General features: G+C 48.9%; 1 protein-coding gene across 1 annotated transcript; it reads left to right on the top strand.

The window, feature by feature from the left end:
- The first annotated feature begins 30,785 nt into the window (after positions 1-30,785).
- Positions 30,786-58,710, top strand: TUBB3 (tubulin beta 3 class III). Its single transcript, XM_063945937.1, has 4 exons — positions 30,786-30,894; positions 50,351-50,459; positions 52,424-52,534; positions 56,967-58,710. Exons 1-4 carry the CDS (start codon positions 30,838-30,840, stop codon positions 58,037-58,039), a joined length of 1,350 nt encoding a protein of 449 aa, XP_063802007.1. The 5' UTR covers positions 30,786-30,837; the 3' UTR covers positions 58,040-58,710.
- The last annotated feature ends 13,379 nt before the right edge of the window (positions 58,711-72,089 follow it).

Genomic DNA, 72,089 nt, shown 5'->3' with positions numbered 1-72,089 from the left:
CCATAATTGTATATACCAGTGACCTAACCGTGGTTTTTTTTTCTTTCTTTATACATACATACTAGTTACGAGTATACTATCTCTTTATCAACCAGTCTATATATTAGCAGCAGACACAGTACAGTGCGGTAGTTCACGGCTGTGGCTACCTCTGTGTCGGCACTCGGCAGCCCGTCCATAATTGTATACTAGTATCCAATCCATCCATCTGCATTGTTTACCTGAGGTGCCTTTTAGTTGTGCCTATTAAAATATGGAGAACAAAAATGTTGAGGTTCCAAAATTAGGGAAAGATCAAGATCCACTTCCACCTCGTGCTGAAGCTGCTGCCACTAGTCATGGCCGAGACGATGAAATGCCAGCAACGTCGTCTGCCAAGGCCGATGCCCAATGGCATAGTACAGAGCATGTCAAAACCAAAACACCAAATATCAGTAAAAAAAGGACTCCAAAACCTAAAATAAAATTGTCGGAGGAGAAGCGTAAACTTGCCAATATGCCATTTACCACACGGAGTGGCAAGGAACGGCTGAGGCCCTGGCCTATGTTCATGGCTAGTGGTTCAGCTTCACATGAGGATGGAAGCACTCAGCCTCTCGCTAGAAAACTGAAAAGACTCAAGCTGGCAAAAGCACCGCAAAGAACTGTGCGTTCTTTGAAATCCCAAATCCACAAGGAGAGTCCAATTGTGTCGGTTGCGATGCCTGACCTTCCCAACACTGGACGTGAAGAGCATGCGCCTTCCACCATTTGCACGCCCCCTGCAAGTGCTGGAAGGAGCACCCGCAGTCCAGTTCCTGATAGTCAGATTGAAGATGTCAGTGTTGAAGTACACCAGGATGAGGAGGATATGGGTGTTGCTGGCGCTGGGGAGGAAATTGACCAGGAGGATTCTGATGGTGAGGTGGTTTGTTTAAGTCAGGCACCCGGGGAGACACCTGTTGTCCGTGGGAGGAATATGGCCGCTGACATGCCAGGTGAAAATACCAAAAAAATCAGCTCTTCGGTGTGGAGGTATTTCACCAGAAATGCGGACAACAGGTGTCAAGCCGTGTGTTCCCTTTGTCAAGCTGTAATAAGTAGGGGTAAGGACGTTAACCACCTCGGAACATCCTCCCTTATACGTCACCTGCAGCGCATTCATAATAAGTCAGTGACAAGTTCAAAAACTTTGGGTGACAGCGGAAGCAGTCCACTGACCAGTAAATCCCTTCCTCTTGTAACCAAGCTCACGCAAACCACCCCACCAACTCCCTCAGTGTCAATTTCCTCCTTCCCCAGGAATGCCAATAGTCCTGCAGGCCATGTCACTGGCAAGTCTGACGAGTCCTCTCCTGCCTGGGATTCCTCCGATGCATCCTTGCGTGTAACGCCTACTGCTGCTGGCGCTGCTGTTGTTGCCGCTGGGAGTCGATGGTCATCCCAGAGGGGAAGTCGTAAGCCCACTTGTACTACTTCCAGTAAGCAATTGACTGTTCAACAGTCCTTTGCGAGGAAGATGAAATATCACAGCAGTCATCCTACTGCAAAGCGGATAACTGAGTCCTTGACAACTATGTTGGTGTTAGACGTGCGTCCGGTATCCGCCGTTAGTTCACAGGGAACTAGACAATTTATTGAGGCAGTGTGCCCCCGTTACCAAATACCATCTAGGTTCCACTTCTCTAGGCAGGCGATACCGAGAATGTACACGGACGTCAGAAAAAGACTCACCAGTCTCCTAAAAAATGCAGTTGTACCCAATGTCCACTTAACCACGGACATGTGGACAAGTGGAGCAGGGCAGGGTCAGGACTATATGACTGTGACAGCCCACTGGGTAGATGTATGGACTCCCGCCGCAAGAACAGCAGCGGCGGCACCAGTAGCAGCATCTCGCAAACGCCAACTCTTTCCTAGGCAGGCTACGCTTTGTATCACCGCTTTCCAGAATACGCACACAGCTGAAAACCTCTTACGGCAACTGAGGAAGATCATCGCGGAATGGCTTACCCCAATTGGACTCTCCTGTGGATTTGTGGCATCGGACAACGCCAGCAATATTGTGTGTGCATTAAATATGGGCAAATTCCAGCACGTCCCATGTTTTGCACATACCTTGAATTTGGTGGTGCAGAATTTTTTAAAAAACGACAGGGGCGTGCAAGAGATGCTGTCGGTGGCCAGAAAAATTGCGGGACACTTTCGGCGTACAGGCACCACGTACAGAAGACTGGAGCACCACCAAAAACTACTGAACCTGCCCTGCCATCATCTGAAGCAAGAAGTAGTAACGAGGTGGAATTCAACCCTCTATATGCTTCAGAGGTTGGAGGAGCAGCAAAAGGCCATTCAAGCCTATACAATTGAGCACGATATAGGAGATGGAATGCATCTGTCTCAAGTGCAGTGGAGAATGATTTCAACGTTGTGCAAGGTTCTGATGCCCTTTGAACTTGCCACACGTGAAGTCAGTTCAGACACTGCCAGCCTGAGTCAGGTCATTCCCCTCATCAGGCTTTTGCAGAAGAAGCTGGAGGCATTGAAGAAGGAGCTAAAAGGGAGCGATTCCGCTAGGCATGTGGGACTTGTGGATGCAGCCCTTAATTCGCTTAACAAGGATTCACGGGTGGTCAATCTGTTGAAATCAGAGCACTACATTTTGGCCACCGTGCTCGATCCTAGATTTAAAGCCTACCTTGGATCTCTCTTTCCGGCAGACACAGGTCTGCTGGGGTTGAAAGACCTGCTGGTGACAAAATTGTCAAGTCAAGCGGAACGCGACCTGTCAACATCTCCTCCTTCACATTCTCCCGCAACTGGGGGTGCGAGGAAAAGGCTCAGAATTCCGAGCCCACCCGCTGGCGGTGATGCAGGGCAGTCTGGAGCGACTGCTGATGCTGACATCTGGTCCGGACTGAAGGACCTGACAACGATTACGGACATGTCGTCTACTGTCACTGCATATGATTCTCTCAACATTGATAGAATGGTGGAGGATTATATGAGTGACCGCATCCAAGTAGGCACGTCACACAGTCCGTACTTATACTGGCAGGAAAAAGAGGCAATTTGGAGGCCCTTGCACAAACTGGCTTTATTCTACCTAAGTTGCCCTCCCACAAGTGTGTACTCCGAAAGAGTGTTTAGTGCCGCCGCTCACCTTGTCAGCAATCGGCGTACGAGGTTACATCCAGAAAATGTGGAGAAGATGATGTTCATTAAAATGAATTATAATCAATTCCTCCGCGGAGACATTGACCAGCAGCAATTGCCTCCACAAAGTACACAGGGAGCTGAGATGGTGGATTCCAGTGGGGACGAATTGATAATCTGTGAGGAGGGGGATGTACACGGTGATATATCGGAGGGTGAAGATGAGGTGGACATCTTGCCTCTGTAGAGCCAGTTTGTGCAAGGAGAGATTAATTGCTTCTTTTTTGGGGGGGGTCCAAACCAACCCGTCATATCAGTCACAGTCGTGTGGCAGACCCTGTCACTGAAATGATGGGTTGGTTAAAGTGTGCATGTCCTGTTTTGTTTATACAACATAAGGGTGGGTGGGAGGGCCCAAGGATAATTCCATCTTGCACCTCTTTTTTCTTTTCTTTTTCTTTGCATCATGTGCTGATTGGGGAGGGTTTTTTGGAAGGGACATCCTGCGTGACACTGCAGTGCCACTCCTAAATGGGCCCGGTGTTTGTGTCGGCCACTAGGGTCGCTAATCTTACTCACACAGTCAGCTACCTCATTGCGCCTCTTTTTTTCTTTGCGTCATGTGCTGTTTGGGGAGGGTTTTTTGGAAGGGACATCCTGCGTGACACTGCAGTGCCACTCCTAGATGGGCCCGGTGTTTGTGTCGGCCACTAGGGTCGCTAATCTTACTCACACAGCTACCTCATTGCGCCTCTTTTTTTCTTTGCGTCATGTGCTGTTTGGGGAGGGTTTTTTGGAAGGGACATCCTGCGTGACACTGCAGTGCCACTCCTAGATGGGCCCGGTGTTTGTGTCGGCCACTAGGGTCGCTAATCTTACTCACACAGTCAGCTACCTCATTGCGCCTCTTTTTTTCTTTGCGTCATGTGCTGTTTGGGGAGGGTTTTTTGGAAGGGCCATCCTGCGTGACACTGCAGTGCCACTCCTAGATGGGCCCGGTGTTTGTGTCGGCCACTAGGGTCGCTAATCTTACTCACACAGTCAGCTACCTCATTGCGCCTCTTTTTTTCTTTGCGTCATGTGCTGTTTGGGGAGGGTTTTTTGGAAGGGCCATCCTGCGTGACACTGCAGTGCCACTCCTAGATGGGCCCGGTGTTTGTGTCGGCCACTAGGGTCGCTAATCTTACTCACACAGCTACCTCATTGCGCCTCTTTTTTTCTTTGCGTCATGTGCTGTTTGGGGAGGGTTTTTTGGAAGGGCCATCCTGCGTGACACTGCAGTGCCACTCCTAGATGGGCCCGGTGTTTGTGTCGGCCACTAGGGTCGCTAATCTTACTCACACAGCTACCTCATTGCGCCTCTTTTTTTCTTTGCGTCATGTGCTGTTTGGGGAGGGTTTTTTGGAAGGGACATCCTGCGTGACACTGCAGTGCCACTCCTAGATGGGCCCGGTGTTTGTGTCGGCCACTAGGGTCGCTTATCTTACTCACACAGCGACCTCGGTGCAAATTTTAGGACTAAAAATAATATTGTGAGGTGTGAGGTATTCAGAATAGACTGAAAATGAGTGTAAATTATGGTTTTTGAGGTTAATAATACTTTGGGATCAAAATGACCCCCAAATTCTATGATTTAAGCTGTTTTTTAGTGTTTTTGGAAAAAAACACCCGAATCCAAAACACACCCGAATCCGACAAAAATAATTCGGTGAGGTTTTGCCAAAACGCGTTCGAACCCAAAACACGGCCGCGGAACCGAACCCAAAACCAAAACACAAAACCCGAAAAATTTCAGGCGCTCATCTCTACTTTAAACTCACTAGAAGTAGGTCTGACTTCTCTCCCTTAAGTCCCACGAAGCAGGGAGCCTGTAGCCAGCAGTGCTCCCTGAAAATAAAAAACCTAACATAAAGTCTTTTCAGAGAAACTCAGTAGAGCTCCTCAGAGTGCATCCAGTCTGCCTGGGCACAGATTCTAAACTGTAGTCTGGAGGAGGGGCATAGAGGGAGGAGCCAGGTCACACCGTTTGAAAGTCTTAAAGTGCCCATGTCTCCTGCGGATCCCGTCTATACCCCATGGTTCTTGAAGTGTCCCCAGCATCCTCTAGGACGTATGAGAAATTGTATATAATGCATGGTAACCGACATAGTGTATTGATGGTTTGGAAATAACATGTTTAATCAGCATGTAATGACATCAGAATGCAATTACTAGAAACTGATGCTTCACCTACCTTTCCCAAAAGTGGGGAATGCGTCAATGTCCTTCCCTCGTAACATGATCAAGGCCGAGGCATCTTCTCAGCCCAATGACGCCACCTGAGTAAAAGGACTTGATAGATACTTTACATCATTGCAATTTCTTGGGGGCAGCATCCTAGGACTGAGGCTGGATACTCAAGAGCATCCCACACAGAGCAGCAGGAATGGTAAGTGGATGTGGTGAGTCAGTGTGCCGATCACTGATGTGAGTCTGTGCATATTGTCAGCCATTGATAGTGTACAGGCGTCAAAGGGGACTGGTCATACATTACAGGGGTACGACCAGTGCTCCGCGAAACGCTGCCTCTCCCCTAAAATGTCTCTTTAATGCTGCGTAGATCATGTGTCCATTGCAGATCTGCGCATTGAATGGAACATATCTTCCAACCATCCCCTTCAGCGGGACAGACCCCTTATATCGGGACTCTCCCACCTAAATCAGAATAGATGGGATGTGCGCTATGGATCTGAATGTTTTTGTTATATAGAAAAATAAATGTATTATAAGGAATAAGGTTCCCCAGTAATTTAAAGTGTGACAGATTCTAGTAGTCACCTTTCAGTCCCAGCAAGCACTTGACCTGCGGCAGTGCACTTTTTCAGGGCCATAACTAGGTACAGGCAACTGGTGCCACCGCCCAGGGCACAAGGCAGAGGGGTGACATATTTGCTTCCCCACTGGCACCTAAAATCAGCTTGTGGGATGCCTGGAATTGCACGCTGTGAGCCTCCCATAGCGTCCCTATGATGTGTTCCACGTACAGCTTTCTGCTCGTGCCCATCTCTTCTGTGACGTGTAATTTGTTAAGGACAACGGGAGCCAGTCCAAGGTGCAGAAACATACTTGTCTACTCCCGCCGATCGGCCAGGAGGCTCCTGAATCCCGAATGGCGCTTTCAGCCACCCAGAAGGCTCCCAGACCTGCACTGCATCCGCCTGGCACTGCCCACTTCCCGAGTAAAGTGGGCAGTTCGGGCCGGCCAATGACGTGATCCATGATGAATCACTTTATCGTAGCCACGGCCCCCGCTTTACAATGCCAGTGATCTTGGCATTGTGTGGTGGGGGGCGGGCTATGATGATGATGCAATCCCGCCATCGTGCCACTGCACTGCACAATTATGCTGTGCCACGCCCTCACGACAGTATGCCAACCTGGCTGCCCCCTCCCTGTAGCTCAGCTACTATCTATGGCAGTATGCTTTTTTTATACGGTCGCGGGACTGATTGCAGGAAGTGACCCCACCTTCAAACGCTGTTAGCACTCTTATTGGAAGGAGGTCTGGAGTGGGAAGTTCATCACGTATCCGCGGTTACACTTCCTGTCAGCATTAGGGATCGCGGGACAGCTGCTTGTCGGAGTGATACTGCCACTGGGGCGATACTGAACTGCATACCTCCCAACATTCACAAACAGCAGATCGAGATTCCTTTACGTGGCATCGCTGTGCATACCTGAAAAGGTGGCGTTGCTTTGCGTATGCCGCAATCGCAAGCTACGCTTCCCCATTTTCCGTCACTGTGGGGCACGGCCAGCGTTCTATGAGCTGCTGGCATGCCCCCAGTCCCCGTCTCCAGTGTGCATGTGCAGAGCATATATTCCCCAAGCAGTGAGTGAAAGGGTCCCCCCCCCCCCCACCACCACCACCACCATGGGCACTGCAGTCCGTGGGTGGGACAGCGGGACAGTTCCTGGAATATGGGACTGTCCCGCAAAAATCTGGACAGCTGGGAGATATGTTATTGGCTCCGATGCATTAGACCACTTAAGCGCCATACACACTAGACGATTATTTTGACCAATATGGCCGATACCGACGATTGTGAACAATATATCGTTCACATCGTCTAGTGTGTATGGTCCTAGCAATCAACGATGCGCGCACCAGCGCTCGTTGATTGCAGGTTGGCGGTCGGAGGTGCTGCATGCTCAATGTGAGCAATGTCACTTGTGACATCGCTCATCACGGCATGTGTGTACGGAGCCGCGATGAGCGATGTTCACAATGTGACATCGCTCACCTCCCTGGCAGCGGCTCCCTCCCTGCCAGCGTCTCCCACCCCGGCAGCGGCTCCCACGTCACACCCCGGCAGCGGCTCTCTCCTCGCCAGTGGCTCCCTCTCTGCCAGCGGCTTCATTCTAGCTGAGCCGCTGACAGGAGCCCCTGACGGGAGCTCAGCGTCTCCGTCCACTGCCCCACCAATGACATTTTTTACATCCACTGCCCACCAATTATATTATATATTCGGCTGTCGGCGCCGCTGCATGTGTGACAGCAGCCGGCAGCAGCAGCAGGGATAGCAGCAGCAGCTCAGCACAGTGATGCAGAGCAGAGAGAACGCCTCTCCTTCCTGACGCCTCCCTGCACTGCATTCCGGATCAGCACCCACGCACCCTCCCCCACCTGCGGTACCACCGCACCAGCCCCTCCCCCACCTGCGGCACCACCTCAACCGCCCCTCCTGCGGCACCACTGGATCCCATACGCCTCTTCCCCGCACCCCCTACTCCCCCAACCAAAGCACCTACTAGCTGATTCACCAGGCCCTGCGTGCGCTGTTCACCCCATTGCAAGGGGCTTCCACCCCTTAACCATTGCACGTCCTTTGTCCGTGCAATATTTAACCACTCACACAATTATGATTGGATGTAATACTCCATATAATAAAATTATTGCATGCCACAAGGGCATGCAAGGGTTAAGCCCCTTACGATGGTGTGAAGAGCGCCTGTAGGGAACGATGAATCACCTAGTATATATATATATATATGTAGACGTATGGATTAGTATTGCGCCACATGTGCGATAAGACCGATATGTTGTTTAAAAAGGCTAGTCACTATGACACTCCCCTATGCTGCTAACGGGGCGTCTGCTGTTACCCTCAAAGAATATAGGGGTGGTAAAACCCTAAAGACAATGTAGGAAAAAGGAGGGGATGAGGGTGAGTAGCGACCTCGGTGTCCGTAAAAATAAGATTTTAAACCTACCGGTAAATCTTTTTCTCGTAGTCTGTAGAGGATGCTGGGGAGTCCGTAAGGACCATGGGGATAGACGGGCTCCGCAGGAGACATGGGCACTTTAAGAAAGAATTTAGTTCCTGGTGTGCACTGGCTCCTCCCTCTATGCCCCTCCTCCAGACCTCAGTTAGAGAAACTGTGCCCAGAGGAGACGGACAGTACGAGGAAAGGATTTTGTTAATCCAGGGCAAGATTCATACCAGCCACATCAATCACACCGTATAACTTGTGATAACAACCTAGTTAACAGTATGAAAAACAACATAGCATCAGTTCAGGTCCGATGCAACTATAACGTAACCCTTATTGAAGCAATAACTATATACAAGTATTGCAGAAGTAGTCCGCACTTGGGATGGGTGCCCAGCATCCTCTACGGACTACGAGAAAAAGATTTACCGGTAGGTTTAAAATCTTATTTTCTCTAACGTCCTAGAGGATGCTGGGGACTCCGTAAGGACCATGGGGATTATACCAAAGCTCCCAAACGGGCGGGAGAGTGCGGATGACTCTGCAGCACCGATTGAGCAAACATGAGGTCCTCCTCAGCCAGGGTTTCAAACTTATAGAATTTTGCAAAGGTGTTTGAACCCGACCAAGTAGCAGCTCGACACAGCTGTAGTGCCGAGACCCCTCGGGCAGCCGCCCAAGAAGAGCCCACCTTCCTAGTGGAATGGGCCTTGACCGATTTTGGTAACGGCAATCCAGCCGTAGAATGCGCTTGCTGAATCGTGTTACAAATCCAGCGAGCAATAGTTTGCTTTGAAGCAGGGCCGCCAACCTTGTTGGCTGCATACAGGACAAATGTCACGATCCGGGTATCTGGACGCCATTTCTTACCCATCAGATGCCTCCTAAGGCTGGCTCAGCGCTCCAGGACCGGATCCCATCTGTTATCCTGATGTGCATATTCCCGCATCCTCTCCTGTCTCTCTGGACGCTGTCACAGTAACGCCTTATACATCTGGCATGGCGTCTCCCGCGGCCTCCGCCGCCGTTCCTGAGCTTCTGCATTCAGAGTGGCGATTACGTCAGCCGCGGCCTCCGCTGTGTCCGCGTGGTTGGATGTGCACCTGTCAGCCTGGCGTCTCCTGTCTCCGGTGGCCGGCGCCGCCATTACTGTTTTCCAGACCACATGGATTACAAACCAAACTTCCCTCCAAGTGTCTGCATGGGCGCAGCCATCTTGGATTCTGTCATCTGATCATATTCACCAATCTGCTGTCTGTATTATTAATTTGCATAATTGCCTAGCCAATGCCTTCCTTGCTGCAGGTATAAATAGGTTGTGCCTGAGCAAGGAAGGCGTCAGTGCTTTGGTTGTCAAACCTAGTTCCTGTTTGTCTCTCTCCTGTGAATGTCTTCCAGGTTCCAGCTCCTGTCTCCAGACTTCTGCTATAGAGATCCGCACCAGCATTCCATCTGCGGTGTAGCCTGACTCTCCGATCCATTCTGGACTCACCTGTTTCCAGCTACAACATCACCTGCTTCCAGCTCAGCTTCCAGCAGTGTACAGCTTCTCTTAAAGGGCCGGTGTCCTTTCTGCAGTTTACCACTCTCCACCGGTATTATTATTTCTCCGCTCTCAAATTCTACATTTCATCTATATTGCATCGCTCTCAAGCTTTATCTATTATTTAACTGGTTCCAGCCAGTATCCACTCCGTGCCAACACCTGTCTGGTTCTAACCAGTACCCACAGCAGCATTTTATCTACAGCAGTCCAGCTTTCCCTGGAACACCAGCTGGTACGACCCTGGGCTTTCCTCATTGCTACAGTTGAGCCTGGTAAGGACTTTCCAACTTGCAGATAATAAGAACTGTCTCATACCACCAGAGCTCTGTGGCCCCTGCCACCCTGTAGTACCCAGGAACTGTATTATTATTTCTCTGCTGATTTTTATGTTTCTTTTTACTGCTACTGTGATGCATGGAGTTTGTCATAAATAAATATCATTGACTTTTACTCAAGTTGTCGTGGTCACGCCTTCGGGCGGTTTCTCTTCATGTTACTTACATGTCCAGGGGTCTGATACAACCTCCCAGGTTCCGGTACATCTCAGCCCCTACAACTGAGGCTGCCTTCCGTCAGCTCAGGCCCTCAGTTGTGACAACAAACAGTGCTTCTGTTTTTCTGACTCGAGCCGTTCTGGCCACGTAAATTTTCAAAGCCCTGACTACATCAAGTAACTCGGAATCCTCCAAGTCACGTGTAGCCACAGGCACCACAATAGGTTGGTTCATATGAAAAGATGATACCACTTTTGGCAGAAATTGAGGACGGGTCCGCAATTCCGCTCTATCCATATGGAAAACCAGATAGGGGCTTTTATGTGACAAAGCCGCCAATTCTGACACTCGCCTAGCCGAAGCCAAGGCTAATAACATGACCACCTTCCACGGAAGATATTTCAACTCCACCGTTTTAAGTGGTTCAAACCAGTGTGACTTTAGGAAACTTAACACCACGTTAAGGTCCCAAGGTGCCACCGGAGGCACAAAAGGAGGCTGAATATGCAGCACTCCCTTCACGAAAGTCTGAACTTCTGGAAGAGAAGCCAATTCTTTTTGAAAGAAAATGGATATGAGAGGAAGAGGAGGAAACACATAGACCGACTGGAACACCCATGGTGTCACTAGGGCGTCTACAGCTACTGCCTGGGGGTCTCTTGACATGGCGCAATACCTCTGTAGCTTTTTGTTGAGGCGGGACGCCATCATGTCCACCTGTGGCAGTTCCCACCAACTTGTAATCTGTGCGAAGACTTCCTGATGAAGTCCCCACTCTCCCGGGTGTAGGTCGTGTCTGCTGAGGAAGTCTGCTTCCCAGGTGTCCACTCCCGGAATGAACACTGCTGACAGTGCGCTTACATGACCCTCCGCCCAGCGAAGAATTCTGGTGGCCTCCGCCATTGCCACTCTGCTCCTTGTGCCGCCTTGGCGGTTTACATGGGCCACTGCGGTGATGTTGTCCGACTGGATCAGAACCGGTTGGTCGCGAAGCAAGGTCTCCGCTAGACGTAGGGCGTTGTATATGGCCCTTAGCTCCAGGATGTTGATGTGAAGACAAGTCTCTTGACTTGACCAAAGACCTTGGAAATTTCTTCCCTGTGTGACTGCTCCCCAACCTCGGAGGCTTGCGTCCGTGGTCACCAGGATCCAGTCCTGAATGCCGAATCTGTGGCCCTCGAGAAGGTGAGCACTCTGCAGCCACCACAGGAGGGACACCCTGGCCCTGGGGGACAGGGTGATCAGCCGATGCATCTGTAGATGTGACCCGGACCACTTGTCCAGTAGGTCCCATTGGAAGGTCCTCGCATAGAACCTGCCGAAGGGAATGGCCTCGTAGGATGCCACCATCTTTCCCAGGACTCGAGTGCAGTGATGCACTGACACCTGTCTTGGTTTCAATAGGTTCCTGACCAGAGTCATGAGTTCCTGGGCCTTTTCTATCGGGAGAAAAACCCTCTACTGGTCCGTGTCCAGAATCATGCCCAAGAAAGGGAGACGAGTCGTAGGAACCAACTGCGACTTTGGAATATAGAGAATCCAGCCGTGTTGCTGTAACACTTCAAGTGAAAGTGCTATGCTGTTCAGCAACTGCTCTCTTGATCTCGCTTTTATGAGGAGATCGTCCAAGTACGGGATAATTGTGACACCTTGCTTCCGCAGGAGCACCATCATTTCCGCCATTACCTTGGTGAAAATTCTCGGGGCCGTGGAGAGACCAAACGGCAACATCTGAAATTGGTAATGACAATCCTGTACCGCAAATCTGAGGTACGCCTGATGAGGTGGATAAATGGGGACATGAAGGTATGCATCCTTTATGTCCAGAGACACCATAAAATCCCCCCCTTCTAGGCTTGCGATGACCGCTCTTAGCGATTCCATCTTGAACTTGAACCTTTTCAAGTATAGGTTCAGAGATTTTAAATTTAATATGGGTCTGACCGAACCGTCCGGTTTCGGGACTACAAACATGGTCGAGTAATAACCCCTTCCTTGTTGAAGGAGGGGAACCCTGACCACCACCTGTTGAAGATACAATTTTTGTATTGCATTTAGAACAGTCTCCCTCTCTTGGGGAGAAGCTGGTAGGGCCGATTTGAAATATCGGCGAGGAGGCATCTCTTCGAATTCCAGCTTGTAACCCTGAGAAACAATTTCTATTGCCCAGGGATCCACCTGGGAGTGAACCCATATGGGGCTGAAATTCCGAAGACGTGCCCCCACTGGGTCGGACTCCGCCAGTGTAGACCCAGCGTCATGCGGTGGATTTTGTAGAGGCCAGGGAGGACTTCTGTTCCTGGGAACTAGCTGTGTTGTGCAGCTTCTTTCCTCTGCCCCTACCTCTGGCAAGAAAGGACGTACCTTGCACTTTCTTGTTTCTTTGTGATCGAAAGGACTGCATTTGGTAATACGGTGCTCTCTTAGGCTGTGAGGGAACATAAGGCAAGAAATTTGATTTTCCAGCTGTAGCTGTGGAGACCAGGTCCGAGAGACCTTCCCCGAACAATTCCTCACCCCTGTAAGGTAAAACCTCCATATGCCTTTTTGAGTCGGCATCACCTGTCCACTGCCGTGTCCACAGGACTCTTCTGGCAGAAATCGACATAGCGTTTATTCTAGAACCCAGTAAACTAATGTCTCTTTGAGCATCTCTCATATATAGGACAGCATCTTAAATAAGCCGCAGGGTCAATAATACAGTATCCTTATCTAGGGTATCAATCTCCTCAGATAAGGTATCCGCCCATGCTGCTACAGCACTACACACCCAGGCCGACGCGATTGCCGGTCTTAGTAAGGTACCCGAATGTGTATAAATGGACTTTAGGGTAACCTCCTGTTTGCGATCAGCAGCATCTTTGAGGGTAGCCGTATCCTGGGACGGCAGGGCTACCTTCTTGGATAAGCGTGTTAATGCTTTGTCCACCCTAGGGGAGGATTCCCATCGTAACCTGTCCGTTGGCGGGAAAGGATACGCCATAAGAATCCGTTTGGAAATCTGCAGTCTTTTATCTGGAGATTCCTAAGCTTTTTCACATAACTCGTTCAGCTCGTGTGAGGGGGGAAAGGTTACCTCAGGCTTCTTTCCCTTATACATATGCACCCTCGTGTCAGGGACAGGGGTTTCCTCTGTGATGTGCAAAACATCCTTTATTGCTATAATCATATATCGAAGGGATTTAGACAATTTTGGCTGTAACTTTGCATCATCGTAATCGACACTGGAGTCAGAATCCATGTCGGTATCTGTGTCAACAATTTGGGATAGTGGGCGCTTATGAGACCCTGACGGTCCCTGCGACATAGGATCAGGCACGGGTTGAGACCCTGACTATCCCAAGGCTTCAGCCTTGTCTAATCTTTTGTGCAAAGAGTTAACACTAGCATTTAAAACCTTCCACATATCCATCCAATCAGGTGTAGGCGCTGTCGGCGGAGACACCACATTCATTTCCTCCCGCTCCTCTCTAATATAGCCTTCCTCATCAGACATGTCGACACAAGCGTACCGACACACGACACACACAGGGAATGTCCTTTCTGAAGACAGTTCTCCCACCAGGCCCTTTGGAGAGACAGAGAGAGAGTATGCCAGCACACACCCCAGCGCTATATATCCCAGGAATAACACAGTAATTTAATGTTAACCCAGTAGCTGCTGTATGTAATATTTTTGCGCCTAATTATGTGCCCCCCCCCCCCCCCCTCTCTTTTCAACCCTCTTCTACCGTGTATCAGCAGGGGAGAGCCCAGGGAGCTTCCTCTCAGCGGTGCTGTGGAGAAAAAATGGCACTGGTGAGTGCTGAGGGAGAAGCCCCGCCCCCTCGGCGGCAGGCTTCTGTCCCGCTTAAACTGTAATTTTGGCGGGGGCTCATACATATACACAGTGCCCAGCTGTATATATGTTCTCTTTTTGCCAACCAGAGGTCCCAAATGCTGCCCAGGGCGCCCCCCCTGCGCCCTGCACCCTTACAGTGACCGGAGTATGTGAGGTGTGTGGGAGCAATGGCGCACAGCTGCCGTGCTGTGCGTTACCTCAGTGAAGATCATGAAGTCTTCTGCCGCCTGTGAAGTCTTCTTTTCTTCTCATACTCACCCAGCTTCTGTCTTCCGGCTCTGCGAGGGGAACGGCGGCGCGGCTCTGGGACGGACGGCGAGGGTGAGATCCTGCGTACCAATCCCTCTGGAGCTAATGGTGTCTGTCCAGTAGCCTAAGAAGCAGGACCTGCACTCAGAGAGTGGGGCTGCTTCTCTCCCCTCCGTCCCTCGATGCAGGGAGTCTGTTGCCAGCAGAGCTCCCTGAAAATAAAAAACCTAACAAAATACTTTCTATCAGCAAACTCAGGAGAGCTCACTGAAAAGCACCCAGCTCCTCTGGGCACTGTATCAAACTCAGGTCTGGAGGAGGGGCATAGAGGGAGGAGCCAGTGCACACCAGGAACTAAATTCTTTCTTAAAGTGCCCATGTCTCCTGCGGAGCCCGTCTATCCCCATGGTCCTTACGGAGTCCCCAGCATCCTCTAGGACAGAGGTTCTCAAACTCGGTCCTCAGGACCCCACACAGTGCATGTTTTGCAGGTAACCCAGCAGGTGCACAGGTGTATTCATTATTCACTGACACATTTTAAAAGGTCCACAGGTGGAGCTAATTATTTCACTTGCGACTCTGTGAGGAGACCTGCAAAACATGCACCGTGTGGGGTCCTGAGGACCGAGTTTGAGAACCTCTGCTCTAGGACGTTAGAGAAAGGTATAAAATTGCCAGTATGTTTAAAAATATTAAAAAGCTGTTTATTGACATAAAATTCAAACATAAAGGAGATACATAAAAATTGGGACAATAAAATACACAACTGATCTAAAAGCACCAAATAAAAGAGCAAATTAAAAGTATCCTTATCTTAAGAGTGAGGTAGGTACAGGTCACCCAACGCGTTTCGTCTGATGAGACTTCTTCACAGGGTAGGGACAAAATGAACCTTGGCAGCTATTTATAGCCATATCCCTTAGTGGGAGGGTAATGACATCATTAGAAGTCATGTGATCTAATTAGTTAACAGATATTCTTATACATATGAATCTGCATACACAGCAATGGATTACAGCTTAGTGGAGGGTTGTACAAAGTGTTATTAGTTGGGAACGAGTGTTTAGAAGTCCAATGTACAGAAAACAGTCTTTAAAACCTGTAAGTAGCTGTATTTCCGCCACACTTCCGGTTGCGGCGGACGCGGCGTGTCACTTCCGCCCCACATCCGGTTTCTTCTGCGCATGCGCCCGCGGCGATTCAGTGCGATCACATGGGCTGCATGTTCATGCAGGGTTCAGGGGCTCCTATTTCATAGAGTAGACTGTAGTGTTCAGTGTGTCCATACAGCGGCGGCCATTTTTGGCAGGATTATGTCCATAGGGTCTCAGTGTGCGGCGGCCATTTCTTAGTAGTCCATTGTATGGAAATGACTCTCCAGTGTTTTCCAATGTCATAGCAACGGTTCCACACATAGAAACAAATAAATGAAAGTATCAGTGTCACGATCCGGGTATCTGGACGCCATTTCTTACCTATCAGATGCCTCCTAAGGCTGGCTCAGCGCTCCAGGACCGGATCCCATCTGTCATCCTGATGTGCACATTCCCGCATCCTCGCCTGTCTCTCTGGACGCAGTCACAGTAACGCCTTATACATCTGGCATGGCGTCTCCCGCGGCCTCCGCCGCCATCCCTGAGCTTCTGCATTCAGAGTGGCGATTACGTCAGCCGCGGCCTCCGCTGTGTCCGCGTGGTTGGATGTGCATCTGTCAGCCTGGCGTCTCCTGTCTCCAGTGGCCGGCGCCGCCATTACTGTTTTCCAGACCACATGGATTACAATCCAAACTTCCCTCCAAGTGTCTGCATGGGCGCAGCCATCTTGGATTCTGTCAGCTGATCATTCCTACCAATCCGTTGTCAGTATTATTAATTTGCATAATTGCCTAGCCAATGCCTTCCTTGCTGCAGGTATAAATAGGTTGTGCCTGAGCAAGGAAGGCGTCAGTGCTTTGGTTGTCAAACCTAGTTCCAGTTTGTCTCTCTTCTGTGAATGTCTTCCAGGTTCCAGCTCCTGTCTCCAGACTTCTGCTATAGAGACCCGCACCAGCATTCCATCTGCGGTGTAGCCTGACTCTCCGATCCATTCTGGACTCACCTGTTTCCAGCTACTACATCACCTGCTTCCAGCTCAGCTTCCAGCAGTGTACAGCTTCTCTTAAAGGGCCGGTGTCCTTTCTGCAGTTTACCACTCTCCACCGGTATTATTATTTCTCCGCTCTCAAATTCTACATTTCATCTATATTGCATCGCTCTCAAGCTCTATTTATTATTTAACTGGTTCCAGCCAGTATCCACTCCGTGCCAACACCTGTCTGGTTCTAACCAGTACCCACAGCAGCATTTTATCTACAGCAGTCCAGCTTTCCCTGGAACACCAGCTGGTACGACCCTGGGCTTTCCTCATTGCTACAGTTGAGCCTGGTAAGGACTTTCCAACTTGCAGATAATAAGAACTGTCTCATACCACCAGAGCTCTGTGGCCCCTGCCATCCTGTAGTACCCAGGAACTGTATTATTATTTCTCTGCTGATTTTTATGTTACTTTTTACTGCTACTGTGATGCATGGAGTTTGTCATAAATAAATATCATTGACTTTTACTCAAGTTGTCGTGGTCACGCCTTCGGGCGGTTTCTCTTCATGTTACTTACATGTCCAGGGGTCTGATACAACCTCCCAGGTTCCGGTACATCTCAGCCCCTACAACTGAGGCTGCCTTCCGTCAGCTCAGGCCCTCAGTTGTGACAGTAAGCACTGACCTAATGAATCCAGCCGGAGACCAGGATCAAGCGGCCAGGCCGATGCAAGAACTGGCAGCCCGACTAGAACATCAGGAGGCTGCACAGGGCCACATCATCCGCTGTCTCCAGGATTTCTCTACTCGGCTGGATGGGATTCAGACAACTCTCCGTGGATCAGGCGCGTCTGGTGCGTCAACCACAGTGACTCCAGCTATAACCCCACCCACCTTACCCATTTCTGCTCCACGTCTTCATCTTCCAACGCCAGCAAAATTTGACGGATCTCCAAGATTCTGCAGGGGATTTCTCAACCAGTGTGAGATTCAGTTTGAGCTACAACCTGGCAATTTTCCCAGTGACCGTACAAAAATTGCCTACATTATTTCACTTCTCAGTGGCTCAGCCCTTGACTGGGCATCACCGTTATGGGAGAGGTCCGACACCCTGCTATCTTCTTACACTGCATTCGTGTCAACATTCAGGCGCATCTTCGACGAGCCAGGCCGGGTAACTTCAGCTTCGTCTGAGATTCTCCGTTTACGCCAGGGATCACATACTGTAGGACAATATCTTATACAGTTCCAGATCCTGGCATCTGAACTGGCATGGAACGACGAGGCCCTGTATGCTGCATTCTGGCATGGTTTATCCGAGCGTATTAAAGATGAGTTAGCTACCAGAGACTTACCCTCCAAGTTAGATGAGCTAATCTCACTTTGTACAAAAGTTGACTTACGTTTCAGAGAGAGAGCAACTGAGCGTGGAAGATCATCTGCTCCAAAATCTTCTGCTCCTCCTCCTCGCCAACTGTCACCAACTAAAGATGAACCCATGCAAATTGGCCGTTCCCGTTTAACTCCTGCTGAGCGCCGAAGACGTCTCTCTGAGTCTCTCTGTCTGTATTGTGCAGCTCCGTCTCACACTATTAATGCCTGTCCCAAACGTCCGGGAAAACTCCAAATCCTAGCTCGCCAAGGAGAGGGCCGGCTAGGAGTAATGATCTCCTCTCCATCTCCTCAAGATTGTAATCTCCCAGTCTCGCTTCAAGTTGCTCAACGTTATCAGAACGTCATTGCCCTCCTGGATTCCGGAGCAGCTGGGAACTTTATTACCGAAGCCTATGTTAAACGGTGGTCCCTACCCACCGAGAGACTTCCTTCCTCCTTTTCCTTAACTGCCGTGGATGGCAGTAAAATTTTTGATACAGTTATTGCTCTAAGGACTCTACCAGTTCGTCTGAGAGTGGGAGTTCTTCATTCCGAACTTATTTCACTTTTAGTGATTCCAAGAGCCACACATCCTGTGGTCCTGGGCCTTCCGTGGCTCCGTCTTCACAATCCTACAATTGATTGGACGACTACGCAAATCCTGGCATGGGGTTCCTCCTGTGCTGAGACATGTTTGTTTAAAGTGTTGCCTGTCTGTTCTTCCTCCCCCAGGTCGTCTGATGTTCCACCTCCTCCATATCAAGATTTCACGGATGTGTTCAGTAAAGCTTCTGCTGATATCCTTCCTCCTCATAGAGAATGGGACTGCCCGATTGATCTCGTTCCAGGGAAGGTTCCACCTCGAGGCCGAACTTATCCGTTGTCTCTGCCCGAGACGCATTCTATGGAGGAATACATTAAAGAGAACCTAGCAAAGGGGTTCATTCGACCTTCGTCTTCTCCAGCCGGCGCAGGCTTCTTTTTTGTAAAAAAGAAAGATGGTGGTCTGCGGCCGTGCATCGACTACAGAGGTTTGAACGACATTACCATCAAGAACCGCTATCCTTTACCCCTGATTACTGAGCTCTTTGACAGAGTTAGCGGAGCTACCATCTTTACAAAGCTGGACTTGAGAGGTGCATACAATCTCATCCGGATCCGTGAGGGTGACGAGTGGAAGACCGCATTTAACACCCGTGACGGACATTATGAGTACCTCGTCATGCCCTTCGGATTGAGCAATGCTCCAGCTGTCTTCCAGCATTTCGTCAATGAGATCTTCAGAGACATTCTATACCGTCATGTCGTGGTCTATCTAGATGATATCCTCATTTTTGCCAACAATTTAGAGGAACATCGTTTTTGGGTAAAGGAGGTTCTGTCCCATCTCCGTGTCAATCATCTCTATTGCAAATTAGAGAAATGCGTCTTTGAAGTCAAGTCCATTCCGTTTCTAGGGTACATTGTGTCCGGTTCCGGACTAGAGATGGATCCTGAGAAACTACAAGCAATCCAGAATTGGCCGGTACCCTTAACCCTCAAAGGGGTCCAGAGGTTCTTGGGGTTCGCCAATTATTACCGAAAGTTTATACGAGACTTTTCCACCATTGTGGCGCCTATTACTGCTTTCACCAAGAAGTTTGCGGATAAGAAGCGTCGAGCAGTTCCTGCTCTCAAGGTGGGTGATCGGGTATGGTTATCCACGAAGAATTTGAGGTTAAGAGTTCCCAGTATGAAGTTTGCACCTCGCTACATCGGTCCTTTTAAAATTGATCAAGTCATCAATCCTGTTGCTTACAGACTCCAGTTGCCTCCCTTCTTAAAGATACCCAGGACATTCCATGTTTCCCTGTTGAAACCGCTAATCTTGAATCGGTTTCATTCCTCACTTCCTCCAACTCCGAAAGTCCAAACTCAACGAGGCGTTGAGTATGAAGTAGCCAAGATCCTGGACTCACGTCACCGTTACGGTCAACTTCAGTATCTTATTGACTGGAAGGGTTATGGCCCTGAGGAACGTTCATGGACCAATGCTTCTGATGTCCATGCTCCTGCCTTGGTCCGGAGATTCCATTCCAAGTTTCCTCAAAAGCCAAAGAAGTGTCCTGGGGCCACTCCTAAAGGGGGGGGTGCTGTCACGATCCGGGTATCTGGACGCCATTTCTTACCTATCAGATGCCTCCTAAGGCTGGCTCAGCGCTCCAGGACCGGATCCCATCTGTCATCCTGATGTGCACATTCCCGCATCCTCGCCTGTCTCTCTGGACGCAGTCACAGTAACGCCTTATACATCTGGCATGGCGTCTCCCGCGGCCTCCGACGCCGTCCCTGAGCTTCTGCATTCAGAGTGGCGATTACGTCAGCCGCGGCCTCCGCTGTGTCCGCGTGGTTGGATGTGCATCTGTCAGCCTGGCGTCTCCTGTCTCCAGTGGCCGGCGCCGCCATTACTGTTTTCCAGACCACATGGATTACAATCCAAACTTCCCTCCAAGTGTCTGCATGGGCGCAGCCATCTTGGATTCTGTCAGCTGATCATTCCTACCAATCCGTTGTCAGTATTATTAATTTGCATAATTGCCTAGCCAATGCCTTCCTTGCTGCAGGTATAAATAGGTTGTGCCTGAGCAAGGAAGGCGTCAGTGCTTTGGTTGTCAAACCTAGTTCCAGTTTGTCTCTCTTCTGTGAATGTCTTCCAGGTTCCAGCTCCTGTCTCCAGACTTCTGCTATAGAGACCCGCACCAGCATTCCATCTGCGGTGTAGCCTGACTCTCCGATCCATTCTGGACTCACCTGTTTCCAGCTACTACATCACCTGCTTCCAGCTCAGCTTCCAGCAGTGTACAGCTTCTCTTAAAGGGCCGGTGTCCTTTCTGCAGTTTACCACTCTCCACTGGTATTATTATTTCTCCGCTCTCAAATTCTACATTTCATCTATATTGCATCGCTCTCAAGCTCTATTTATTATTTAACTGGTTCCAGCCAGTATCCACTCCGTGCCAACACCTGTCTGGTTCTAACCAGTACCCACAGCAGCATTTTATCTACAGCAGTCCAGCTTTCCCTGGAACACCAGCTGGTACGACCCTGGGCTTTCCTCATTGCTACAGTTGAGCCTGGTAAGGACTTTCCAACTTGCAGATAATAAGAACTGTCTCATACCACCAGAGCTCTGTGGCCCCTGCCATCCTGTAGTACCCAGGAACTGTATTATTATTTCTCTGCTGATTTTTATGTTACTTTTTACTGCTACTGTGATGCATGGAGTTTGTCATAAATAAATATCATTGACTTTTACTCAAGTTGTCGTGGTCACGCCTTCGGGCGGTTTCTCTTCATGTTACTTACATGTCCAGGGGTCTGATACAACCTCCCAGGTTCCGGTACATCTCAGCCCCTACAACTGAGGCTGCCTTCCGTCAGCTCAGGCCCTCAGTTGTGACAATCAGAATAACATCATTCTTATTGAGAGGCACCCATTAACTTTAATAGCAAAAAGAGGACTTAATTAAGAACAGTGTTATTAGTGAAGCAGACTTCTTAATATACATTATAGTGCACAGATGATTAAATAGGGCTGAGAGAATTTAGAGATTGGAGTGAACTAATAATAGGTTCATGACACTAAAACATATAGTGTATAACAGAATTATACCGTGAATGTGGTTACAGAGATATGGAGGTGTGAATGACAGTGCTTATGTGAATCCTAATTAAATATCGTGCTCAGTGTAACTATGGCCCTCATTCCGAGTTGTTCGCTCGGTATTTTTCATCGCATCGCAGTGAAAATCCGCTTAGTACGCATGCGCAATGTTCGCACTGCGACTGCGCCAAGTAACTTTACTATGATGAAAGTATTTTTACTCACGGCTTTTTCTTCGCTCCGGCGATCGTAATGTGATTGACAGGAAATGGGTGTTACTGGGCGGAAACACGGCGTTTCAGGGGCGTGTGGCTGAAAACGCTACCGTTTCCGGAAAAAACGCAGGAGTGGCCGGAGAAACGGTGGGAGTGCCTGGGCGAACGCTGGGTGTGTTTGTGACGTCAACCAGGAACGACAAGCACTGAAATGATCGCACAGGCAGAGTAAGTCTGGAGCTACTCTGAATCTGCTAACTCGTTTGTAATCGCAATATTGCGCGTACGTCGGCCCTCATTCCGAGTTGATCGGTCGCAAGGCGAATTTAGCAGAGTTACACACGCTAAGCCGCCGCCTACTGGGAGTGAATCTTAGCTTCTTAAAATTGCGACCGATGTATTCGCAATATTGCGATTACTAACTACTTAGCAGTTTCAGAGTAGCTTCAGACTTACTCTGCCTGTGCGATCATTTCAGTGCTTGTCGTTCCTGGTTGACGTCACAAACACACCCAGCGTTCGCCCAGGCACTCCCACCGTTTCCCCGGCCACTCCTGCGTTTTTTCCGGAAACGGTAGCGTTTTCAGCCACACGCCCCTGAAACGCCGTGTTTCCGCCCAGTAACACCCATTTCCTGTCAATCACATTACGATCGCCGGAGCGATGAAAAAGCCGTGAGTAAAATTACTTTCTTCATAGTAAAGTTACTTGGCGCAGTCGCAGTGCGAACATTGCGCATGCGTACTAAGCGGATTTTCACTGCGATGCGATGAAAAATACCGAGCGAACAACTCGGAATGAGGGCCGTCGGTCGCAATTTTAAGAAGCTAAGATTCACTCCCAGTAGGCGGCGGCTTAGCGTGTGTAACTCTGCTACATTCGCCTTGCGAGCGAACAACTCGGAATGAGGGCCTATATACATGCGGATAAATAAGGAGTATATTCCTTTCTTAGGCACTTATTTTATTCCTGTTCCATACAGTACCTGATCTTCCCAGGTGGTCCGCCTCACTGGTACTGATTAGGCCCAACGCTGCTTGGCTTCCAAGATCGGGCGTATTTGGGCATTTGCAGGGTGGTATGACTGCAATAATTCTGCGCCTTCCAGGTTAATGCTCCGGAAAACTTCGGACTAATTACCAGTTCACAAATAGTAAATTAGCACTAATATTGCGGTCCGGAGCATTAACCTGGAAGGCGCAGAATTATTACAGTCATACCACGCTGGAAATGCCCAAATACGCCCGATTATTTTTTAATTGAACCAATTATAATAATTTTTTATTATGTTGGTGGCACAGTGGAAATTGGTGGGGCAGTGGGTGATAAAAAACTTAATTGGTTCCTGCCCACACATCCAGAAAAGCCTACCTAATATTAAAAATAAGAATTTACTTACCGATAATTCTATTTCTCGTAGTCCGTAGTGGATGCTGGGGACTCCGTAAGGACCATGGGGAATAGCGGCTCCGCAGGAGACTGGGCACATCTAAAGAAAGCTTTAGGATTATCTGGTGTGCACTGGCTCCTCCCCCTATGACCCTCCTCCAAGCCTCAGTTAGGATACTGTGCCCGGACGAGCGTACACAATAAGGAAGGATCTTGAATCCCGGGTAAGACTCATACCAGCCACACCAATCACACCGTACAACTTATGATCTGAACCCAGCTAACAGCATGATAACAGAGGAGCCTCTAGAAAAGATGGCTCACTACAGCAATAACCCGATTTTTTGGTAACAATAACTATGTACCAGTATTGCAGACAATCCGCACTTGGGATGGGCGCCCAGCATCCACTACGGACTACGAGAAATAGAATTATCGGTAAGTAAATTCTTATTTTCTCTAACGTCCTAAGTGGATGCTGGGGACTCCGTAAGGACCATGGGGATTATACCAAAGCTCCCAAACGGGCGGGAGAGTGCGGATGACTCTGCAGCACCAAATGAGAGAACTCCAGGTCCTCCTCAGCCAGGGTATCAATTTTGTAGAATTTTACAAACGTATTTGCTCCTGACCAAGTAGCTGCTCGGCAAAGTTGTAAAGCCGAGACCCCTCGGGCAGCCGCCCAAGATGAGCCCACCTTCCTTGTGGAGTGGGCATTTACAGATTTTTGGCTGTGGCAGGCCTGCCACCGAATGTGCAAGCTGAATTGTACTACAAATCCAACGAGCAATAGTCTGCTTAGAAGCAGGAGCACCCAGCTTGTTGGGTGCATACAGGATAAACAGCGAGTCAGTTTTCCTGACTCCAGCCATCCTGGACACATATATTTTCAGGGCCCTGACAACGTCTAGCAACTTGGAGTCCTCCAAGTCCCTAGTAGCCGCAGGCACCACAATAGGTTGGTTCAGGTGAAACGCTGAAACCACCTTAGGAAGAAACTGAGGACGAGTCCTCAATTCCGCCCTGTCCGAATGGAAAATCAGATAAGGGCTTTTACAGGATAAAGCCGCCAATTCTGACACGCGCCTGGCCCAGGCCAGGGCCAACAGCATGACCACTTTCCCTGTGAGATATTTTAACTCCACAGATTTAAGTGGTTCAAACCAATGTGACTTTTGGAACCCAAAAACTACATTGAGATCCCGAAGTGCCACTGGAGGCACAAAAGGAGGCTGTATATGCAGTACCCCTTTTACAACGTCTGAACTTCAGGGACTGAAGCTAGTTCTTTTTGGAAGAAAATTGACAGGGCCGAAATTTGAACCTTAATGGACCCCAATTTCAGGCCCATAGACACTCCTGTTTGCAGGAAATGTAGGAATCGACCCAGTTGAATTTCCTCCGTCGGGCCTTACTGGCCTCGCCCCACGCAACATATTTTCGCCAAATGCGGTGATAATGTTTTGCGGTTACATCCATCCTGGCTTTGATCAGGATAGGGATGACGTCATCTGGAATGCCTTTTTTCCTTCAGGATCCGGCGTTCAACCGCCATGCCGTCAAACGCAGCCGCGGTAAGTCTTGGAACAGACAGGGTCCTTGCTGGAGCAGGTCCCTTCTTAGAGGTAGAGGCCACGGATCCTCCGTGAGCATCTCTTGAAGTTCCGGTTACCAAGTCCTTCTTGGCCAATCCGGAGCCACGAATATAGTGCTTACTCCTCTCCATCTTATCAATCTCAGTACCTTGGGTATGAGAGGCAGAGGAGGGAACACATACACTGACTGGTACACCCCCGGTGTTACCAGAGCGTCTACAGCTATTGCCTGAGGGTCCCTTGACCTGGCGCAATACCTGTCGAGTTTTTCCCAACGGTTTATAATCATGTGGAAGACTTCTGGGTGAAGTCCCCACTCTCCCAGGTGGAGGTCGTGCTGAGGAAGTCTGCTTCCCAGTTGTCCACTCCCGGAATGAATACTGCTGACAGTGCTATCACATGATTTTCCGACCAGTGAAGAATCCTTGCAGCTTCTGCCATTGCCCTCCTGCTTCTTGTGCCACCCTGTCTGTTTACGTGGGTGACTGCCGTGATGTTGTCCGACTGGATCAACACCGGCTGACCTTGAAGCAGAGGTCTTGCTAAGCTTAGAGCATTGTAAATGGCCCTTAGCTTCAGGATATTTATGTGAAGTGATGTCTCCAGGCTTGACCATAAGCCCTGGATATTCCTTCCCTGTGTGACTGCTCCCCAGCCTCGCAGGCTGGCATCCGTGGTCACCAGGACCCAGTCCTGAATGCCGAATCTGCGGCCCTCTAGAAGATGAGCACTCTGCAACCACCACAGGAGGGACACCCTTGTCCTTGGTGACAGGGTTATCCGCTGATGCATCTGAAGATGCGACCCGGACCATTTGTCCAGCAGGTCCCACTGGAAAGTTCTTGCGTGGAATCTGCCGAATGGGATTGCTTCGTAGGAAGCCACCATTTTACCCAGAACCCTTGTGCATTGATGCACTGAGACTTGGCTCGGTTTTAGGAGGTTCCTGACTAGCTCGGATAACTCCCTGGCTTTCTCCTCCGGGAGAAACACCTTTTTCTGGACTGTGTCCAGGATCATCCCTAGGAACAGAAGACAAGTCGTCGGAACCAGCTGCGATTTTGGAATATTGAGAATCCAATCGTGCTGCCGCAACACTACCTGAGATAGTGCTACACCGACCTCCAACTGTTTCCTAGATCTTACCCTTATCAGGGAATCGTCCAAGTAAAGGATAACTAAAATTCCCTTCCTTCGAAGGAATATCATCATTTCGGCCATTACCTTGGTAAAGACCCGGGGTGCCGTGGACCATCCATACGGCAGCGTCTGAACTGATAGTGACAGTTCTGTACCATAAACCTGAGGTACCCTTGATGAGAAGGGTAAATTTTGACATGAAGGTAAGCATCCTTGATGTCCCGAGACATCATGTAGTCCCCTTCTTCCAGGTTCGCAATCACTGCTCTGAGTGACTCAATCTTGAATTTGAACCTCTGTATGTAAGTGTTCAAAGATTTTAGATTTAGAATCGGTCTCACCGAGCCGTCCGGCTTCGGTACCACAACAGTGTGGAATAATACCCCGTTCCCTGTTGCAGGAGGGGTACCTTGATTATCACCTGCTGGGAATACAGCTTGTGAATGGCTTCCAAAACTGTCTCCCTGTCAGAAGGAGACATCGGTAAAGCCGACTTTAGGAAACGGCGAGGGGGAGACGTCTCGAATTCTAATTTGTACCCCTGAGATATCACCTGAAGGATCCAGGGGTCTACTTGCGAGTGAGCCCACTGCGCGCTGAAATTCATTGAGACTGGCCCCCCACCGTGCCTGATTCTGCTTGTAAAGCCCCAGCGTCATACTGAGGGCTTGGCAGAGGCGGGAGAGGGTTTCTGTTCCTGGGAACTGGCTGATTTCTGCAGCCTTTTTCCTCTCCCTCTGTCACGGGGCAGAAATGAGGAACCTTTTGCCCGCTTGTCCACGAAAAGACTGCGCCTGATAATACGGCGTCTTCTCATGTTGAGAGGCGACCTGGGGTACAAACGTGGATTTCCCAGCTGTTGCCGTGGACACCAGGTCTGAAAGACCGACCCCAAATAACTCCTCCCTTTAATAAGGCAATACTACCAAATGCCGTTTGGAATACGCCTCACCTGACCACTGACGTGTCCATAACCCTCTACTGGTAGAAATGGACAACGCACTTAGACTTGATGCCAGTCGGCAAATATTCCGCTGTGCATCACGCATATATAGAAATGCATCTTTTAAATGCTCTATAGGCAAAAATATACTGTCCCTATCTAGGGTATCAATATTTTCAGTCAGGGAATCCGACCACGCCAACCCAGCACTGCACATCCAGGCTGAGGCGATTGCTGGTCGCAGTATAACACCAGTATGTGTGTAAATACATTTTAGGATACCCTCCTGCTTTCTATCAGCAGGATCCTTAAGGGCGGCCATCTCAGGAGAGGGTAGAGCCCTTACAAGCGTGTGAGCGCTTTATCCACCCTAGGAGGTGTTTCCCAACGCACCCTAACCTCTGGCGGGAAAGGATATAATGCCAATAACATTTTAGAAATTATCAGTTGTTATCGGGGGAAAACCACGCATCATCACACACCTCATTTAATTTCTCAGATTCAGGAAAACTACAGGTAGTTTTTCCTCACCGAACATAATACCCCTTTTTTGGTGGTACTCGTATTATCAGAAATGTGTAAAACATTTTTCATTGCCTCAATCATGTAACGTGTGGCCCTACTGGAAGTCACATTTGTCTCTTCACCGTCGACACTGGAGTCAGTATCCGTGTCGGCGTCTATATTTGCCATCTGAGGTAACGGGCGCTTTAGAGCCCCTGACGGCCTATGAGACGTCTGGACAGGCACAAGCTGAGTAGCCGGCTGTCTCATGTCAACCACTGTCTTTTATACAGAGCTGACACTGTCACGTAATTCCTTCCAACAGTTCATCCACTCAGGTGTCGACCCCCTAGAGGGTGACATCACTATTACAGGCAATCTGCTCCGTCTCCACATCATTTTTCTCCTCATACATGTCGACACAAACGTACCGACATACAGCACACACACAGGGAATGCTCTGATAGAGGACAGGACCCCACTAGCCCTTTGGGGAGACAGAGGGAGAGTTTGCCAGCACACACCAGAGCGCTATATATATACAGGGATAACCTTATATAAGTGTTTTTCCCCTTATAGCTGCTGTATCTTTAATACTGCGCGTAATTAGTGCCCCCCCCTCTCTTTTTTAACCCTTTCTGTAGTGTAGTGACTGCAGGGGAGAGACAGGGAGCTTCCCTCCAACGGAGCTGTGAGGGAAAATGGCGCCAGTGTGCTGAGGAGATAGGCTCCGCCCCCTTATCGGCGGCCTTATCTCCCGTTTTTTTATGTATTTTGGCAGGGGTTAAATGCATCCATATAGCCCAGGAGCTATATGTGATGCATTTTTTTTTTGCCATCCAAGGTGTTTTTTATTGCGTCTCAGGGCGCCCCCCCCCAGCGCCCTGCACCCTCAGTGACCGGAGTGTGAAGTGTGCTTGTTGAAGACAGGACCTCTTCTGCCTTCTGGCTCTGTAAGGGGGCCGGCGGCGCGGCTCTGGGACCCATCCAGGTTGGGCCTGTGATCGTCCCTCTGGAGCTAATGTCCAGTAGCCTAAGAAGCCCAATCCACTCTGCACGCAGGTGAGTTCGCTTCTTCTCCCCTTAGTCCCTCGATGCAGTGAGCCTGTTGCCAGCAGGTCTCACTGAAAATAAAAAACCTAAACTAAAACTTTCACTAAGAAGCTCAGGAGAGCCCCTAGTGTGCACCCTTCTCGTTCGGGCACAAAGATCTAACTGAGGCTTGGAGGAGGGTCATAGGGGGAGGAGCCAGTGCACACCAGATAATCCTAAAGCTTTCTTTAGATGTGCCCAGTCTCCTGCGGAGCCGCTATTCCCCATGGTCCTTACGGAGTCCCCAGCATCCACTTAGGACGTTAGAGAAACATGTAAAAACTGTGCCAATTCCAAAGAGATCTTTCATCTTTCAAATTGTTTTAAAAATTGCTTAAGGGCCCTACACACTGGCAGATAATACTGCACAATATGAACGTTCTTGTGCAGTGTGTAGGCACCAACGATTAACGATGTGCAGCCCCGCGCTTGTTAATCGTTGGTTCCCCGTCGCTTTTGCATGCAAGATTGTCCATATTAGCATGCATTTCTATGGAGCCGGGTGACGGGGGGAGTGAAGAAACTTCACTCCCCCCGTCAACCTCCCTCCCGCCGCGTCGCCCGTATCCGCCGTCGGGCAGCTCGGCGGCGGATCTGCCAGTGTGTAGGTCCCATTAGTGTGTACACTCAATTTTGTTTGTCAGGGCTCTGGGAAGTTCAAGGTAAATTGTTAATCTTTCACGTTGGTCATGTCTTCTAGTGTGTAGGGCCCTTTAGACGGGTTCACTACGGCTGGCCGGCGGTCGGGCTCCCGGCGCCCAGCATACCGGCGCCGGGAGCCCGACCGCCGGCTGACCGACAGTGTGGCGAGCGCAAATGAGCCCCTTGCGGGCTCGCTGCGCTCGCCACGCTACGGGCACGGTGGCGCGCTACGCGCGCCACACTATTTTATTCTCCCTCTATGGGGGTCGTGGACCCCCACGAGGGAAAATAAGTGTCGGTATGCCGGCGGTCGGGCTCCCGGCGCCGGTATACTGAGCGCCGGGAGCCCGACCGCCGGTATACAGAAGACCACCCCTTTAGACGCATCAGAATGACCGGATATGGGGCCGATGATCGGGGCAATTTCCCTTCGCACCCAGAGCATGATAGAGTGCTGCCACAAACCAGGAGGATTAAGTGAACGATGGAACAATCACTGTTCCGTCCTTCGGTAATATGCATGGCGCCGCATGCAATATCGTCCGGTTGGCCGTGCAGCGCACAGTTGAGCGTACTCATCAAGCGATATGCACCGTTTGTCATTCCGACACCCACCCTTAGGGCTTAATTCAGATCTGATCGCTGCGCTGCATTTTTTGCTGTCCTGCGATCAGATAGTCGCCGCCTACAGGGGGAGGGGAAAGCGCTGTGCAAGTGTGCGTTCGCTTCTGTAGCAGGGCTGCACAAAAATCAGTTTGTACAGCCTCTGCGCAGCCCAGGACTTACTCAGCCGCTGCGATGGAATCCTGCTGATCGGGACCGGATTTGACGTCAGACACCCTCCCTGAAAGCGCCTGAGCCCGTCTGCATTTTCCCGGACACTCCTGGGAAACGGTCAGTTGACACCCACAAACGGCCTCTTCCTGTCATTCACCTTGCGATCGCCCGTGCGTTCGGATTTTTCGCTCCATCCCGTCGCTAGGAGCCGATGCCTGGTGCTGATGTGCAACGCGTCGGCGCATTGCGGCTCAGACGCATGCGCAGTTCAGATCTGATCGTACGCTGTGCGAAAACGCACAGCAGCGATCAGATCTGAATCACCCCCTTAGTGTCAGCCGCTGAAAATTGCAACTAGCTAAAACCATACTTTCCACGCAGCCGCCATGCTTCAAAATGAATAGGCGGGCCCATTACTTATGCAGCCCCCCCAGGGGAGCACACTACCGGCTACAGCACCAGGCACTTACTACTACACTCACTTTATTAAATTCTCAGATGGCAAACAACCTGATGACCCACTACAAGTTCCAGCATGCCCTGCCAGCCAGACACCAGTCACTGTAAGGATGCCCCCTCCTCCTCCTCATGACCGCGCCTGACAGAGGCCATGCAGCGTGCACGCGCCACAGCCCGCGTCCCCGGCGCCCCCATGACCTCTCTATGAACGCGCGCTCCCGCCGCCCGATCTTTACCCTCCCCTCTCAGCGCGCCGCTCGCTCTCCCCACTTAATGCGCGACCCCGCCGCCGCCCTGGGCACGACACGTGTGCGCGCCGGTGCTGATGCTGCAGGGATGCTGCGGCGTGTCGCAGGTTGCCTGTGATTGGCCGCGGCGGGCGCTGACGTCACGCTGGCTGGTTTATAAGGAGCGGGCGGCGCGGCCACCGCCTCCAGTGCCCGCATCATTCCCGAGCCAGAGCCAAGCAGCATGAGGGAGATTGTGCACATCCAGGCCGGCCAGTGCGGCAACCAGATCGGGGCCAAGGTAGGAGCCCTCCTCGGCACATCACTCCCGGGGGGGCATCCTGTTGCTGGGAGCTTTGTATGAGGCTGCAGGCACATACCAGTGCCCTCTGGTCTGCTATCCTGTGCCCCTTAATCTGTACTGCAGGCTCACATGGTATTGGGGTAGTGTATAGCTCCCATTGCAGTATAATGTGCAGGATAAGCATGCATTTATATATATTGTTACATGTATGTGCTGGTATAGTGCATAGTATTTGTGGAGTCACGCAGACCTGCCATGTGCCCTCTAAATGTAACATAACCTTGATCCATATCACCCCCCTCTTCTCCCAGCAGCCATTGGCTTCTCCCACCGGTCAGTGCATGGAGCCTCATCCAGATAGGTGCAGTATGGGCGGGCGGCGTTATACTGCGGAGTGGCCAGATGCGTCTGTGCCATGCCTGTGCCCCCAGACAGTGATCAGCTCCCGGGTGGGCGTAGTGGTAGCAGCTCAGTCCTGCAGAACCACGCCCATCACTGCAGCGCAGACACAAAGGGGCGAGGAGAATAATGCAGCAGCACAAGGGCGCAAGGCGTGGGGGTGGGGCAGGGTTACCACCTCATCCCATTAATTCTGGACACATATTAATTACACAGGTTCTGTGGCTGATTAAAACCAGGTGAAATGGAGTCTTGAAGTCCGCCAGCCGCAGAACCTGTGTAATTAATACGTGTCCGGAATTAAAGGGATGAGGTGGTATCCCTAGGGTGGGAGTCAAGGGGTACAGTGTAAGAGGAATGGATAGGATAGTGGTGCATACTGTACATTTTATACATACATCACCATCAGTGCTTAGACGTGGCAGTGAACGTGTTAATGCGGTTGTCTTCTCCATACAACGCTTTGTATTCATCGTGAACTGAACGGTGTATTTGTACGCGGGTGCCCAAGCTAGCATTTAACTCCTTTGCAGCCAGACAGAACAGAGACCTATTGTGTGCTGAGATTTCTGCCAGGGGACTTAAGCTAACTTAAAGCTGTTGAATTAATTACAGGCCTCGCTGTCAGTCAAGAGGTTAATTAAGGCGGCTATAAATACCAGGCGTTTATTACACGACGCTGGGGTGCCTCTCTGGCGGCGGAGAGGTTACGGTGTGCTCTCAGCAATGACTTCATTTCTTTTGATGGGGCTGGAGTGTGTAAAGCCTGTTTAATTAAAGGGATCTGCAAGCAGAGCCAGCACGGGAGGTGTGGTGACTGGCAGCCAGGCTGGGAGGGGATGTTATCCCTGTGATTCTGGTGTATTCTCCAGTAGATTAGGCTGAGGCTAATGAACAGACATCAGGTATCTGCAGGGAGACAGCTGCTTCGTGCACTCTCCTAAATCCAGCTTAGGCATCCTCTTTCCATATGCAAGAGATCACGTTATTAGGAGCCCCTCTCAGGCAGACCCTCCGTCACTGTTCCTTAGTCATTATTTAACCTGTGCACTGCCGCTTCCTGTATTGTTCATCTGCACCGTGCCACTCCCTCCCTGCACCAGCCGTCTCATTGCTTGTAGTGACCGGTGACATCATCAGGCGTTCATTTCATTATACTAGAGGACAAAGAATGGAGCCCTGGTAACTCGGGGTCTCACAAGTAACATTACGCGCTCTCAATACACTAAATGCATTTTCCACCGCTTTGGCGTTGCAATAAAATTAAAATATATTAAGTGAGTTTTTTAAGAAAGCACCATTATGGAAAATAATTGCCATGGGCAGAGAACCAGATTGTAAGTTGTCCAGGCTGGAAGAACATTTTATATAGATATCTTGGGTGACAGACACCACTTAGTGCGAGCAGACAGATGCTTTGATCACTCCCGCAGACATCTCATCAGCAGGTCCCCAGAGTATGAGACAGGCAATTCAGTAGCAGGTGTTTCGGTTGTCACGGGGGAAAGGGAGGATAGGATGGAGAAGCAGCTGGGACCACACATTACAATTATTACATTAATCATATAGTAGAGCAGGTTGCACACTGCGCTACAGGAGGCTGCAGATACAAAGGCTGTGCAAAATATGGAGAACATAAGGAAAAGGACGGCTGCTAGTGAGAAGCGGAACCGTATTTTGTACGTTGGTTGGTAGAGAACATTAAAGGAATAACTAACTGAAAATAACAAGCATTGCAAAATGAAAACATGTTTCATTGGATATCAGTCTCATAGGAAAACAAGTTATCATGTCTGGAAACTGCCATTCAAAAGTGTTTGATGTGCAAAGAAAATAAAGCAACTCACCATTTACATGGAAATAAGGCCTCGTGGTGAACTGATGCATGAAAGTCTGTGGTTACTATTTAATCAAAAGGCCTTATATTGGTGGTCATTCCGAGTTGATCGCTCGCTAGCAGTTTTTAGCAGCCGTGCAAACGCTATGCCGCCGCCCACTGGGAGTGTATTTTAGCTTGGCCGAAGTGCGAACGGTTCTATCACAGAGCGGCTACAAATTTATTTTGTGCAGTTTCAGAGTAGCTCAAAACCTAGTCAGCGCTTGCGATCACTTCAGACCATTCGGTTCCGGATTTGATGTCACAAACACGCCCTGTGTTTGGCTAGCCACGCCTGCGTTTTTCCGAACACTCCCTGAAAACGGTCAGTAACCACCCAGAATCGCCCACATCATGTCAATCACTCTGCGGCAGCCAGTGCGACTGAAATGCATCGCTAGACCCTGTGTTAAACTACATCGGTCGTTGTACTCGTACGTCGCACGTGCGCATTGTGCCGCATACGCAGAAGTGCCATTTTTTTGCCTGATCGCTGCGCTGCGAACAAATGCAGCTGACGATCAACTCGGAATGACCATCATAGTGTCAGGAGCAAGTCAGGCTAGAGGGTGCAAAATATGCTCTTAGGCCAGTGGTTCTCAAACTTTTTTAAATCACGGTGCCCTAGAGTATCAGAATTTTTTTCACGGCACCCCTAGGCTAAAAGTTTCCTATTGAGAAATTTAGAAAGAAATATTAAATGAAGTAAAATAAGAATTTACTTACCGATAATTCTATTTCTCATAGTCCGTAGTGGATGCTGGGGACTCCGTAAGGACCATGGGGAATAGCGGCTCCACAGGAGACTGGGCACATCTAAAGAAAGCTTTAGGACTATATGGTGTGCACTGGCTCCTCCCCCTATGGCCCTCCTCCAAGCCTCAGTTAGGATACTGTGCCCGGACGAGCGTACACAATAAGGAAGGATTTTGAATCCCGGGTAAGACTCATACCAGCCACACCAATCACACCGTATAACCTGTGATCTGAATCCAGTTAACAGCATGATAACAGAGGAGCCTCTGAAAGATGGCTCACAACAATAATAACCCGATTTTTGTAACAATAACTATGTACAAGTATTGTAGACAATCCGCACTTGGGATGGGCGCCCAGCATCCACTACGGACTATGAGAAATAGAATTATCGGTAAGTAAATTCTTATTTTCTCTAACGTCCTAAGTGGATGCTGGGGACTCCGTAAGGACCATGGGGATTATACCAAAGCTCCCAAACGGGCGGGAGAGTGCGGATGACTCTGCAGCACCAAATGAGAGAACTCCAGGTCCTCCTCAGCCAGGATATCAATTTTGTAGAATTTTACAAACGTATTTGCTCCTGACCAAGTAGCTGCTCGGCAAAGTTGTAAAGCCGAGACCCCTCGGGCAGCCGCCCAAGATGAGCCCACCTTCCTTGTGGAGTGGGCATTACAGATTTTTGGCTGTGGCAGGCCTGCCACAGAATGTGCAAGCTGAATTGTACTACAAATCCAACGAGCAATAGTCTGCTTAGAAGCAGGAGCACCCAGCTTGTTGGGTGCATACAGGATAAACAGCGAGTCAGATTTCCTGACTCCAGCCCTCCTGGAAACATATATTTTCAGGGCCCTGACAACGTCTAGCAACTTGGAGTCCTCCAAGTCCCTAGTAGCCGCAGGCACCACAAATAGGTTGGTTCAGGTGAAACGCTGAAACCACCTTAGGGAGAAACTGAGGACGAGTCCTCAATTCTGCCCTGTCCGAATGGAACATCAGATAAGGGCTTTTTCAGGATAAAGCCGCCAATTCTGACACGCGCCTGGCCCAGGCCAGGGCCAACAGCATGACCACTTTCCATGTGAGATATTTTAACTCCACAGATTTAAGTGGTTCAAACCAATGTGACTTTTGGAACCCAAAACTACATTGAGATCCCAAAGTGCCACTGGAGGCACAAAAGGAGGCTGTATATGCAGTACCCCTTTTACAAACGTCTGAACTTCAGGGACTGAAGCTAGTTCTTTTTGGAAGAAAATTGACAGGGCCGAAATTTGAACCTTAATGGACCCCAATTTCAGGCCCATAGACACTCCTGTTTGCAGGAAATGTAGGAATCGACCCAGTTGAATTTCCACCGTCGGGCCTTACTGGCCTCGCACCACGCAACATATTTTCGCCAATTGCGGTGATAATGTTTTTGCGGTTACATCCTTCCTGGCTTTGATCAGAATAGGGATGACTTCATCCGGAATGCCTTTTTTCCTTCAGGATCCGGCGTTCAACCGCCATGCCGTCAAACGCAGCCGCGGTAAGTCTTGGGACAGACAGGGTCCTTGCTGGAGCAGGTCCCTTCTTAGAGGTAGAGGCCACGGATCCTCCGTGAGCATCTCTTGAAGTTCCGGTTACCAAATCCTTCTTGGCCAATCCGGAGCCACGAATATAGTGCTTACTCCTCTCCATCTTATCAATCTCAGTACCTTGGGTATGAGATGCAGAGGAGGGAACACATACCCTGACTGGTACACCCACGGTGTTACCAGAGCGTCTACAGCTATTGCCTGAGGGTCCCTGGACCTGGCGCAATACCTGTCGAGTTTTTCCCAACGGTTTATAATCATGTGGAAGACTTCTGGGTGAAGTCCCCACTCTCCCGGGTGGAGGTCGTGCTGAGGAAGTCTGCTTCCCAGTTGTCCACTCCCGGAATGAACACTGCTGACAGTGCTATCACATGATTTTCCGCCCAGCGAAGAATCCTTGCAGCTTCTGCCATTGTCCTGCTTCTTGTGCCACCCTGTCTGTTTACGTGGGTGACTGCCGTGATGTTGTCCGACTGGATCAACACCGGCTGACCTTGAAGCAGAGGTCTTGCTAAGCTTAGAGCATTGTAAATGTCCCTTAGCTTCAGGATATTTATGTGAAGTGATGTCTCCAAGCTTGACCATAAGTCCTGGATATTCCTTCCCTGTGTGACTGCTCCCCAGCCTCGCAGGCTGGCATCCGTGGTTACCAGGACCCAGTCCTGAATGCCGAATCTGCGGCCCTCTAGAAGATGAGCACTCTGCAACCACCACAGGAGGGACACCCTTGTCCTTGGTGACAGGGTTATCCGCTGATGCTTCTGAAGATGCGACCCGGACCATTTGTCCAGCAGGTCCCACTGGAAAGTTCTTGCGTGGAATCTGCCGAATGGGATTGCTTCGTAGGAAGCCACCCCATTACCCAGAACCCTTGTGCATTGATGCACTGAGACTTGGCTCGGTTTTAGGAGGTTCCTGACTAGCTCGGATAACTCCCTGGCTTTCTCCTCCGGGAGAAACACCTTTTTCTGGACTGTGTCCAGGATCATCCCTAGGAACAGAAGACAAGTCGTCGGAACCAGCTGCGATTTTGGAATATTGAGAGTCCAACCGTGCTGCAGCAACACTACCTGAGATAGTGCTACACCGACCTCCAACTGTTCCCCGGATCTTACCCTTATCAGGGAATTGTCCAAGTAAGGGATAACTAAAATTCCCTTCCTTTGAAGGAATATCATCATTTCGGCCATTACCTTGGTAAAGACCCGGGGTGCCGTGGACCATCCATACGGCAGCGTCTGAACTGATAGTGACAGTTCTGTACCATAAACCTGAGGTACCCTTGGTGAGAAGGGTAAATTTTGACATGAAGGTAAGCATCCTTGATGTCCCGAGACATCATGTAGTCCCCTTCTTCCAGGTTCGCAATCACTGCTCTGAGTGACTCAATCTTGAATTTGAACCTCTGTATGTAAGTGTTCAAAGATTTTAGATTTAGAATCGGTCTCACCGAGCCGTCCGGCTTCGGTACCACAACAGTGTGGAATAATACCCCGTTCCCTGTTGCAGGAGGGGTATCTTGAATATCACCTGCTGGGAATACAGCTTGTGAATGGCTTCCAAAACTGTCTCCCTGTCAGAAGGAGACATCGGTAAAGCCGACTTTAGGAAACGGCGAGGGGGAGACGTCTCGAATTCTAATTTGTACCCCTGAGATATCACCTGAAGGATCCAGGGGTCTACTTGCGAGTGAGCCCACTGCGCGCTGAAATTCATTGAGATGGGCCCCCCACCGTGCCTGATTCTGTTTGTAAAGCCCCAGCGTATACTGAGGGCTTGGCAGAGGCGGGAGAGGGTTTCTGTTCCTGGGAACTGGCTGATTTCTGCAGCCTTTTTCCTCTCCCTCTGTCACGGGGCAGAAATGAGGAACCTTTTGCCCGCTTATCCACGAAAAGACTGCGCCTGATAATACGGCGTCTTCTCATGTTGAGAAGCGACCTGGGGTACAAACGTGGATTTCCCAGCTGTTGCCGTGGCCACCAGGTCTGAAAGACCGACCCCAAATAACTCCTCCCCTTAATAAGGCAATACTTCCAAATGCCGTTTGGAATACGCATCACCTGACCACTGACGTGTCCATAACCCTCTACTGGTAGAAATGGACAACGCACTTAGACTTGATGCCAGTCGGCAAATATTCCGCTGTGCATCACGCATATATAGAAATGCATCTTTCAAATGCTCTATAGGCAAAAATATACTGTCCCTATCTAGGGTATCAATATTTTCAGTCAGGGAATTCGACCACGCCAACCCAGCACTGCACATCCAGGCTGAGGCGATTGTGGTCGCAGTATAACACCAGTATGTGTGTAAATACATTTTAGGATACCCTCCTGCTTTCTATCAGCAGGATCCTTAAGGGCGGCCATCTCAGGAGAGGATAGAGCCCTTACAAGCGTGTGAGCGCTTTATCCACCCTTCTCGTTCGGGCACAGAGATCTAACTGAGGCTTGGAGGAGGGTCATAGGGGGAGGAGCCAGTGCACACCAGATAGTCCTAAAGCTTTCTTTAGATGTGCCCAGTCTCCTGCGGAGCCGCTATTCCCCATGGTCCTTACGGAGTCCCCAGCATCCACTTAGGACGTTAGAGAAATTGTGTTTGTGTCGTCCTTAGGTCCAGTTGTGTGGTGAGGGACAGGATTTGCTTCTGTTTGTCCACATATTTGATGATTGGCAGCCGCCAGTGCTGGTTTTGCCTATTACATTGACCATAAATAATTTGAATTGGTCTTGGAACACAATCGAAGGCCCCCTTACAAGTGTCCCGAAGCCCCCCCCACCCCAGGGTGCCACAGCACACAGTTTGAGAACCACTGCCTTAAACCATCGATGACATCAGTACTGGCTGCTGTACAAGAGCTCATACATAAATTGATATCAAAATTGATATTGCATGGGTAATGCAAAATTGGTTTTGTGATATATAGATAATGCATATTGCTGACCTTACTGTCTAATCATGAATGTACAGAATATCAGCCATGCTCACTATGGGGGTCATTCTGACCCGATCGCACGCTACTGTTTATCGCAGCGGTGTGATCGGGTCAGAACTGCGCATGCGCCGGCGTATGCCAGACGGCCGAAGGCTGTCTGGCTGCTACGATCGCCTCTGCCTGATTGACAGGCAGAGGCAGTCTCTGGGTGGGGGGCGGAACGGCGGGGGGTGGGGGGCGGGGGTTTGGCCGCCGTTTCGTGGGTGCGGTCCGGCCAACACAGGCGTGGCCGGACCGACAGGGGGGTGGGCCGCAGCGGCTGCGTGACGTCACAGCGGCTGCGGGCCAGGGAGCGATGAGTAGGTACCGGCCAGCACGCTAAAGCTGCGCTGGTTGGGAGCTACTCTTGAAGTGCAAAGCCATCGCCGCTGTTCGATGCCTTTGCACTTCTGGGGGGAGGGGGGGGCACTGACATGCGGGGCGGGATAGCCCTGTGCTGGACGTCCCCCCCTAAATTTAGCACAGCTACGATCATCTTGGAATGACCCCCTATGTCACATAAGCTCGGTGACTAACAACACATTACAGCTGCTGCTAACATAATGGGAATTCTCCAGCAGCCCTATATAACACAGTGCTAATGTATGCTATTCCTCACTGCAATTCCACTTCCTTTCATCTTTCTGCTCTGTCATAGTCTTCCCTCCTCCTCATTACCCCACCCTCCCTCCCTCGCCCCGCTGGGTGTTGCCAGCAATATGGCCTGATCTCCTGCTTTGTTGCTTTAGCGGTGATTCCCTAGCTCTCTCCCTGCAGGGAATGTGTATGGAGAAGGCAGGAATCGGGTTAGGAATGGCGCAAGCTGTGCTATCATAGTAATGGCAAGAATTCAGTACTACGGACAGCTCCATTTACAATCACACTTATATACAGTGCAGGTGATATTGGGGGTCATTCCGAGTTGATCGCTCGCTAGCTACTTTTTGTAGCCGTGCAAACGTATAGTCGCCGCCTAAAGGGGAGTGTATTTTCACTTTGCAAATGTGCGATCGCCTGTCTAGCCGAGCGGGACGAAAAAGTTTTTTGCAGTTTCTGAGTAGGTCTGAACTTACTCAGCCCTTGCGATCACTTCAGCCTGTCCGGTGCCGGAATTGACGTCAGACACCCGCCCTGCAAACGCTTGGACAGGGCCGTCTTTTCATATGGGCTCAATGGGCACTTGCCCAAGGGCCCCAGGAATATAAGGGCCCTATGCTTATAGCTGAGGGTCCCCTCTTTCCTGGGGTACCAGATTTTTTTAAATCGGCCCTGGGGAACCGGAGATATCCGACTTCAAAGCAGTGGTCTCCATCCAAGCCTGTTAATTGCTCTTCCCAGCCAGATATCTCGGGTTCTGTCTGACTTAGAAATTTTCTGAGGGTATACTCCAAAAGCTGGGACTCTCCCCTTTTAGTCGACACTGGTAGCTTGTCTGCTATGACCAGAACCAGAGATATCAGCCTTCAAGCAGCTGGTCCCTGGCCCACACGCCTGATATGCAGTTTTATATTTTCGTTGATGGATTGCTCTGGCTTCTGAACTCTAATCCCCTAGTCCCCAGTACCTCCTGAAAGGTGGGACTCTTTAGTGTTTATTTCCATTAAAGCTTAGAAATCTATTTTCAGGAACTTGAGATATCTGCAGTCAAACAAGCTGCCCTCGCACCTTAAAATGATGAATATTAAGCCCACTCCACCCCTACCCTGTGTATTAAACCACCCCTACCACATGGAACTCATGTACCAGGTACCCTTCATTCAGCCCAATGCCCCATATACAGTTTAGTGTACTCCCTCCCGCTCCATCTGTGCAGTAAAGGAGTAATTAGCTAAAGGTCCCACATGCTGAGCGGATGATAGAACACCCCGTACCGCCCACGGGACATCAAAGATCCCGCTGATAGCACCCCAACCCCTTCCGCTGGAGGATGGGCAGGGGGCACAGTGCATCAAGGCCATCTTTTCGTATGGGCTCAATGGGCCCTTGCCCAAAGGCCCAAGGAGTATAAGGACCCTAGGCCGATAGCTTAAGGTCCACTTTTTACAGGGGTACCAGATTCTTGAAAACTAGCACTGGGGAACCAGAGATATCCAACTTCAAAGAAGTGGTCCCCATCCGAGCCTGTTAATTGCTCTTCCTAGACAGATATCTCGGGTTCTGTCTAGTGATGAGCGCCTGAAATTTTTCGGGTTTTGTGTTTTGGTTTTGGGTTCGGTTCCGCGGCCGTGTTTTGGGTTCGACCGCGTTTTGGCAAAACCTCACCGAATTTTTTTTGTCGGATTCGGGTGTGTTTTGGATTCGGGTGTTTTTTTCAAAAAACCCTAAAAAACAGCTTAAATCATAGAATTTGGGGGTCATTTTGATCCCATATTATTATTAACCTCAAAAACCATAATTTCCACTCATTTTCAGTCTATTCTGAATACCTCACACCTCACAATATTATTTTTAGTCCTAAAATTTGCACCGAGGTCGCTGGATGACCAAGCTAAGCGACCCTAGTGGCCGACACAAACACCTGGCCCATCTAGGAGTGGCACTGCAGTGTCACGCAGGATGTCCCTTCCAAAAAACCCTCCCCAAACAGCACATGACGCAAAGAAAAAAAGAGGCGCAATGAGGTAGCTGTGTGAGTAAGATTAGCGACCCTAGTGGCCGACACAAACACCGGGCCCATCTAGGAGTGGCACTGCAGTGTCACGTAGGATGTCCCTTCCAAAAAACCCTCCCCAAACAGCACATGACGCAAAGAAAAAAAGAGGCGCAATGAGGTAGCTGTGTGAGTAAGATTAGCGACCGTAGTGGCCGACACAAACACCGGGCCCATTTAGGAGTGGCACTGCAGTGTCACGCAGGATGGCCCTTCCAAAAAACCCTCCCCAAACAGCACATGACGCAAAGAAAAAAAGAGGCGCAATGAGGTAGCTGACTGTGTGAGTAAGATAAGCGACCCTACTGGCCGACACAAACACCGGGCCCATTTAGGAGTGGCACTGCAGTGTCACGCAGGATGTCCCTTCCAAAAAACCCTCCCCAAACAGCACATGACGCAAAGAAAAATAAAAGAAAAAAGAGGTGCAAGATGGAATTGTCCTTGGGCCCTCCCACCCACCCTTATGTTGTATAAACAAAACAGGACATGCACACTTTAACCAACCCATCATTTCAGTGACAGGGTCTGCCACACGACTGTGACTGATATGACGGGTTGGTTTGGACCCCCCCCAAAAAAGAAGCAATTAATCTCTCCTTGCACAAACTAGCTCTACAGAGGCAAGATGTCCACCTCATCATCATCCTCCGATATATCACCGTGTACATCCCCCTCCTCACAGATTATCAATTCGTCCCCACCGGAATCCACCATCTCAGCTCCCTGTGTACTTTGTGGAGGCAATTGCTGCTGGTCAATGTCTCCGCGGAGGAATTGATTATAATTCATTTTAATGAACATCATCTTCTCCACATTTTCTGGATGTAACCTCGTACGCCGATTGCTGACAAGGTGAGCGGCGGCACTAAACACTCTTTCGGAGTACACACTTGTGGGAGGGCAACTTAGGTAGAATAAAGCCAGTTTGTGCAAGGGCCTCCAAATTGCCTCTTTTTCCTGCCAGTATAAGTATGGACTGTGTGACGTGCCTACTTGGATGCGGTCACTCATATAATCCTCCACCATTCTTTCAATGGGGAGAGAATCATATGCAGTGACAGTAGACGACATGTCCGTAATCGTTGTCAGGTCCTTCAGTCCGGACCAGATGTCAGCATCAGCAGTCGCTCCAGACTGCCCTGCATCACCGCCAGCGGGTGGGCTCGGAATTCTGAGCCTTTTCCTCGCACCCCCAGTTGTGGGAGAATGTGAAGGAGGAGATGTTGACAGGTCGCGTTCCGCTTGACTTGACAATTTTCTCACCAGCAGGTCTTTCAACCCCAGCAGACTTGTGTCTGCCGGAAAGAGAGATCCAAGGTAGGCTTTAAATCTAGGATCGAGCATGGTGGCCAAAATGTAGTGCTCTGATTTCAACAGATTGACCACCCGTGAATCCTTGTTAAGCGAATTAAGGGCTCCATCCACAAGTCCCACATGCCTAGCGGAATCGCTCCGTGTTAGCTCCTCCTTCAATGTCTCCAGCTTCTTCTGCAAAAGCCTGATGAGGGGAATGACCTGACTCAGGCTGGCAGTGTCTGAACTGACTTCACGTGTGGCAAGTTCAAAGGGCAGCAGAACCTTGCACAACGTTGAAATCATTCTCCACTGCGCTTGAGACAGGTGCATTCCACCTCCTATATCGTGCTCAATTGTATAGGCTTGAATGGCCTTTTGCTGCTCCTCCAACCTCTGAAGCATATAGAGGGTTGAATTCCACCTCGTTACCACTTCTTGCTTCAGATGATGGCAGGGCAGGTTCAGTAGTTTTTGGTGGTGCTCCAGTCTTCTGTACGTGGTGCCTGTACGCCGAAAGTGTCCCGCAATTCTTCTGGCCACCGACAGCATCTCTTGCACGCCCCTGTCGTTTTTTAAATAATTCTGCACCACCAAATTCAAGGTATGTGCAAAACATGGGACGTGCTGGAATTTGCCCATATTTAATGCACACACAATATTGCTGGCGTTGTCCGATGCCACAAATCCACAGGAGAGTCCAATTGGGGTAAGCCATTCCGCGATGATCTTCCTCAGTTGCCGTAAGAGGTTTTCAGCTGTGTGCGTATTCTGGAAAGCGGTGATACAAAGCGTAGCCTGCCTAGGAAAGAGTTGGCGTTTGCGAGATGCTGCTACTGGTGCCGCCGCTGCTGTTCTTGCGGCGGGAGTCCATACATCTACCCAGTGGGCTGTCACAGTCATATAGTCCTGACCCTGCCCTGCTCCACTTGTCCACATGTCCGTGGTTAAGTGGACATTGGGTACAACTGCATTTTTTAGGACACTGGTGACTCTTTTTCTGAGGTCTGTGTACATTTTCGGTATCGCCTGCCTAGAGAAATGGAACCTAGATGGTATTTGGTACCGGGGACACAGTACCTCCAACAAGTCTCTAGTTGGCTCTGCAGTAATGATGGATACCGGAACCACGTTTCTCACCACCCAGGATGCCAAGGCCTCAGTTATCCGCTTTGCAGTAGGATGACTGCTGTGATATTTCATCTTCCTCGCAAAGGACTGTTGGACAGTCAATTGCTTGGTGGAAGTAGTAAAAGTGGTCTTACGACTTCCCCTCTGGGATGACCATCGACTCCCAGCAGCAACAACAGCAGCGCCAGCAGCAGTAGGCGTTACACGCAAGGATGCATCGGAGGAATCCCAGGCAGGAGAGGAATCATCAGAATTGCCAGTGACATGGCCTGCAGGACTATTGGCATTCCTGGGGAAGGAGGAAATTGACACTGAGGGAGTTGGTGGGGTGGTTTGCGTGAGCTTGGTTACAAGAGGAAGGGATTTACTGGTCAGTGGACTGCTTCCGCTGTCACCCAATGTTTTTGAACTTGTCACTGACTTATTATGAATGCGCTGCAGGTGACGTATAAGGGAGGATGTTCCGAGGTGGTTAACGTCCTTACCCCTACTTATTACAGCTTGACAAAGGGAACACACGGCTTGACACCTGTTGTCCGCATTTCTGTTGAAATACCTCCACACCGAAGAGCTGATTTTTTTGGTATTTTCACCAGGCATGTCAACGGCCATATTCCTCCCACGGACAACAGGTGTCTCCCCGGGTGCCTGACTTAAACAAACCACCTCACCATCAGAATCCTCCTGGTCAATTTCCTCCCCAGCGCCAGCAACACCCATATCCTCCTCATCCTGGTGTACTTCAACACTGACATCTTCAATCTGACTATCAGGAACTGGACTGCGGGTGCTCCTTCCAGCACTTGCAGGGGGCGTGCAAATGGTGGAAGGCGCATGCTCTTCACGTCCAGTGTTGGGAAGGTCAGGCATCGCAACCGACACAATTGGACTCTCCTTGTGGATTTGGGATTTCGAAGAACGCACAGTTCTTTGCGGTGCTACTGCTTTTGCCAGCTTGAGTCTTTTCATTTTTCTAGCGAGAGGCTGAGTGCCTCCATCCTCATGTGAAGCTGAACCACTAGCCATGAACATAGGCCAGGGCCTCAGCCGTTCCTTGCCACTCCGTGTGGTAAATGGCATATTGGCAAGTTTACGCTTCTCCTCCGACAATTTTATTTTAGGTTTTGGAGTCCTTTTTTTACTGATATTTGGTGTTTTGGATTTGACATGCTCTGTACTATGACATTGGGCATCGGCCTTGGCAGACGACGTTGCTGGCATTTCATCGTCTTGGCCATGACTAGTGGCAGCAGCTTCAGCACGAGGTGGAAGTGGATCTTGATCTTTCCCTAATTTTGGAACCTCAACATTTTTGTTCTCCATATTTTAATAGGCACAACTAAAAGGCACCTCAGGTAAACAATGGAGATGGATGGATACTAGTATACAATTATGGACGGACTGCCGAGTGCCGACACAGAGGTAGCTACAGCCGTGGACTACCGTACTGTACTGTGTCTGCTGCTAATATAGACTGGTTGATAAAGAGATGTAGTAGTATGTATGTATAAAGAAGAAAGAAAAAAAAACCACGGGTAGGTGGTATACAATTATGGACGGACTGCCGAGTGCCGACACAGAGGTAGCTACAGCCGTGAACTACCGTACTGTACTGTGTCTGCTGCTAATATAGACTGGTTGATAAAGAGATGTAGTAGTATGTATGTATAAAGAAGAAAGAAAAAAAAACCACGGGTAGGTGGTATACAATTATGGACGGACTGCCGAGTGCCGACACAGAGGTAGCTACAGCCGTGGACTACCGTACTGTACTGTGTCTGCTGCTAATATAGACTGGTTGATAAAGAGATGTAGTAGTATGTATGTATAAAGAAGAAAGAAAAAAAAAACACGGGTAGGTGGTATACAATTATGGACGGACTGCCGAGTGCCGACACAGAGGTAGCTACAGCCGTGAACTACCGTACTGTACTGTGTCTGCTGCTAATATAGACTGGTTGATAAAGAGATGTAGTAGTATGTATGTATAAAGAAGAAAGAAAAAAAAAACACGGGTAGGTGGTATACAATTATGGACGGACTGCCGAGTGCCGACACAGAGGTAGCTACAGCCGTGGACTACCGTACTGTACTGTGTCTGCTGCTAATATAGACTGGTTGATAAAGAGATGTAGTAGTATGTATGTATAAAGAAGAAAGAAAAAAAAACACGGGTAGGTGGTATACAATTATGGACGGACTGCCGAGTGCCGACACAGAGGTAGCTACAGCCGTGGACTACCGTACTGTACTGTGTCTGCTGCTAATATAGACTGGTTGATAAAGAGATGTAGTAGTATGTATGTATAAAGAAGAAAGAAAAAAAAACCTCGGGTAGGTGGTATACAATTATGGACGGACTGCCGAGTGCCGACACAGAGGTAGCTACAGCCGTGAACTACCGTACTGTACTGTGTCTGCTGCTAATATAGACTGGTTGATAAAGAGATGTAGTAGTATGTATGTATAAAGAAGAAAGAAAAAAAAAACCACGGGTAGGTGGTATACAATTATGGATGGACTGCCGAGTGCCGACACAGAGGTAGCTACAGCCGTGAACTACCGTACTGTGTCTGCTGCGACTGGATGATAAATAATGATATAAAAAATATATATATATCACTACTGCAGCCGGACAGGTATATATTATATAATGACGGACCTGCTGGACACTGTCTGTCAGCAGAATGAGTTTTTTATAGAATAAAAAAAAAAACACCACACAAGTGAAGTCACACGACGAATGTTTAACTTTTTCAGGCAATCACAATATAGTATACTACTAACTATACTGGTGGTCAGTGTGGTCAGGTCACTGGTCAGTCACACTGGCAGTGGCACTCCTGCAGCAAAAGTGTGCACTGTTTAATTTTAATATAATATGTACTCCTGGCTCCTGCTATAACCTATAACTGGCACTGCAGTGCTCCCCAGTCTCCCCCACAATTATAAGCTGTGTGAGCTGAGCACAGTCAGATATATATACATAGATGATGCAGCACACTGGGCTGAGCAGTGCACACAGATATGGTATGTGACTGAGTCACTGTGTGTATCGTTTTTTTCAGGCAGAGAACGGATATATTAAATAAAACAAAACTGCACTGTCTGGTGGTCACTGTGGTCAGTCACTAGTAAACTCTGCACTCTCTACACTTCTACAGTACTCCTAAGCTCCAGTAAATCAGGTCAATCTCTCTCTCTCTCTCTCTCTTCTAATCTAAATGGAGAGGACGCCAGCCACGTCCTCTCCCTATCAATCTCAATGCACGTGTGAAAATGGCGGCGACGCGCGGCTCCTTATATAGAATCCGAGTCTCGCGAGAATCCGACAGCGTCATGATGACGTTCGGGCGCGCTCGGGTTAACCGAGCAAGGCGGGAGGATCCGAGTCTGCTCGGACCCGTGAAAAAAACCATGAAGTTCGGGCGGGTTCGGATTCAGAGAAACCGAACCCGCTCATCTCTAGTTCTGTCTGACTTTTTTCTGAGGGTATATTCCAAAAGCTGGGACTCTCCCCTTTCCGAGGACACTGGCAGCTTGTCTGCTATGCCCAGAACCAGAGATATCAGCCTTCCAGCAGCGGGTCCCTGCTCCAGCTCCACACGCCTGATATTCAGTTTTATATATTTGTTGGTGGATTGCTCTGGCACCTGATCTCTGATCCCCAAGTCCCCAGTGTTTCCTGAAAGGTGGAACTCTCTAGTTATTATCCCATTGAAACCTAAGAGATCTATTTCCAGGAACTTGAGATATCTGCAGTAAAGCAAGCTGCCCTCCCACCAGAAAATGATAAATATTAAGCCCACTCCACTATCCACCCCTCCCATACATATTAAACACCCCCTACCACCCTGGAATTTATGAACCAAGATTCAACCCAATGCTCCCTTCTACAGTTTAGTGTTCTCCCTCCCACCCCATCTCCCACCATCTGCGCAGTAAAGGAGTAATTAGTAGAAATTACTGCTCCAGGTCCTACATGCTGAACGGAAGATAAAACGCCCCTTACTGCCTGTGGGCCATCAAAGCTGCAGCTAATAGCACCCCCAACCCAAACTACTGGCAGATGGGTAGGGGCCAAAGTGCATTGCTTTGCCCACACTGCTGTTAAGACGGCCTTGTAGTGCATTGCTAAGCCCAGGGGCCTACACTGCTGTTAAGACGGCCCTGCGCTTGGACACGCCTGCGTTTTCCCTACCACTCCCAGAAAACGGTCAGTTGACACCCATAAACGCCTTTTTCCTGGCAATCTCCTTGCGAACGGCTGTGCGAATGGAATCGTCGCTAGAAGCATTGCATAGCAACGATGCTGTTTGTGCCCGTACGATGCGCGTGTGCATTGCGGTGCATACGCATGCGCAGTAGTAACCTGATCGATGCGCTGCGAAAATTGGCAGCTTGCGATCAACTGTGAATGACCCCCATAGGGCATTGCTTTGTTTAAAGTGCAGAATTGGGCAACTTGTGGAACTGTCATGGAACTACAAGTCCCAGCAAATGCTAACTATGTGGGTAGTACTGGTATCGCAGCGTGAGAATGTTGTGCTTACAATCCAGCAAGAGTGTGTTAGATAACTGGGTATATTTCTTTTCTGATTACACTGAGTCAGATACCATTGGGAAGTCTTATACTAGACATGTGCAGGTTGTATAATGTAGACAGTAAATAAAACTACTGCTTGGGAAACTGGGGCTAAATCATACAGACCCAAACCATTGTTCCAGTGACTGATTTATTCACTGTAGTAAGTTATGGTCTGTTAGCTTCTGTGACGTGGATTTCCCACAGTAAGATCGGTGGAGTATATTTATGTTACTTACAGTAGATAATGGGGGTCATTCCGAGTTGATCGTAGCTGTGCTACCCGATCATCTTCCCTGACATGCGGGGGGACGCCCAGCACAGGGCTAGTCCGCCCCGCATGTCAGTGCCGGCCCTCCCCACAGAAGTGCAAAGGCGTCGCACAGCGGTGATGCCTTTGCACTTCAAGAGTAGCTCCTGGCCAGCGCAGCTTTAGCGTGCTGGCCGGTAGCTATTCATCACTCCCCGGCCCGCAGCAATTGCATGTGACGTCACGCAGCCGCTGCGGCCCACCCTCGTTCGGTCCGGCCATGCCTGCGCTAGCCAGACCGCGCCCACGAAACAGCGGCCAAATGCCGCCGTTCCACCCTCTCCTGCTCAGCGACCGCCTCTGCCTGTCAATCAGGCAGAGGCGATCGCAGCCCTGCTACGGCCTTCGGCCGTCTGGCATGCGCCGGCGCACTATGGCGCATACACAGTAGGGACCCGTTCGCTCGGCTGCGATAAAATGCAGTGAGCGAACGAGTCAGAATGACCCCCAATATTAGTTGCAGTATGTGTAAAGCTTCTAAATGAATAAAAACCTGCTCACTGCTTTTCCTTTAGAGGATAATCCAGTTCTAACCCGCTGCTGAAACACTCAAGCTCCATGTTATTATGAACAGTTTATTATATAGCGCAGCATGTTCCGTTGCGTTTTACAATTGGAAACAGTGATAGAACAAACTGGGTAATAACAGACAGTCATAGAGGTAGGAAGATTCTGGTGTCTATCACATGACCGCCAGCTTCCCCTGCACGCAAGCTTACACTCTATAGGAAAATAGGCATTGATATACAAGGAAAGGTGCTACCTATTGTATAATGGTCCTGCCAGATTGCAGAGGCTCTTGGTGGGCTGTATGATATGGTCACTCAGTGATGTTGGCCTGGGGTCAGGAGGATGGGAAAGTGATAAAAGACAAAATATGTGATGTTATGTGTGGACCACTGACGTTTCTATAATGGGTGCAGTGTGTGCTGTGCACACGGGCCCCTAAGTCCAGAGGGGGCCCACTCCGCACACACTGCACCCATTTTTTTTAATACTCACCCCTCCGGAATCCCGCACCGACATCACCAGCGCTGTTAAAACCCTGTGAAAATGGCGCAGCGGCCATTTTCACGGAGTTCTGCGCGTGCACAGTAGAGAAATCTCTGGGAAAATGGCCACCGCACCACGTTCCTGGAGATCTGCGCATGCGCGGTAGAGTCTGAGCCCTCTAGTGCTCAGACTCTACAGCGCTCCTGCAGAGAGGAGGGGGCCCGTACGGGGGAGGCAGCACACGGACCTCCTCCTCTTTTAAAGCGCCCCTGGTGTGGACTGTACAGAGGGATGTACTTGAGTAGGAAAGCTTATGAAGGTTATTTGGGCGGTTCTGGAATGTGATACGCTTGCCTGAAGAGGTGAGTTTTCAGTGAATGCTTCAAGGTTTGGAGACTAGAGGAAAGTCTTATTGTGCGTGGGAGGGCATTCCACAGAGTGGGTGCAGCAAGTCCTGAATGCTATATCCATACCATACTGCCTCTACATTTCTAAGTCACAGGGACTTCTACACGCTGCAGCTGGGAGAATAGATGGTTTAGAGCAGGCCTGGCCAACCGGTGGCTCTCCAGCTGTTGAGAAACTACAAATCCCAGCATGCCCTGCCACAGTATTACTTTTAGGCCATGCTAAATCTGCAGCAGGGCATGCTGGGATGTGTAGTTTCACAACATCTGGAGAGCCACAGGTTGGCCAGGCCTGGAGTAGAGCAACTCAGGGAACCAGTTACTTAGAGCAGTGCGGGTTTTGGAATAAGAGCCCCAATGGTTTCTCATTAAAACTTCACTCACCCCTTCGTCCGCCCTTCACCGCACACCTATAACGCCATCCCTCAGTGTATTCTGCCCTGCGTTGTGACTGTTCAGTGCACTCTCACATTTCTGTCTGTTTTCTCCATAGTTTTGGGAAGTGATCAGCGATGAACATGGCATTGACCCTACTGGAAACTATGTTGGCGACTCGGACCTGCAGCTGGAGAGGATTAGTGTATATTACAATGAGGCTTCCTGTAAGTTCCCAGGACTTTGTCATGATTCATCTGAGTGGCTTTCTGTTCCCCTTATTTGGGGCAAATGCTTTCAGCCTGACGGGTTAGGTCATGGATTCCCAGTGCAAGCAATTATTGCCACTGTCTGATAGGAGGAGTGTGGGCACCAAGGGGTAAATTTACTAAGATGTGACTTCTAGTTAAGATGGGATGTTGCCCATAGCAACCAATCAGATTCCAAGTATTATCTTCTAGAAGGTGCTAGATAAATGAGAAGTAGAATCTGATTGGTTGCTACGGGCAATGGGGGGTCATTCCGAGTTGTTCGCTCGCAAGCTGCTTTTAGCAGCTTTACACACGCTAAGCCGCCGCCTACTGGGAGTGAATCTTAGCTTCTTAAAATTGCGAGCGAAAGATTCGCAATATAGCGAAAAGACATCTCTGTGCAGTTTCTGAGTAACTCGAGACTTACTCGGCATCTGCGATCAGTTCAGTGCTTGTCGTTCCTGGTTTGACGTCATAAACACACCCAGCGTTCGCCCAGACACTCCTCCGTTTCTCCAGCCACTCCCGCGTTTTTCCCAGAAACGGTAGCGTTTTTTCGCACACACCCATAAAACGGCCAGTTTCCGCCCAGAAACACCCACTTCCTGTCAATCACATTACGATCACCAGAACGAAGAAAAAACCGTGAGTAAAATTCCTAACTGCATAGCAAATTTACTTGGCGCAGTCGCAGTGCGGACATTGCGCATGTGCACTAAGCGGAAAATCGCTGCGATGTGAAAAAATTTACCGAGCGAACAACTCGGAATGACCCCCAATATCCCATCTTAAATAGAACTCCCATCTTAGTAAATTTACCCCCAGGAGTGTTCCTTACTGAATACAGAGTAGATTCTACCCACTTACTAAAAGAAGATATTATTTTGCAGGATGAGGTTAGCAACATGAGGTAAAGGATTGGAGGTGAGGAGGGTCCTCACCTGCGGGAGGGTGATCAGATTTCTCTGTCCACAAAAGAAAACCTGATAAATCCGATAACAGGGTCCCAGGGATCGTGTCTCATCTTATAATTGTCATAGGCTGCGTGTTGTGCCTTCAGGTTGAATTTTTGCAATAAAGAACATTTCAAGCAATATAAATAAAATATAAACCCACAAGTGATGATGATATCCCCTCACCCATAGTCACTTTAGCCATTACACCAGAGCCAGCGGTATGTCAGCCAGCAGAGAGTGACGTTGGAATAAGTGAAGAAGCCGTATTATAGAGTTGGCAGGTTTGGCTTTGAAGCGATTTCCTTCTGGGGCAGCGTCGAAGACCCTGAAGTGTTGACTCGTGGAAATGCTGTAGACCAGGCATGTCCAAACTGCGGCCCTCCAGCTGTTGTGAAACTACATATCCCAGCATGCCCTGGCACAGTTTTGCTAAAAGAATGCTAAAGCTGTGTCAGGGCATGCTGGGATGTGTAGTTTCTCAACAGCTGGAGGGCCGCAGTTTGGACATCCCTGCTGTAGACTGAGAAGTAGTTGCAGCTGTGGAAAGTCAGGAGCAGCGTGGGCTGAATACACAGCGGATTGTTACTGAGGGGGTAATTCCAAGTTGATCGCAGCAGGAATTTGGTTAGCAGTTGGGCAAAACCATGTGCACTGCAGGGGAGGCAGATATAACATGTGCAGAGAGAGTTAGATTTGGGTGTGGTGTGTTCAATCTGCAATCTAAATTGCAGTGTAAAAATAAAGCAGCCAGTATTTACCCTGCACAGAAACAAAATACCCACCCAAATCTAACTCTCTCTGCACATGTTATATCTGCCTCCCCTGCAGTGCACATGGTTTTGCCCAACTGCTAAAAAATTTCCTGCTGCGATCAACTTGGAATTACCCCCTGAATACAGCAACAGACACCAGTGGAATCACGTGTGATGGGTTGTACATGTTGTTGAATCTTGTTTCACTCACAACCTATTCTCTCTATTCCAGCACACAAGTACGTACCTCGAGCCATCTTAGTGGATCTGGAGCCGGGGACAATGGACAGTGTCCGCTCCGGAGCCTTTGGACATCTTTTCAGACCAGATAACTTCATTTTTGGTATAAAGTTTATATTTTGCACTTGTTTGTTGTAGGCAAATTGCAGCGAAGACACGATAAAGGGATGCAGTCAATTTACCTGCAGTCAAAATGCCCACAGCCATTGACCGACGGTCAAAATCCCGACATGGTCAAAATCCCGACATTTAAACTACCGACAAGATCATAATACTGACATTTAAAATATCGACAGGTCAAAAAGTCGACACTAGTTTTTCATGATTTTTTTTTTTTACTGAATCAGACTTGTTCATACCTTACCATCCCAGTGGATATGGAGGGGGAATATAATAGTGGACGCTCGCCATGCGAGGGGACGCGGTACACTTAGACGGTGTCCATGTCGACCTATGTCAACATACACACCAAAAAAACAATGAAAAATCGCTTGTCGACTTTTTGACTTGTCAACATTTTAAATGTCGGTATTTAGACCTTGTCTGTATTTTAAATGTCGGTATTTTGACCATGGGGGTGATTCCGAGTTGTTCGCTGGCTAGCAGATTTTAGCAGCATTGCACACGCTAGGCCGCCGCCCTCTGGGAGTGTATCTTAGCATAGCAGAATTGCGAACGAAAGATTTGCAGAATTGCGAATAGAAAATTCTTAGAAGTTTCTGAATAGCTCCAGACTTACTCACAGATTGCGATCAGCTCAGGCCGTTTAGTTCCTGGTTTGACGTCACAAACACGCCCTGCGTTCGGCCAGCCACTCCCCCGTTTCTCCAGACACTCCCGTGTTTTTTCCTGGCACGCCTGCGTTTTTCCGCACACTCCCAGAAAACGGACAGTTTCCGCCCAGAAACACCCACTTCCTGTCAATCACACTCCGATCACTTCAACGATGAAAAATCTTCGTTCGGACGTGAGTAAATCTACTAAGTTTTGTGCTAAAATACTAACCGCATGCGCGCTGCGTACCATGCGCATGCGCATTTTTGCCTTTATCGCTCCGTTGCGAAAATCGGCAACGAGCGAACAACTCGGAATGACCCCCCATGTCGGGATTTTGACCGTCGGTCAGTTGATGTGGGGATTTTTGATTGTAGGTATTTCATACTGATCCCATGATAAATTGTATTAAGGTTTAATGGAGTTCCTATGTTGCATGTGCGTTTAGATTTGCAGCAGTATGCCAAGTGTCTGTGGACCTGATTCAGAGAAGGTGGCAAAAAACCCATCGGCTGCATCCGTGTATGCAGCAGCTGTGCGAAAATATGGTAATGCCGCAGGAGACATCTGATCTGCTGCTGAGTAAACATCAGTGCGGGTAATTCACGCTGCAGGGCCAGTGATGCTGCGTGCAAGGACTCAGCCACTGGCATCAGCTCGCCCAGAAAACGGGACCAACGTGCCACCCTTTTCTTGTAGTGATAGACGTCGCAGCCCTTTTCCCCGCTCCCAAATGGACGCAACCTGTTCGCCATGCTGCGGCTTGAAGGGCTTTGTGACCGAGAGGAAGCCAGTGTAGGGGAAAGGGTGGAAAAGGTTCTCTCTTTCATCAGTACTTGCCATATTACATATACGCCATAGACTGAGAGTAGTATATATTATCATAGGTCCAGGCTATAACATGTCATAGTGTACAACAGGGCTGGCCAAACCGGTCCTCGAGATCTACCAACAGTTCATGTTTTCCAGGCCTCCTGGAGATCTGTAGAATTGTCAGTTAGGAATGAATGCAGCACATCTTAATTAGTAATGACTACACCTGTGCACCAGCTAGGTGGTCTGGAAAATGTGAACCGTTGGTAGATCTCGAGGACTGGTTTGGCCAGCCCTGGTGTACAACATACTGCAACAAGATATGGCAGCATATAGTACCAGTCAGAGGTAAGGTAAAATACAAGATGCTGTGTCAGGCCTGACGTTCCGTCACATATGTATCAGTGTCATGTCATCTGTGCAGGGTTTATATGGCTAGGCAGTCATGTTACACATACATTTCAGATGAATGAAAAGTTCTCTAAGCTCTGGTTTTCCTGCTGTTTCCCGGAGGTGAGTGAGACGCCTGCGAGGTGTAATTGCTGCAATGCTCTGCACACAATGTTCTGCCGTCCTTCCCCTTCACATTTTACTAGCATCGCAACCGAGCCAGATCCTTAGATTTGTAGAACTTGTCCAAGTTAGTGACAAACTCATGTTGTGTTCTAAATACCCAGCAATTCGGGTATACCGCTGCCTCAACGTCACTGGCCATACATCTACTGAGTTGCAGCAAGAAAATGGTGTCTGCATTGTGTTTGTTATGGCCGTCTGGTTCAATGGACTTTGTTCTTGGCATGGCATTTGGATCAAAAGATCCCTTGGGGGTATTTACTCAGCGGTAGGCTGTGTTTAAAGTTTGACAGAAGCTGATTGGTTGGAACTTTTTCATTCGCCACTTTATCTCTCTCCAAGTCTTAATATATCTCCCCCACAAAATTAATCAAAAGGAGTGAAGAACCCTAAGAAGTGAATGGAAGACACCCGTAACATCCTAGGTCCATAGTCAGGTCAGGACCATTGTGCATTTCAATGGCAACTTCAGGTCAGATAGACGTTGGAGCTCCTTGATCTATTAGGCATTGTCTTGAATACAGAACAGATATCACAATTCACATTCTGTCCACTCCTGCGCTGTGCTAATGTTCTCATCACAGTTCAGGCATCTCTTCAAATAAATTAAAATATAGATCATTTCAGTAGTAACTATGGGGGTCATTGGCCGCCGTTTTGTGGGCGCGGTCCGGCCAACGCAGGCGTGGCTGGGCTGTGTAGCGGCAGGCCGCAGCGGCTGCGTGACGTCACACGCATCTACTGTGTGACCCGGGCAGCGACGAGTAGCTCCCGGCCAGCACTCAAAAGCTGCGCTAGCCGGGAGCTACTCCTGAAGTGCAAAAGCATCACCGCTGTGCGATGCTTTTGTACTTCTGCGGGGGGGTCGGCCTGAAATGCAGGGCGGACTAGCCCTGTGCTGGGCGTCCCCCCGCATGTCAGTGTGCCTGATCGTAGCCCTGCAAAATTTTGCAGGGCTACGATCAGGTCTGAATTAGGCCCTATGGACGTTATTCAGCTTCACTTACAATTTTGAAAATCACAAATCGGCCAATTATCGTCAGAGCCGCAATGCGATCGCAGGCCCATCAAGGCGCGATCGCATAGCGATGGCCAGGAAGTGTCCGTTTGTGGGAGGTTACGTGGCGTTTGTGAGGAGTGGTTGGAAAAACGCAGGCGGGTCTTGGCTGTTTTTGGGGTGTGCATCTTATGTCCGTTGCAACTTGGCGCAGGTGCAACTGAATTTGTCATTATTCTGAGTAGTTCTGGGTCATCCGCCACTGTTGATGGTGCTCGATTTCTGTGTATGTGACTGCATATGCAGAGTTGTAAACGCATCAGTGGGCGGCTCTTCATGTGCATTTTTTAGCAGAAGCGGGATTGAGAAAATTGCTCTTTCTGTCTCAGTAACGATCCAAACTGAATGAGGTCCAAAGTTATTAAAAAAAAAACTTTGTCAAAGTCTCCATAATTTTTTGTTTTAAACCCAATTGACTTGCAAATTAATGTTAAACGGAATGATGCTAATGAAAATCTTTTATGTACTCATGGAACCAGTAATTTCCGGGAAATGAGGTTTCATATTTGGTTACTTGTGTCCCAAGGTTTCAGTTAATCCAGAGTCTCAGAGCATTTAGGTGCAACGTGAATCACTCCTGGATTTGGTGCACTCAGACCGTAGTTGTGCTACTTATTGTTGTAGTTACTGACATCCATAAATCCATGCATACGGGTGAGGGTGGCATGGTGTCCTAGATGCATGCACTGTATATGGGTGAATATATACACTTGCATTCAACTTTGCCTTGCCCGATGATTGCTTAGACAAGCATAGGCGTGCGCAGACACTGACAGGCGGGTGCCGCTCCGGACTTCCCTCCCTCCACGGCATTATAGTGTTCTCTCACCTCCTCTGTCCTGGATATAGACTGCTTACCTGGGCCGCCCAGGTGAGCAGTCTATGGGCCGCCCAGGTGAGCAGTCTATGGGCCGCCCAGGTGAGCAGTCTATATCCAGGACAGGGGAGGTGAGAGAACACTATAATGCCGTGGAGGGGGGGGAAGTCCGGAGCGGCACCCGCCTGTCAGTGTCTGCGCACGTCTATGTAGACAAGGCTTAGCCAACATGTCGCTCTGCAACTGTTATGAAACTACAAATCCCAGTATGCCCCACCACAGTTTTGCCATTGGGGAATGCTAAAACTGTAGTAGACAACGCTGAAATGTGTAGTTTCAGAACAGCCGGAAAGTCACAAGTTGACCAGGCCTGGTCTAGACTCTTCCACTCAGCTGGGTTCAATCAATGAATGGCAAAGGTACATATTGAAGCGGAAAAAACATTACTGTGGCTTTATCATTCTCATCTGAACCCTTCTCACTTGTTTCTCCCTCGCACAGGACAAAGTGGTGCCGGCAACAACTGGGCGAAGGGTCACTACACCGAAGGGGCTGAACTGGTGGACTCCGTGTTGGATGTGGTGAGGAAGGAATGTGAAAACTGCGACTGTCTACAAGGCTTCCAGCTCACACATTCTCTTGGCGGGGGGACCGGATCTGGCATGGGCACCTTACTCATCAGTAAGGTCAGGGAGGAGTATCCTGACCGTATCATGAACACTTTTAGCGTAGTCCCCTCCCCAAAGGTATCCGACACAGTAGTTGAACCGTACAACGCAACGTTGTCTATCCATCAATTGGTGGAAAACACAGATGAGACCTACTGCATTGACAATGAAGCTTTATATGACATCTGCTTCCGCACCCTCAAACTAGCCACTCCAACATACGGAGACCTCAACCATCTAGTCAGTGCCACAATGAGTGGGGTGACCACTTCTCTTAGGTTCCCCGGACAACTCAATGCTGACCTGCGCAAACTGGCAGTCAACATGGTCCCCTTCCCTCGTCTTCATTTCTTCATGCCAGGCTTTGCCCCCTTGACTGCCCGTGGCAGCCAGCAGTACAGGGCGCTGACTGTACCTGAACTCACTCAACAGATGTTTGACGCCAAGAACATGATGGCAGCCTGCGATCCCCGCCACGGGCGCTATCTGACAGTGGCCACCGTCTTCCGCGGGCGCATGTCAATGAAGGAGGTGGACGAGCAGATGCTGGCCATCCAGAGCAAGAACAGCAGCTACTTTGTGGAATGGATCCCCAACAATGTGAAGGTCGCCGTCTGTGACATCCCGCCCCGTGGTCTCAAGATGTCCTCCACCTTTATAGGCAACAGCACGGCCATCCAAGAGCTGTTTAAACGCATCTCCGAGCAGTTCACTGCCATGTTCCGACGCAAGGCTTTCTTGCACTGGTACACGGGAGAGGGCATGGACGAAATGGAATTCACAGAGGCTGAGAGCAACATGAACGACCTGGTATCTGAGTACCAACAGTATCAGGATGCAACCGCCGAGGAAGAGGGTGAGATGTACGAAGACGACGAAGAGGAGTCAGAAGCTCAGGGGAAGTAAGGAAGCCAACCCCAGGACCAGTAATGTCAGATAGGGCCCCCCAAGGTTTAGGAATCCCACTCATACTGCATCATTTGTCGCTTCTGATTTAGGATTATAATGAACCTGTACCCTCCATCCCCCTTATTTATTTAGCTCTCCGCTGCCAAAGGAACCTGCAGAATTTGATGCGCATCATTGCTGGTGCAACCAACGGAGCCCTCTGCTGAAGAATGCCTGTAAAGCATTGTGCATGGTGAACCTCACCTCTAAGGCTACTGCAGCAGGGAATAGTGATAAGGACACCGGGCGTGGGGAAAAGGGTGTAGATCAGGGAAGGGCAAATAAAGAGTTTTGGCTGAAAAATAATCGAGGTTTGAAGTCTTAGATACAGTCCGGCAGTGGAACAGGAACAGCTAAAGGGAAGTGTACGTGTGCTGGTGAACTACAACTATGGTAATATGGGGTTGCCAGTGGGGTAAGACGTCACAGACTGGCCCACCCAAGAAGACGAAATTGTCATGTAAATTCTAGCAGCAGAGACCCAGGTTATATCTGTGTCTTCTCATCGTTCCCTCGTCCTGTCTGATTTTTTTTTTTTTGTAATTTTCTTTTATGTGCACTTATTTTTTATGTTGGTTTTATTGGATTATTTATTTTTAAATACCGAATAAACTTCCTGCTGTCCAACATGTGAGCGTGAGGGTTTGTTTTATTGCAGAATAAGCTGGATCCTGTTCTTCATTCAGGGCACGTGGTCAGATATCAGATGATCGGCAATCAGAGTTATATATCTAGTCTGGGATCAGAGGATACACTCAGACGAGGAGGAGTCAGAACCTGTGAAGGGTCACTGAATGTTCCCTCTGATATAAAATGTGAACAAAGATCTTTTTGTAATACATTCATGGCCGTGTGTGTGTGTGTCAGTGTGGGTGTCTCAGTGTGTGTGTGTTTGTCTGTGTGTGTATCGTGAAAGAGTGTATGTTACTATTCTAGTGTCAGTCCGGTGTACTTGGGTTTAGAAGACACTGATGATTACAACTTGCCCTGTTAGCTTACTGGCCTGCCTATAGGTCAGCATCGTCCCTCATAGCCAGCCGCCCTACTGGCCAGTGTATCATTTTAAGTGTCAAAATGGGGATGGGCTTCCTTGCACAGTACCCGCGCAGCTGTCCCGTGGTCCGCCTCGCGTCCCTTTCCCTTAACAGGTGCCATTTTGGCATCCCTTGCCTCAGAACACCACAATTTCCTCAGTCTCCCAAGCCCGCTACCTTTGTGCCTCCCTCTGGTTCATTCCTCACCTTCATTCTCTCTCCCAGTCCTTTGACCTCTTTTGGTTTTTCTTTAAACCAAGATGCTGGCAGAACTTTTTATCACACTCTGATCATCCTCCGTCACCATTACTGAAACCTCCTTGTATCTCGCATTCTCCTCATCCAACTATTGCAGCTACAATCCATCTAATGACGCAGCAAGAATGATCTGCCTCTTCTAACGCTCCTCATCTGCTGCACAGCTTTCCGAATCCTGACACAGGCGCCCCATGTCCTCCAGAATCTAATTCACGTTACTCCCCCTCATCTACAAAGCTATAAACAACATCACCCCTTCATACATCACAAATTCTCCATTTCACCATCTTGGAACTTCCTCCGGCTTCTCATCTCCGGTAGCCACCTCTTACTCTTGCCTACAAGATTTCTCCTCTACCACTACCCACTTATGGAATCCCCTACTACACCTGACCAGACTTCCAAGCCTGCTGATCTACAAATGCTCGGATACCTAACTCCTTATAAGATCTTATCCTAGGAGTATTACCCAAACTAATGCACCATCACAACTGTCTCAATTTCCACCCAGAGCCTCTTGTCTCATCTGTGTCCCCCCCACCCCCCCATTAGATTGTACGATGATGAGCAGGGCCCTCCCTACCCTTGTCTGCATTGTTGTGTCTACCTTGTATGTCCCTGCTTTATGTGCATTCTATATTTCCACTGTGCCACCTTACTAATCTAAGATATTAATAACCCCGTTGGGATCACTTCTAGTGGATGGCTTTAGTGTCTCCTCCTCAAATGTATCACCAGGAAGCCGATGTGACATGTCACCCGTCTGGCCTATGACGCACAATAAGGACACAGGTTCTATGGGGGATAGGCCAGAGTGGTGGGTTTATTGTGGACTGGGTTAGGAAAGGGTAAAAAGAAATAGCAAATCTGACATAAAAAAAATGTAATATAACCTTACTTTACTCCTGATATGTACATTATATCTTGTACAGGTTGAGTATCCCATATCCAAATATTCTGAAATAGGGAATTTTTTGAGTAAGAGTGAGGTAGTGAAACCTTTGTTTTCTGATGGACCAATGTACACAAACTTTGTTTAATACACAAAGTTATTAAAAATATTGTATTAAATGACCTTCAGGCTGTGTGTATAAGGTGTATATGAAACATAAATGAATTGTGTGAATGTACACACTTTGTTTAATGCACAAAGTTATTAAAAATATTGGCTTAAATGACCATCAGGCTGTGTGTATATGAAACATAAATGCATTCTGTGCTTAGACTTAGGCCCCATCACCATGATATCTCATTATGGTATGCAATTATTCCAAAATACGGAAAAATCCGATATCCAAAATACTTCTGGTCCCAAGCATTTTGGATAAGGGATACTCAACCTGTAGTTTCCTAACCATCTGGTGGGTACATACACTGCACGGTAAAAAGTACATTGACATTCTTCTAACTTAGGCCTTGCAACTACACCCATTGTAAGCAAGTGCCTAAAATGTGCCAATTAGCCGTGCAATCACCATAGTGACGACAGGAGCAGAAAGATTGTACTGATGGTCTCAGAGACTATCAACGTAGCACTATCCACAGAGAAAAAGTGTGGCCATGAAGTCTCCCAGTCATAAGCTCCCTTCGGGAGTGGCAGTGCATCGGGACAATAAGCCTCCTCTAACCCAATTGCATTATGTAAATTCAGTAATGAAAAAAATGTTGCACTGTCCTAGAATGCCACCTATCCAACGTCTAGGAACAGCAACCACCTATCCGACGTCTAGGAACAGAAACAACTCACAAACAAAGAGGCAGGCCGCACAGTCTCATAGGACGGGAACGCTGAGTGCAGGAGGGAATGGCACATAAAAATTGTCCTTAATTACAACACACATTGATGAGTTCCACCATCTGTGGACTGGAAGCAATGTATGCACAAGAACTGAGCTTCATGGCTTGGGTTTCCATAAAGCCTCAGGTCATAAGTACACCGTCATTGGTTGCTGCAGCATGGAAACACGTTCTGTAGAGCATAGGTTCTCAAACTCGCTCCTCAGGACCCCAAACAGTTCATGTTTTCCAGGTCTCCTCAGAATCACAAGTGAAGTAATTAGTTCCACCTGTAGATCTTTTAAAATGTGTTTGCAAGTAATTGAGTCCACCTGTGCACCTGCTAGGCCACCTGGCAAATGTGACCTGTTTGGGGTCCTGAGGGACGAGTTTGAGAACCACTGTTCTAGAGTGATGGATTACCTTTCTCCATCTGGGAGGCAGATGGTCAAATTTGGTTTTATGGAAGACAGGACAATACCTCCTGTCCGAATGCGTATTGCCTACTGTAATATTTGGTGGAGGAGAAATAATGGTCCTGGGATGGTTTTCATGGTTTTGCCTGGACCCCTCAGTGACAGTGATGGGAATACTCAATGCTACAGCATACAATTATGTTCTAGAGCAGGCCTGGCCAACCCGTGCCTCTCCAGCTGTTGTAAAACTACATGTTCCAGCATGCCAATCCACAGTTTTGCTATTAGAGAATTCTAAAACATTAGCAGGGCATGCTGGGATGTGTAGTTTCACAGTAGCTGGAGGGCTGCAGGATGGCCTGTTCTAGAGAAATGTTTTCTTCCAATTCTTTGGCAACAATTTGGGGAAGGTCCTTTCCTGTGCCCGCATGACAATGCCCCATGACCAAAGAGAGGTCCGTCCAAAACTAGTTTGCTGGTAGAACATCACGGACCTGCGCAGAGCCCTGATTGGTGTGGACTGTAACACGGACTGCGAGTCCGGATGTATCGCCCATCATCAGCACCCAACCTCAGTAATGCTGTTGTCTGAATGGATACTAATCCCTGCAGCCGTGTTCCAAAATCTGTTGGTTATTAGGTTAGGGGTTGAGGTTAGGGTTAGGTTATTTAGGTTAGGGGTTGAGGATAGGGTTAGGTTATTTAGGTTAGGGGTTGAGGTTAGGGTTAGGTTATTTAGGTTAGGGGTTGAGGTTAGGATTAGGTTATTTAGGTTAGGGGTTGAGGTTAGGGTTAGGTTATTTAGGTTAGGGGTTGAGGTTAGGGTTAGGTTATTTAGGTTAGGGGTTGAGGTTAGGATTAGGTTATTTAGGATAGGGGTTGAGGTTAGGGTTAGGTTATTTAGGATAGGGGTTGAGGTTAGGGTTAGGTTATTTAGGTTAGGGGTTGAGGTTAGGGTTAGGTTATTTAGGTTAGGGGTTGAGGTTAGGATTAGGTTATTTAGGATAGGGGTTAGGGGCCCTCATTCCGAGTTGATCGGTCGCAAGGCGAATTTAGCAGAGTTACACACGCTAAGCCGCCGCCTACTGGGAGTGAATCTTAGCTTCTTAAAATTGCGACCGATGTATTCGCAATATTGCGATTACTAACTACTTAGCAGTTTCAGAGTAGCTCCAGACTTACTCTGCCTGTGCGATCAGTTCAGTGCTTGTCGATCCTGGTTGACGTCACAAACACACCCAGCGTTCGCCCAGGCACTCCCACCGTTTCCCCGGCCACTCCTGCGTTTTTTCCGGAAACGGTAGCGTTTTCAGCCACACGCCCCTGAAACGCCGTGTTTCCGCCCAGTAACACCCATTTCCTGTCAATCACATTACGATCGCCGGAGCGAAGAAAAAGCCGTGAGTAAAAATACTTTCTTCATAGTAAAGTTACTTGGCGCAGTCGCAGTGCGAACATTGCGCATGCGTACTAAGCGGATTTTCACTGCGATGCGATGAAAAATACCGAGCGAACAACTCGGAATGAGGGCCAGGGTTAGGTTATTTAGGATAGGGGTTGAGGTTAGGGTTAGGTTATTTAGGTTAGGGGTTGAGGTTAGGGTTAGGTTATTTAGGTTAGGGGTTGAGGTTAGGATTAGGTTATTTAGGATAGGGGTTGAGGTTAGGGTTAGGTTATTTAGGATAGGGGTTGAGGTTAGGGTTAGCTTATTTAGGTTAGGGGTTGAGGTTAGGGTTAGGTTATTTAGGTTAGAGGTTGAGGTTAGGATTAGGTTATTTAGGATAGGGATTGAGGTTAGGGTTAGGTTATTTAGGATAGGGGTTGAGGTTAGGGTTAGGTTATTTAGGTTAGGGGTTAGGGTTAGGTTATTTAGGTTAGGGGTTGAGGTTAGGGTTAGGTTATTTAGGATAGGGGTTGAGGTTAGGGTTAGGTTATTTAGGTTAGGGGTTGAGGTTAGGATTAGGTTATTTAGGATAGGGGTTGAGGTTAGGGTTAGGTTATTTAGGATAGGGGTTGAGGTTAGGGTTAGGTTATTTAGGTTAGGGGTTGAGGTTAGGGTTAGGTTATTTAGGTTAGAGGTTGAGGTTAGGATTAGGTTATTTAGGATAGGGGTTGAGGTTAGGGTTAGGTTATTTAGGATAGGGGTTGAGGTTAGGGTTAGGTTATTTAGGTTAGGGGTTAGGGTTAGGTTATTTAGGTTAGGGGTTGAGGTTAGGGTTAGGTTATTTAGGATAGGGGTTGAGGTTAGGGTGTCACAACTGAGGGCCTGAGCTGACGGGAGGCAGCCTCAGTTGTAGGGGCTGAGATGTACCGGAACCTGGGAGGTTGTATCAGACCCCTGGACATGTAAGTAACATGAATAATAACTGCCCGAAGGCGTGACCACGACAACTTGGATAAAAGTCAATGATGTTTATTATGACAACTCCGCAACACAGCAGCAGTAAAAGAAAACGTAAAAGTCAGCAAAGAATAAATACAGTTCCTGGGTACTACAGGATGGCAGGAGCCACAGGGCACTGGTAGTGTGAGATAGTTCTTATGATCTTCTAGATGGAAAGTCCTTACCAGGCCCGACTGTAGCAATGGAGATAACCCAGGATTGTGCCAGCTGGTGTTCCAGGAAAAGCTGGGTTGCTGAAGATAAAACAGCTGCTGTGGATACTGGCTGGAACCAGACTGTTGTTAGCACGGAGTGGATACTGGCTGGAACCAGTTAAATAATAAATGAACTTGGGAGCGATGAAATATGAACTGAAATGTAGAACTTGAGAGCGGAGAAATAATAATACCGGTGGAGAGTGGTAAAGTGTAGAAAGGACTCCGGCCCTTTAAGGGAAGCTGTACTCTGCTGGAAGCTGAGCTGGAAGCAGGTAATGTTGTAGCTGGAAACAGATGAATCCACAATGGATTGGAGAGTCAGGCTACACCGCAGGTGGAATGCTGGTGCGGGTCTCTATGGTGGAAGTCTTGAGACAGGAGCTGGAACCTAGAAGACAATCACAGGAGAGAGACAAACAGGAACTAGGTTTGACAACCAAAGCACTGACGCCTTCCTTGCTCAGGCACAGTGTATTTATACCTGCAGCAAGGAAGGGATTGGCTAGGCAATTATGCAGATTATCAATACTGAGAACAGATTGGTGGAAATAATCAGCTGACAGAATCCAAGATGGCTGCGCCCATGCAGACACTTGGAGGGAAGTTTGGTTTGTAATCCATGTGGTAATGAAAACAGTAATGGCGGCGCCGGCCACCGGAGACAGGAGGCGCCAGGCTGACAGATGCACATCCAACCACGCGGACACAGCGGAGGCCGCGGCTGACGTAATCGCCACTCAGACACTCTGCATGCAGAAGTTCAGGGACGGCGGCGGAGGCCGCGGGAGACGCCATGCCAGGTGTAATATGGCGTTTACTGTGACAGCGTCCCAGAGTGACAGGAGAGGATACAGGAATGTACACATCAGGATAACAGATGGGATCCGGTCCTGGAGCGCTGAGCCAGCCTTAGGAGGCATCTGATGGGTAAGAAATGGCGTCCAGATACCCGGATCGTGACAGCATCCCCCCCCCCCTTTAGGAGTGGCCCCAGGACACTTTTTTGGCTTTTGAGGAAACTTGGAATGGAATCTCCGGACCAAGGCAGGAGCATGGATATCAGAAGCATTGGTCCATGAACGTTCCTCAGGACCATAACCCTTCCAGTCAATAAGATATTGTAGTTGACCGTAACGGTGACGTGAGTCCAGGATCTTGGCCACTTCATACTCAACGCCTCGTTGAGTTTGGACTTTCGGAGTTGGAGGAAGTGAGGAATGAAACCGATTCAAGATCAGCGGTTTCAACAGGGAAACATGGAATGTCCCGGGTATTTTTAAGAAGGGAGGCAACTGGAGTCTGTAAGCAAAAGGATTGATGACTTGTTCAATCTTGAAAGGACCGATATAGCGAGGTGCAAACTTCATACTGGGAACTCTTAACCTCAAATTCTTCGTGGATAACCATACCCGATCACCCACCTTGAGAGCAGGAACTGCTCGACGCTTCTTATCCGCAAACTTCTTGTACCTGAACGATGCCTTGAGCAGAGCTGATCGTACGCTCTTCCAGATATTGGCAAACTGATGCAAGGTGATATCCACTGCGGGAACAGAAGTTGCTGGAAGCGGTTGGAACTCAGGGACTTTAGGGTGGAATCCAAAGTTAGTGAAGAATGGTGTTGAAGCAGATGAAGAATGATACTGGTTGTTATGACAGAACTCGGCCCAGGGAAGTAATTGAACCCAGTCATCTTGAGAGGAGGACACATAGATGCGGAGGAAGGCCTCCAAGTCCTGATTCACCCTCTCGGTTTGACCATTGGTCTGAGGATGGTAAGCCGTGGAAAACTTTAGGTTGACTTGGAGGACTTGACATAAACTTCGCCAGAATTTGGCTGTGAATTGAACTCCTCGATCTGAGATAATTTCTTCAGGAAGATCGTGGAGTCGGAAGATCTCTTGTATGAATACTTGAGCCAACTTGGAAGCTGACGGAAGGCCGGTGAGAGGAATGAAGTGTGCCATCTTGGTGAACCGGTCAACTACCACCCAGATGGTATTGAACTTGTTGCACATGGGTAAGTCTGTAATGAAATCCATCGACAAGTGGGTCCATGGTCGACGGGGAACGGATAGTGGAACCAGTTGCCCCACAGGCGACTGGCGGGATACTTTATGTTGGGCACACTTTGGGCAAGATGCAATAAACTCCAAGACGTCCTTTTTCAGAGTTGGCCACCAATAGGACCTAGAGATAAACTCCAGGGTTTTTTGGATACCTGTATGTCCGGCAAAACGGGAAGCATGGGCCCAATGCATGAGCTTCTTCCTTAGCATCGGCTTCACAAAACTTTTTCCTGATGGGGGCGTAGAGTCCATCCCTACCGTGGAGAATGCCAACGGATTTATAATAGGATGCTTGTCTGAAGACTCTGACTCATTTTCTTGCTCCCATGAGCGGGAAAGGGCATCGGCCTTGCGATTCTGAGAGCCCGGACAAAACTGGAGTTTAAAGTTGAACCTGGAAAAGAAAAGTGCCCATCTGGCCTGACGAGGGTTGAGACATTGTGCGCCCTTCAGGTATAAAAGGTTCTTGTGGTCTGTAAGTATGGTGATTGAATGAGAAGCTCCCTCCAACAGATACCTCCACTCTTCTAGAGCGAGCTTGATGGCTAGCAACTCCTGGTCGCCAATGGCATAGTTGCGCTCAGCTGGGGAGAACTTCCGGGAGAAGAAACTGCAAGGGTGTAAATGGCCATCTTTAGCCCTCTGAGATAACACCGCTCCTACTCCAACGGAGGAGGCATCCACCTCTAAGATGAAAGGAGAGTCGATGTCAGGCTGTTTCAGAACAGGCGCAGAGATGAACCTTTGTTTTAAAAGATGAAATGCTTGCATGGCTTCTTCAGACCACTTGGACGGGTTAGCACCCTTCTTAGTGAAAGCAGTAATAGGCGCCACAATGGTGGAAAAGTCTCGTATAAACTTTCGGTAATAGTTGGCGAACCCTAAGAACCTCTGGACCCCTTTGAGGGTTAAGGGTACCGGCCAATTTTGGATTGCTTGTAGTTTCTCAGGATCCATCTCTAGTCCGGAACCGGACACAATGTACCCTAGAAACGGAATGGACTTGACTTCAAAGACGCATTTTTCTAATTTGCAATAGAGATGATTGACACGGAGACGGGACAGAACCTCTTTAACCCAAAAACGATGTTCCTCTAAATCGTTGTCAAAAATGAGGATATCGTCTAGATAGACCACGACATGACGGTATAGAATGTCTCTGAAGATCTCATTGACAAAATGCTGGAAGACAGCTGGAGCATTGCTCAATCCGAAGGGCATGACGAGGTACTCATAATGTCCGTCACGGGTGTTAAAGGCGGTCTTCCACTCGTCACCCTCACGGATCCGGATGAGATTGTATGCACCTCGCAAGTCCAGCTTTGTAAAGATGGTAGCTCCGCTAACTCTGTCAAAGAGCTCAGTAATCAGGGGTAAAGGATAACGGTTCTTGATGGTAATGTCGTTCAAACCTCTGTAGTCGATGCACGGCCGCAGACCACCATCTTTCTTTGTTACAAAAAAGAAGCCTGCGCCGGCTGGAGAAGAAGGTCGAATGAACCCCTTTGCTAGGTTCTCTTTAATATATTCCTCCATAGAATGCGTCTCAGGTAGAGACAACGGATAAGTTCGGCCTCGAGGTGGAACCTTCCCTGGAACGAGATCAATCGGACAGTCCCATTCTCTATGAGGAGGAAGGATATCAGCAGAAGCTTTACTGAACACATCCGTGAAATCTTGATATGGAGGAGGTGGAACATCAGACGACCTGGGGGAGGAAGAACAGACAGGCAATACTTTAAACAAACATGTCTCAGCACAGGAGGAACCCCATGCCAGGATTTGCGTAGTCGTCCAATCAATTGTAGGATTGTGAAGACGGAGCCATGGAAGGCCCAGGACCACAGGATGTGTGGCTCTTGGAATCACTAAAAAAGAAATAAGTTCGGAATGAAGAACTCCCACTCTCAGACGAACTGGTAGAGTCCTTAAAGAAATAACTGCATCAAAAATTTTGCTGCCATCCACGGCAGTTAAAGAAATGGACGAAGGAAGTCTCTCGGTGGGTAGGGACCACCGTTTAACATAGGCTTCGGTAATAAAGTTCCCAGCTGCTCCGGAATCAAGGAGGGCAATGACGTTCCGATAACGTTGAGCAACTTGAAGCGAGACTGGGAGATTACAATCTTGAGGAGATGGAGAGGAGATCATTACTCCTAGCCGGCCCTCTCCTTGGCGAGCTAGGATTTGGAGTTTCCCGGACGTTTGGGACAGGCATTAATGGTGTGAGACGGAGCTGCACAATAGAGACAGAGAAACTCGGAGAGACGTCTTCGGCGCTCAGCAGGAGTTAAACGGGAACGGCCAAGTTGCATGGGCTCATCTTTAGATGGTGACAGTTGACGAGGAGGAGGAGCAGAAGATTTTGGAGCAGATGATCTTCCACGCTCAGTTGCTCTCTCTCTGAAACGTAAATCAACTTTTGTGCAGAGTGAGATTAGCTCATCTAACTTAGAAGGTAAGTCTCTGGTAGCTAACTCATCTTTAATACGCTCAGATAAGCCATGCCAGAATGCAGCATACAGGGCCTCGTCGTTCCATGCCAGTTCGGATGCCAGGATCTGGAACTGTATCAGATATTGTCCTACAGTACGTGACCCCTGGCGTAAACGGAGAATCTCGGATGAAGCTGAGGTTACCCGGCCTGGCTCGTCGAAGATGCGCCTGAATGTTGACACGAAGGCAGTGTAGGAAGATAGCAGGGTGTCGGACCTCTCCCATAACGGTGATGCCCAATCAAGGGCTGAGCCACTGAGAAGAGAAATAATGTAGGCAATTTTTGTACGGTCACTGGGAAAATTGCCAGGTTGTAGCTCAAACTGAATCTCACACTGGTTGAGAAATCCCCTGCAGAATCTTGGAGATCCGTCAAATTTTGCTGGCGTTGGAAGATGAAGACGTGGAGCAGAAATGGGTAAGGTGGGTGGGGTTATAGCTGGAGTCACTGTGGTTGACGCACCAGACGCGCCTGATCCACGGAGAGTTGTCTGAATCCCATCCAGCCGAGTAGAGAGATCCTGGAGACAGCGGATGATGTGGCCCTGTGCAGCCTCCTGATGTTCTAGTCGGGCTGCCAGTTCTTGCATCGGCCTGGCCGCTTGATCCTGGTCTCCGGCTGGATTCATTAGGTCAGTGCTTACTGTCACAACTGAGGGCCTGAGCTGACGGGAGGCAGCCTCAGTTGTAGGGGCTGAGATGTACCGGAACCTGGGAGGTTGTATCAGACCCCTGGACATGTAAGTAACATGAATAATAACTGCCCGAAGGCGTGACCACGACAACTTGGATAAAAGTCAATGATGTTTATTATGACAACTCCGCAACACAGCAGCAGTAAAAGAAAACGTAAAAGTCAGCAAAGAATAAATACAGTTCCTGGGTACTACAGGATGGCAGGAGCCACAGGGCACTGGTAGTGTGAGATAGTTCTTATGATCTTCTAGATGGAAAGTCCTTACCAGGCCCGACTGTAGCAATGGAGATAACCCAGGATTGTGCCAGCTGGTGTTCCAGGAAAAGCTGGGTTGCTGAAGATAAAACAGCTGCTGTGGATACTGGCTGGAACCAGACTGTTGTTAGCACGGAGTGGATACTGGCTGGAACCAGTTAAATAATAAATGAACTTGGGAGCGATGAAATATGAACTGAAATGTAGAACTTGAGAGCGGAGAAATAATAATACCGGTGGAGAGTGGTAAAGTGTAGAAAGGACACCGGCCCTTTAAGGGAAGCTGTACTCTGCTGGAAGCTGAGCTGGAAGCAGGTAATGTTGTAGCTGGAAACAGATGAATCCACAATGGATTGGAGAGTCAGGCTACACCGCAGGTGGAATGCTGGTGCGGGTCTCTATGGTGGAAGTCTTGAGACAGGAGCTGGAACCTGGAAGACAATCACAGGAGAGAGACAAACAGGAACTAGGTTTGACAACCAAAGCACTGACGCCTTCCTTGCTCAGGCACAGTGTATTTATACCTGCAGCAAGGAAGGGATTGGCTAGGCAATTATGCAGATTATCAATACTGAGAACAGATTGGTGGAAATAATCAGCTGACAGAATCCAAGATGGCTGCGCCCATGCAGACACTTGGAGGGAAGTTTGGTTTGTAATCCATGTGGTAATGAAAACAGTAATGGCGGCGCCGGCCACCGGAGACAGGAGGCGCCAGGCTGACAGATGCACATCCAACCACGCGGACACAGCGGAGGCCGCGGCTGACGTAATCGCCACTCAGACACTCTGCATGCAGAAGTTCAGGGACGGCGGCGGAGGCCGCGGGAGACGCCATGCCAGGTGTAATATGGCGTTTACTGTGACAGCGTCCCAGAGTGACAGGAGAGGATACAGGAATGTACACATCAGGATAACAGATGGGATCCGGTCCTGGAGCGCTGAGCCAGCCTTAGGAGGCATCTGATGGGTAAGAAATGGCGTCCAGATACCCGGATCGTGACATAGGGTTAGGTTATTTAGGTTAGGGGTTGAGGTTAGGGTTAGGTTATTTAGGTTAGGGGTTGAGGTTAGGGTTAGGTTATTTAGGTTAGGGGTTGAGGTTAGGATTAGGTTATTTAGGATAGGGGTTGAGGTTAGGGTTAGGTTATTTAGGTTAGGGGTTGAGGTTAGGGTTAGGTTATTTAGTTTAGGGGTTGAGGTTAGGATTAGGTTATTTAGGTTAGGGGTTGAGGTTAGGGTTAGGTTATTTAGGTTAGGGGTTGAGGTTAGGGTTAGGTTATTTAGGTTAGGGGTTGAGGTTAGGATTAGGTTATTTAGGATAGGGGTTGAGGTTAGGGTTAGGTTATTTAGGTTAGGGGTTGAGGTTAGGGTTAGGTTATTTAGGTTAGGGGTTGAGGTTAGGGTTAGGTTATTTAGGTTAGGAGTTGAGGTTAGGGTTAGGTTATTTAGTTTAGGGGTTGAGGTTAGGATTAGGTTATTTAGGTTAGGGGTTGAGGTTAGGGTTAGGTTATTTAGGTTAGGGGTTGAGGTTAGGGTTAGGTTATTTAGGTTAGGGGTTGAGGTTAGGGTTAGGTTATTTAGGTTAGGGGTTGAGGTTAGGATTAGGTTATTTAGGTTAGGGGTTGAGGTTAGGGTTAGGTTATTTAGGTTAGGGGTTGAGGTTAGGGTTAGGTTATTTAGGTTAGGGGTTGAGGTTAGGGTTAGGTTATTTAGGTTAGGGGTTGAGGTTAGGTTATTTAGGTTAGGGGTTAAGGTTAGGGTTAGGTTATTTAGGTTAGGGGTTGAGGTTAGGTTATTTAGGTTAGGGGTTGAGGTTAGGGTTAGGTTATTTAGGTTAGGGGTTGAGGTTAGGATTAGGTTATTTAGGTTAGGGGTTGAGGTTAGGGTTAGGTTATTTAGGATAGGTGTTGAGGTTAGGGTTAGGTTATTTAGGTTAGGGGTTGAGGTTAGGGTTAGGTTATTTAGGTTAGGGGTTGAGGTTAGGTTATTTAGGTTAGGGGTTAAGGTTAGGGTTAGGTTATTTAGGTTAGGGGTTGAGGTTAGGTTATTTAGGTTAGGGGTTGAGGTTAGGGTTAGGTTATTTAGGTTAGGGGTTGAGGTTAGGGTTAGGTTATTTAGGTTAGGGGTTGAGGTTAGGATTAGGTTATTTAGGTTAGGGGTTGAGGTTAGGGTTAGGTTATTTAGGTTAGGGGTTGAGGTCAGGATTAGGTTATTTAGGTTAGGGGTTGAGGTCAGGGTTAGGTTATTTAGGTTAGGGGGTGAGGTTAGGGTTAGGTTATTTAGGTTAGGGGTTGAGGTCAGGGTTAGGTTATTTAGGTTAGGGGTTGAGGTCAGGGTTAGGTTATTTAGGTTAGGGGTTGAGGTCAGGGTTAGGTTATTTAGGTTAGGGGTTGAGGTTAGGGT

The sequence above is a fragment of the Pseudophryne corroboree genome, chromosome 11 (assembly GCF_028390025.1).
Source record: "Pseudophryne corroboree isolate aPseCor3 chromosome 11, aPseCor3.hap2, whole genome shotgun sequence".
Lineage (NCBI taxonomy): Eukaryota > Metazoa > Chordata > Amphibia > Anura > Myobatrachidae > Pseudophryne > Pseudophryne corroboree.
This window is presented reverse-complemented; position numbering and strand designations above follow the sequence as displayed.

What these genes read in the sequence shown, in the direction of transcription:
- TUBB3 (XM_063945937.1), top strand. Translation starts at nt 30,838, where the DNA reads ATGAGGGAGATTGTGCACATCCAGGCCGGCCAGTGCGGCAACCAGATC. An exon ending in GCAACCAGATCGGGGCCAAG is followed by an intron (nt 30,895 to 50,350) that starts GTAGGAGCCCTC and finishes TTTTCTCCATAG; the next exon opens with TTTTGGGAAGTGATCAGCGA. An exon ending in ATATTACAATGAGGCTTCCT is followed by an intron (nt 50,460 to 52,423) that starts GTAAGTTCCCAG and finishes TCTCTATTCCAG; the next exon opens with CACACAAGTACGTACCTCGA.